Source organism: Stomoxys calcitrans, chromosome 1, assembly GCF_963082655.1.
Source record: "Stomoxys calcitrans chromosome 1, idStoCalc2.1, whole genome shotgun sequence".
In the NCBI taxonomy this organism is placed as follows: domain Eukaryota; kingdom Metazoa; phylum Arthropoda; class Insecta; order Diptera; family Muscidae; genus Stomoxys; species Stomoxys calcitrans.
Window position 1 is genome coordinate 54,525,432 of NC_081552.1, and position 72,089 is coordinate 54,597,520.

The 72,089-nt window shown below is 37.4% G+C and overlaps 1 protein-coding gene and 1 long non-coding RNA gene across 6 annotated transcripts in view; one reads left to right on the forward strand and one right to left on the reverse strand.

Moving 5' to 3' along the window:
* Positions 1–249: 249 nt before the first annotated feature.
* On the reverse strand, positions 250–41,130 carry LOC106090505 (probable E3 ubiquitin-protein ligase makorin-1). 5 transcript variants are annotated; one of them, XM_013256718.2, is made up of 5 exons: positions 41,053–41,130; positions 39,805–41,000; positions 39,604–39,742; positions 39,383–39,520; positions 250–1,021 (listed from the first exon to the last, which is right to left on the reverse strand). In XM_013256718.2, exons 2-5 carry the CDS (start codon positions 40,650–40,652, stop codon positions 917–919), a joined length of 1,230 nt encoding a protein of 409 aa, XP_013112172.1. In that variant the 5' UTR covers positions 40,653–41,000; positions 41,053–41,130; the 3' UTR covers positions 250–916. The 5 variants fall into 5 exon arrangements, with proteins under 5 accessions (XP_013112172.1, XP_013112173.1, XP_013112174.1 ...); XM_013256719.2 differs by having other exon boundaries at positions 39,805–40,930; positions 41,053–41,105; XM_013256720.2 differs by having other exon boundaries at positions 39,805–40,884; positions 41,053–41,076.
* Positions 41,131–71,721: 30,591 nt separating this feature from the next.
* The window catches only part of LOC106090503 (uncharacterized), an 11,297-nt gene continuing 10,929 nt past the window's right edge, over positions 71,722–72,089 (forward strand). The window contains exon 1 of the long non-coding RNA XR_001221841.2: positions 71,722–71,808. This is a non-coding gene — a long non-coding RNA (uncharacterized LOC106090503). The remainder of the gene's footprint in view (positions 71,809–72,089) is intronic.

Sequence of the window (72,089 nt, forward strand, 5' to 3'; positions counted from 1 at the left end):
ACAAATGCAAGAGGGACAAACTTATTAGGAGAAGATTATAGGGAAGAAATTAGAAGAAAAAAATATATCTATATATATTATATGATATTACTTTCATTAATGTATACATATTTCTTTTATAATTTCGTTGCATAAAGTGGGTTTTTTGTTTCTTTAGCGTGAGTGTGTATGTTAAGTATATTTAGTTTCTTTTTCTTTCTTGTTTTCGAAAAGGAGGTTTCGGGGGGACGAAAAAAGTTACTTTCTTTGTTGTTATTCTTTTTTTTTTGGTTTTTCTCTTCTTATGTTCTTGGTGTTTACATTCTATACACATATATATTTAATTTTTTTCTTTTGTTTATAGTTTTTCTTCTTTCATTTAAATTTCTATATCCTCTCCAAGGATTCGTATTTTTGTTAGGAAAGCTTTATTTCGCTTTGATTAAGCTGAGGGGGAAGTTTTAAGTTTTTTCTTTTCTCCACCAGCTACTGCTAGTGGTTTAAACATCCAAGCTTTTAAAAATATTTTTTGGTTATATTTAGTTTGTTCAATTTTTTTGCCTTTTTAAGTTTTCATCTGCTTATTGCATGAATATTACTTGGTACTTTTGAATACTTTGCTTTTTTTTTGCTTATTAGTTTGTTTCTTTGTTTGTTTTTGATAATATGAGTGTGAGTGAAGGTTGGCTTTTTTGTAACGCTTGTAGTGTGTGTGTGTGTTTATATGCTTTTCTGCATTACTTTCTTAGGGAATTCTTTATGGGCAGCATAAAGAAATCCTATTGATCGCCTTTTAAAAATATACACATACATTTTAATTATTGTTTGTTTGATTAAATGTATCTATGTGTGTGTGTGTGTTTGAATGAGTGTTATAAAAACCTTGTTTTCTCGTTTTTTTTTCTTTTTGTGTGTATGTGTGTGTTGGTTTCTTGATTTAATTGTAATCATCATCAGAAGAATCATCGCTTTCATCACCATTTCTTGTGAAAAAATCAAGGAAATTCAAATTACGCTGATCAAGAAATTCATACAGATAGATCTACAATGAGAGAAAAAAAAAACAAATAAATAGAGGTGAACAACCAGGTGAGTTTTAATAAAAAAGAATAAAAACTTAAAAATATTTAAATGATATAGTTTTAATTTAATGTTTAAATGCTTAAAATATTAGTCTAATCATAAAAATAAAAAAATAAAAATCTTTCGTTTGTGTGCGTTGGTGTGTATAGATGACGAAAATAAAGGAAATTGCAGAACAGGAATTAGAACAGCGGCAAACTTCTCACATATCAATAGGGGCTGTCCGATTGAAGTTTAAGCTCAATGATAAGGGGCATACTTTTTATAGCCGAGTCCAGTACAATGGACGAAACGGCGAACGCAGCGCGTTATAATTGAAATCTAACAATAGAGAAATGGGTAAGTGTTTCCGAGACTATAGATTGCTAACAAACCACTGACTTCGAAACTACTAGTTTTAGTTTTTTCATGTACACGTTAAACTCACTGTGAACTTTCAAACTTAATTTATGTTTTTAAGGGGAACATGTGTATTTTCGGTACATTCTATATTGTGTGGTATAAGTTTAATATATAAAAAAAAGTATTTCGATATATCACAAATATAGTGATCGTTTTTAATGTTTATGGTGTGTGTTAGAAAAAAAATCATATTTTGAACTTAAATGGAGTAGATCTTTTTTGTCGACATTTCTTCACCCTGAAATCTTATTAAATTGTTTGTGTTGATCCCCCTTACCCCAATTTTCAAAATCGCCAGATGTCGGAGATGGGTGCACCGATTGAAGCGAAATTTTGTATGCCACCTTATGGTACCCCAAAAACACGAAATTGGTATAAAACTTTGGAGTCAAATAACCTGGGCTGACGCCCCATCCCAAAACCCACCCAAACGGACATGTTTACCGATTGGGACAATATGGATATCAAATAAAAGGTATTGAAGAGTAGAGTACGAACTTGGCATAAAAATGTCACCCTTAGTGTTTTGCTTTTCCTGCATTCGGCAATATGGGTACCAAATGGAAGGTATGTAAAAGTATACTAAAAAGCTGATATAAAAGTTTATTTCTTGGTATCCGATTCGCCCCCCACCTCCCAAAACCCCTCAAACGGGACATATTTACCAATTGGGACAATATGGGTATCAAATGAAAGGTGTTAGGAAGTTGAATACACATCTGTTATAAGTATTTGGTCCAAGGTGTCTACGGGGCCTCTCCAACCCCAAAAACCCTCAAAACGCATGAATGTCCAACGTCACAAAATGGGTATAAAACGAAAGGTATTTGAGAGTTGACCACGAATCTGATATATTCATTTGAGACAGAGTCTGGGACCGGCTCACCCGCCGGTAAGACCTGTAGTTCGATCAGGATATTGTAGGAATTAATCGAAAGGGCTGACGGTGGAGTTTGAATCTAATGTTGATATAAGAATTCAAGTATCTGGGCGACGTCCTACCATTCAGCAGGATATGTTGATCCCGACGATAAATGACTTAAATAAATTGTCTTTTGGGTTTTAGCGGCGGGGCGACCGACCCTCACCTCTCAATAAAAAGAACACCAAATTATCATGTAGGACGACCGAAAAAATATTGTACTCAAATGAAAGGACGTGTAAGAGGCAAACCCCCTCCCCCATTCTACCAAAAAAAAAAAAAGGAATTATTATGTATGAATGACCATCAGTATAGAATAGGACAGCAATAAAAGGTCTTTGGTAGTAGAGTAACTTTTTACCCTCAAATTGGAATAGACACAGGACAACCTGCGGATCTTTAAAAATGTGCTATCCCAAGTGGTAGCTTTGAAATATGATTTTGAATGTACATAACCAATACAAAAAAAAAATTAATTGGTGTGTATCTGAACGATACCAGTAGCCCTGAAAATCTTGATCACCACCTTAAAAATGCTTGACATTATGGGGCTCAAACAAAATCGTACTCCAGCACGATGCTGATATTATTTCAGGGATCGCCCCCTAAACTCCCTTCAAGCCGGCCATGTTTGCTTACTATGGCAATAAAAAATAGAAAACGAATTTGATATCCAATTTTGAACCCAAGTATTCCAATTGCGGCTCAAATAATAGGAAACTGGACATATTTGTGGATTATGGCAAAAAGAGCTCAAATCTGATATCTGTTTTATAAATATTTCAGGGACGACTCATCTCATATACCAACTATAACAATTTGTTGTTCAAATGTGGTTTTTGGGAGTAGAGTATGAATCTGACAATTTTGGGGCTAAGAAAGAGTTATCATCATGTTCTGCCTGCTAACAGTTTCAAAAATTATCGGCAATAATTGAAGAACCTTCGACAAACGAGCTTATGGAGACCCTATGAGGCTTATAAAGAAGTAAAGAAATATGCGTCTAATATTGTCTCGCTGTTGAAGATAAATATTATTGCCACAAAAATCAAAGTCTATTGAAATTGATGTCAGACAGACAATCAAAAATTCCCCTCACGTAGCACTTAGTCTTTATATTGATTTGGTATTGAATTGGTAACATATACCCAAGCTATGGGGCGTTGCCAATTGATAAGAAAAAGTTGTATGCGAGCGGAGTGTCTACCAGAAGTCTACGGCGCACTATGGGTGGAAATGGGAAAATGTGGCCAAAATTCGATAAAATTCACAAACGTGCTCCGATTTTGATGAAATTTGAAACAGTTGCAGAAAATATGTTGTTTTCATATTTTAACACTAAGACACCCTGAAGTTGCACAGGGTTCAAATACTTAATTGAACTTTTGACGTACAAGACCAAATTGCAAATCGAAAGAACTCATTCGAGATGAACAAAATGAAGTCAAAAATGGATGCCTTATTGTTTTATACGGGAGATAATAGCTACCATAAATATGTCGCCCTATTTTGGACTAAAATGGCCTTGTTGTCGAAATTTTGGATATAGCTGCCATATTTATGTACCACCCAAATTGCACTTATGGATCCATAATACGCAAGTTATGAAGTGGATTTTCCCGAAATTTGCTACATAGAAGATTTTTGCACCTCTAACAACACATATTAAATTTCGTTGCAATCGGTACAGATTTAGGCATGCCTTCCTAAAATGCATTTATATACTAATTTTATAGGCATTTATTGACAAAATTTGCCTCAAGAAAGCCTTTTTTTAACTCGTACTCTACATGATTTCAGTAGCTATTAGATATTTAACGTATTGGAAGTCATAATTTTGCATTAAATGCCTAATTTTAACGATTTCTAATAAAAGTTTAAAATTTATGGACCAAGAAATAAAATCGCAACATAGGCTTATATGGGAGCTAAATAAATGGATACGGCCCATACACAATGAACTGCTCTATCAAAAAGGATCTGTGCAAAATTTTAAGTGGATACCTTTCTCCCTTTCATGCTATAGTGATTTTATTTAAAGACGGACGGACATATTTCTAAAGCTGTTAAATCACAAAAGTGGATTTATTAGCTAAAGCACAAAAAAGTGGACAAATTCCTTTTAGCATGTGGTAAAGGGGACTTTGCTAAAGATATTTAACTTAAATTTTGGTCAACGGTCGGTGACGCTCAGAGATTACAAAGGAAGATTATCGAATTATATTAGAATATCGGACGTTAAATACTAAGAATTTGTAAATGTTTATAGAAAAAATTTGGGTAATTTGCATGTTGAACTTTAGACAAGTATAAACCAAACTTACCGTCAACATATATCGTTCATATTTTGTATTAAAAGACATCAATGCAATTTCATGAGCCAAATTTTACTACATGAAACATCAACATTTTCTAATTTTGGCCGTTTTTTTCATTTCCGCCCCTAGTGCGGCGACGAAGATATGCAAAAGATGGTAGATCACAAGGCAACCAAAATCATAGAGTGATATCCAAATTAAAAAAAAAATAGAAAAACTCACGGAAGCTTGGATAGCACGAAGCATTCCTACCAAATTTCAGACATATAACTTTACTGGTTTTAAAGATATTAATTTTATACAGCTAGATTGGCCATTCTGTCCACTGGGCACTGTGGGGAATTCGACCTCAAAATTGTCGTTAAATTCAAAATTGAAATTTCAAGCTATAATAAAATATTATGCACCATTCGAAAAAGCTTAAAATTATCTTTCAATTATCCGAAAAAATGGTCTTAGGCCATCTAACCTGGTTGTACTAGTTTCAAATTCACATGATTTCGTATAGTTTTTGTACGTTTTTTTCGGAAAAACTAGACCTTGACCTATGACCTTGAAACTTTAAACCTATGTTTGCTTAAGGCGTTCAACTAGTTTTACAAACTAATATCGAATTCGAGTCATTGAAACACCGAGGTAAGCAAGTCCGCCAATGATGCGAAACGCGTGGGTTTAAATCCTGGCGAGAACATTGGAAAAACTTTAAGTGGTGGTTATCCTCTCCAAATGTTGGCGACATTTGTGAGGTTCTATGCAATATATGTCATGTACAAACTCCCCCCATAGAAGTGTCGCACTGCGGGACGCCGTTGGCACTCAGCTATAAAAAGGAGATCCTTCTGATTAAGCTTATACTTAAATCGGAGAGGACTCATTGATATGTGAGAAGTTCGTTCCTGTTCTTTAATGAAATGTTCATGGACAAATTTGTACTCTTCTGCCTTATGCTTTGGACTCCTATATTGCGGTGGGTAAATATGTCCGAGTTGGAGTTTATTTTGGGAGAGAGGTGGCCACGCAGACACTTGGCCCTTAAAGTAAATATAAGCTTAACGCTATACTCTCAAATACTTTTAATATGTTTCATTTGAGCCCTATATTGTCGTGGTGGAATGATACCTCAGACATTTCGCCCAAATATGGATGTCAAGAAACAGGGGCAAACTTCTCACATATCAATGACCTCCTTTTTTAGCCGAGTCCTAACGGCGTGCCGCAGTGCGACACCTCTTTACATAGTACCTCACAAATGTTACCAGCATTGCAAATGCAAATCCAAACTACCTCACAATGTCGCCAGCATTAGGAGGGGATAACCACCGCTGAAAAAATTTTTCTGATCTTCCCGTCAGGATACGAACCCAGGCGTTCGGCGTCATAGGCGGACATGCTAACGTGGTCGATAAATATGCACGGTTTGGACGGAGTTTTGGGCCTGGGGCTGTGTGACTGGCACTTCGCCACTTTGTCCTAAAAATAGGTATCAAATTCGTTATTTACTCACAAAAACATTTCATTTGAGCCCCGTATTGATATGTTCCGGAAATAAGTTCAGTTTAGAGGGTGCTTTGGGGCTTACTCATAAACACTTGGCCTCAAAACTTTTCTACTCCCAAATACCTTTCATTCGAGTCTCATATTGTCATGGGAACAAATTACCTTTTTGAGGAGTTTTAAGGAGGTTAAGCGCCACCTAGAGACTTTAACACAAATTTTAATTGCATTTTCCTAATCTAATCCCAAATTGCTTTCATTTGAGTCCTATATTGCCATGGTCGGCTAATATGCCCATGTGGGGGTTTTTAGGGTGGGGACACCTCCCATTAAATGGACTAAATTTGTTTGCCATATTCCTTATCCAATTCTGAATACCTTTCATTTGGTTTCCATATTGGCATGAACGTTCAATATGTCTGTTTGGAGGAGTTTTAAGGTTGTGTTCTACTCTGCAATATCTTTCATTTGTTTTTGAGATAAGCGGGAGGGTCCGCCCACTTCCAACTTGGACAAATTGTATATCCTGTGTTTCCTTCCAGACCAACGTACACAATTCGTGAAAATTTAGAGAAAATCGGTCCTGCCGTTTTTGAGTCTTTGCGAAACAAACAAATAAACCGAGTCCCATATAGTCGTGATTGACCCATTTGGGGGATTTGGTGGGTGGGTTGATTCCCTATACTTAGACCTGACTAAGTATGCCGGTATAATCTACCCCCGAATACCTTTCATTTAAGCCCCATATGGTTATGAACGTTCAATTTATCTGCTGGGAGGAATTTTGGAGTAAGGGCGACTTTCTGAGTATTTGGACCCAATTTTTAATACTATATTCGTATTCTACACTTTAATACCTTCCATTTGATACCCTTATTGTCCTTATCAGTCCACTTTTGAATTTGTTGGTGTTTTTGTGGAAACGGGGGATGGTCCGCCACCTTCCGATATGAGAAAATTATAAAGCCTATTCCTCCTACCAGACCATATTCGTAATCTACTCCCGAATAACTTTTATTTGATTCCCATATTGTCATGATTGTCCAATAAACCTATTTTAGAGGGTTTTGGGGTTGGGGCGGCTTCCCAGTCACTGGAACCCAATTTTAATATGAAATTCGTACTCTACTCCTGAAAACCTTTCATTTGAGTCCTATATTATCCCAGTTTTTTTTTTAAGGAAAGACAAAAGTCGGTAAGGAAAGACAAAAGTCGGCCGGTGCCGACTGTATAATACTCTACACCTACCCTACAAGTACAAAGTGTGAGCTATATCTAATTCTGAACCAATTTGATGGACCTCGTCGGATGTTTTCAGATGAGTATCAAAGTTCAAGCGAACAACTACGATTGACAAATGACAACAATAATGCAAATTACCCAAAATCTGATTAACATATATACGGGAGCTATATATAAATCTGAACCGATTTCGACCAATCTCTATAGATATTGTGGTAGTCGTCGAGGAAAGCGTTGTGCAAAATTTTGCCAAGATTGGTCAATAAATGCTCAAGAAGTGAAAGAAATCCTTCTTGCCAAATTTCGAGAGAATCGGTAAACAAATGAACACTTTATTGCAATATTTCTCAAAATAAAAAAATATATATGGGAGCTATATCCAAATCTGACCCCTTCTTTCCAATTTCAATAGGATTCGTCTCTAAGCCAAAAAAAATGTATATGGAATATTTTAAAACGATGGGATGAAAATTGCGACCTGTAGTTTGTGCACAAATTAACATGGACAGACGGACAGGCAGACATAAAACTGAAAGACAGACGGACATGGCTAAATCGAATCAATAAGTGATTCTGAGTTGATCGGCATACTTATCAATGGGTCTATCTCTCTTCCTTCTTGGTATAACAAACAAATGCACTAAATTAAAATAGCCTGTACCACAGTGGTGGTGTAGAGTATAACAATTATGTAGCCTATATTTCCTTTCAACCCAACCAATCTGTGAAAATTTTAAGGTAATCGGTTCAGCCGTTTTTGAGTCAATACGGAACAAACAAACAATCCGACAAACAAACACAAATTGATTTTTATATAAAGGGTAGTTTTATAGCTATTATCTTTTTGCCAACACTGGTTTAAACAGCAACGCTTGCAAATTATTGAATTTTATTATCAAAATGCGTGCTCTGTTAAGAAAGTTCATCGCGCGCTTCTTCGATGAAGAAATAAGCAGAGTTGTCGATTTTGGAGTGAAGATCAGCCAGAATCACTTCAAGAGCTACCAATGCATGCAGAAAAAGTTACAGTTTGGTGCGGTTTATAGGCTGGTGGCATCAAAGGACCGTACTTCTTCAAAGATGATGCGAATTGTAACGTAACTGGGAATGGTACCGTGAAATGATATCCAACTTTTTTTGTCCAAAATGCAAAAGCTTGACTTGCATGGCATGTACTTACTTTACTTTAATTGGCTATGACAGAATGTTTGTTCCCCTAGCCGAACGTAGAATAGCGTTCCAAGCGCCTCGATCTTTTGCGCTCATTCTAAAATCTCTGACACAAGTTTCGAGGTATCTCCCACCACTTGATCTTTCCACCGGGCTTTTGGTCTTCCCGGTTTGCGTGCACCACCGTGTTTGCCCTCAAAAGACTTCTTTGCTGGTGCTTCTTCATCCATTCTGACAACATGACCTAGCCAACGCAGCCGTTGTATTTTGATGCGTGTAACTATGCTATTGTCGTCATGCAGCTCGTGGTTCATACGTCGCCTATATTCTCAATTATCGGAAACTGGTCCACATATTTTACGAAGAATCTTTCTCTCAAATACTCCAAGCACTGCCCCATCTGCTTTCACAAGTACCCATGCTTCAGAAGCATATAACAGCACGGGTAGTATCAGTGAAGAAGTCAAGATCCAAGTTCTGTTTATATGGCAGCTATATCAGGTTATGGACCGATTTAAGCCATACTTAGCACATTTGTTGTTAGTCACAACGAAACACTTCGTGTTGTTAGTCACAACAAAACACTTCGTGTAAAATTTCAGCCAAATCGGATAAGAATTGTACCCTAGATGCTCAAGAAGTCAAAATCCCAGATCGGTTTATATGGCAGCTATATCAAAACATGGACCGATATGCCCCATTAACAATCCCAACCGACCTACACTGATAAGAAGTATTTGTGCAAAATTTCAAGCGGCTAGCTTTACGCGTTCGACCGTTATCGTGCTTTCGACAGACGGTGGACATGGCTAGGTCGACTTAAAATGTCATGACGATCAAGATTATATATGATAGATTTGATTATATATCTTAGACGAATATTTCGAGGTGTTAAAAACAGAATGACGAAATTAGTATATTTCCATCCTATGGTGGAGGCTAGAATACGTGCAAATAGTCCAAAAATTAGTGTGCAAAACAAGAGCAACGCTTTATACTTTTAGTATAGGTAAAACAAAATTTAAGGATTTTAATGGAATTTTATGGACAATTATATTCTGTGGATTGTTGAGCAAGAATTTTACACAAATCGAAGTAGCCTTTTTTACTTTTGGCAAGTAATCATGACCCGCGATAAAGATTGAAGTTCGTCAAATTTAATTCTTTGAGACCAAAAATTTAAATTGATATGCAAAATAGTTTAATATTCATTCATTTGCAGGCGTAATTATATTGAAATGTATGAGTTTAAGGTAAAAGTAAAGCAAACATAAAACATTATGCCCGTATATTCATGTAGGGGACACAGACGACATAACAATGTATCCGAGAAGAAGCAATTGTGAATGCAAATGCAAATTTCGCCCATGAACATTCCACTAAGGAACAGGGGCAAACTTCTCACATATCAAAGAGTGCAGTCCGATTCAAGTTTAAGCTCAATGATAAGGGGCCTCCTTTTTATAACCGAGTCCGAACGGCGTGCCGCAGTGCGACACCTCTCTGGAGAGAAGTTAAACATGGCATAGTACCTCACAAATGTTACCTGCATTAGGAGGGGAAAACCACCGCTGGTCTCGCCAGGATTCGAACCCAGGCATTCAGCGCCATAGGCGGACATGATAACCTCTGCGCTACGGTGGCCTCTGAAGAAGCAATTGTACTTTCACAAAATGTTCTATTGCAATAAAAATATAGGTTGAACACGTGATTGGGTTAGGTAATGAATTACCAAAGTTACAACAAAAACAAAAAAATTAGAAAAACAAATTTATTAAGAAGAAATAAAACCAAAAGAAAAGTACAATATAAATGTTCGTAAGATCGATGACATACATATTTATTTTTTTTTTTTTTTAATTCGATTTTTGTTACTCTATTAGTCTCCAAGCATTCAAATCGAACAGAAAAATTAGAAAAACAAGTAAAAGCGTGCTAAGTTCCGCCGGGCCGAATCTTACATACCCTCCACCATGGATCGCATTTGCCGAGTTCTTCTCCCGGCATCTCTTCTTAGGCAAAAAAGGATAAAAGAAAAGATTTGCTCTGCTATTATTATATTATTACATGTTGGAGACCTGTGTAAAATGTCAGCCAATTCGAATAAGAATTGCGCCCTTTGGGGGCTCAAGAAGTAAAATAGAGAGATCGATTTATATGGGAGCTGTATCGAAATATAGACCGATTCAGATCATAATAAACACGTATGTTGATGGTCATGAGAGGATCCGTAGTACATAATTTCAGGCAAATCGGATAATAATTGCGACCTCTAGAGGCTCAAGAAGTCAAGATCCCAGATCGGTTTATATGGCAGCTATATCAGGTTATGGACCGATATGGCCCATTTACAATACCAACCGACCTACACTAATAAGAAGTATTTGTGCAAAATTTCAAGCGGCTAGCTTTACTCCTTCGGAAGTTAGCGTGCTTTCGACAGACAGACGGACGGACGGACAGACATGGCTAGATCGACATAAAATGTCGCGACGATCAAGAACATATATACTTTATGGGGTCTCAGACGAATATTTCGAGTAGTTACAAACAGAATGACGAAATTAGTATACCCCCCATCTTATGGTTGAGGGTATAATTAAGATATTTATCAATAAATTATTTATTAATACATTTATTTGGTGAAATTTAAACAGCATGTTCTCGTAGAGTCGTTTTTTATACGAGTGCCCTTATCCCAGCTACTGTTAGAAAGAAATTCCAATATAATCTATTTGACTTGTGTCTCCTACAGTTTTAACACAATTTTAAGCCAGTTTTTTACATAAAAGTTACTAGAAACATGTTACTAAATTCAATTAAGAGCTCGTACAAGGCAAGTGATTACAAGTTTTCAACTAGCCAACTCTATCACTGAATAAAAAACTATTATTGTAGCTTTTCAATGAAAACAGTTAAGGATCTGAAGTTCTCATACATAAATACTTGAATGAAGTGCTAAAACCAAACGGAAAAGATTTATCTGTGTCAGTTATTATCCGTTAAATATTGGGTTGCCCAAAAAGTAATTGCGGATTTTTTAAAAGAAAGTAAATGCTTTTTTAATAAAACTTAGAATCTACTTTAATCAAATATACTTTTTTTACACTTTTTTCCTAAAGCAAGCTAAAAGTAACAGCTGATAACTGACAGAAGAAAGAATGCAATTACTGAGTCACAAGCTGTGAAAAAATTTGTCAACGCCGACTATATGAAAAATCCGCAATTACTTTTTGGGCAACCCAATATAATCAATGTCTTTTATATGAATAACCATAGTCAAAAATGGTGGAACTGATATTAACTAACAATCAGTTGCTTTTGTTTTGCACACGGGAAAATGTACCATTATTGAACAAAACCTCATTAATATAAAAATATTGGTCTTAAACCCCGATTTGATATATGGCTTCTTAAGATTATAGTACGTCAAGTAAAATAGTTTTAAAACTTTGTATGCACATAATGCATTAGTCGAATTTTAGGATTATTTTCCTCAATATGAGAAAGCGTTGCTTGTGTTTTGCACGACACTGCACGTACGTCATCTGTTTAAATGTTCAGCTAATCCCATACAATGCACTCTGAATGCACCCCACCCAAATTACACAATTAGAAGAAACTTTGCCAATAATAACGGATGAAGACACAACACACTGCAAAAAAAAACAGCTTAAAAATGCGGGCTTACGTAGCGAGATCGATCCACTATAACTCCCGGCCAAGAACTGCTTCCCCTCCGCAAATCTGCGATCACTACAACAACCTTATAAATTAGCTCAACAACTTCTTCGACAAACTGGTCGTAAGGGAGTGAAGTTCGTGAACAATGTAAGAGAATACATAATTAGTGCGGTTTTTTGGAAAACGTTACAAACCATTTTGCATGGGTTCATGGGTTCAAATCAAAATCAGCAAAAGTTGTCAATAGTTGTCATGTTAAACTTTTCTACGAAGGGATGCTGCTGAGCGTCACGGGGTTCGGACTCGGCTATCAAAAAGGAGGTCCCATTACATTGGTCTAAAATTTGTTTGGAACAGCACTCATTGATATAAGAGAAGTGCTAAGGTATTTTTTTTTGGTGTTCAAATTTGCTTTAAAAAGAAGCTGTTAGCAGAGTTATCATATTGTTAAGATACTACGAACAATACCTCTAAAATCTATTTTCAAATGACTGTTTTTACGGGAGGGGAGAAAGCAAGCCGACAGACAACAAGACTATCTCTGATTATTCTTTTAAATAATGCTGCCATTTAGTGCCGTTTAAACCAATTGCAAAATACTTCGGTTGAAAACGCTACTGTTTATAAGAAAAAGTATAAGTTTGACCAAAGTGATGCTAATGCCAAGAGCGAAGTTATCCTTTTGTTTCTTTTTAAAATAAGGCTGTCCCAAAACAAAAATAGAAATTATGAATTCTATAACAATTTAATACAAATTTAAAGTTAAATAAAAAAAACAAAACCAAAACGTGACTGTTAAAATAATAAGTTATTTTAAAGCTTTTTGTTTCACTAAGGTAAAGTTTATTTTACTTTATATAACACATTTAAGATGTCTTTGTTATGATTTTTTTTAATTTTATGTTGCTGTTTGGCTTTTAAAGCCTGCCTTAACAATAGATTTAAAACTATATATGTAAATTACAACTATTAATTTGGAATAGGGTTTTTTATATATTCAGGCAATCATTTTGTTCTTGTTGTTGTTGTTGTCTTTTGGCATTCAAAACTTAAAAAAACTATTAATTAATAATTATGTTAAAGACAAGTGTCATTGTTTAAATTTTTCTTCCTCTGAAGTCACAGCTTAAAAATTACTTATCATTATTTTTGTTTTGTTGCTTTTTTTGAAAAAAAAAAAATAAAAACATAAAATTACTTAAAAGCTACAAATTCACACATCGTTTCATAGATAAAATGTGTTGAGGTGGTCTTGGTGGTAGTAGTGCTGATGGCAATGGTAATGGCAATTTCCAAAATTAACAACAACAATGTAGTTATTTTAAATTTGATTTGTTTGAAACCCTTTAAGAGTTCTTGAGGGAGAGGGGGGTGGGGGTGGCAAATTGAAATGTTTTTCTTGTTAAACCTATTACAGACACTTTAGGATATCACACCTGCAGACATTTAGATATTCGTTGGCATTTAGTTTGTTTTTTTTTCGTATTTCGTATTGGCACAGACAGAAAAAGAGAAAATAAGCAGAAAAAAGAAGAACGGGGAAACGGAAAAAACATAAATTTAAATATAGTCGCATTTTTATTTTGACACATGATTATTCTTAGCTAAGCTAGACAACATCAAAAATACACAGATGTGTAAAAGATAACAACGAGGGTGTGGTGGGTTTTGCTTAGTCAACTCAAAACGAGGCGTAGCTTGAAAAATTGCTCTTTAGAGCACAGAATGTATGTAATGTATGGCATGTATGTGTATTAAGTGTTTGTGACATAATGTGAAGTTGCAATCATAAAACATATATAACATTTGGATGATTATTTGTTAGAAATAAGAATTAACCAATATCCCTCCGGCGGGTGAGAAGGTCCCTGGGGACCTTTTTCATTGATGTCTAAAAATTTAAAGCAAAAATTGCGCTTTCATATAAAATTTGATACAAAAAGTACAAGGTCCATAGGGACCGGCAACGGATGACTCAACCGTCGGAGGGATATCCATAATTGTAATGATAAAAACGTGCAATACTATCGGTCTTAAAAATAAATAAAATTGTTATAATAAAATATATCATTAATAAATTGACTAAAATTCCTTATTATACCAATATGGCCGAAAGTTACACGAAAAAATCATTACTTTTTGATCTATTTGTTGAGAAGTATTAAATGTACAGTCAAATTGCGGAGGGGAAGCAGTCCGGGGGCAGAAGTGATCGTGAATCGATCCCGGTACATAAACCCGACTACAGTAGGGATAGCCAGAATACTCTAGACCAGTGATGTCCAGTTTCTTTGTTTTTATTTTAAAAATAATGATTTTTGTAGCTTAAACCCTTGGAAGATATAAAAAAGTAATTAAAATTTATTTTTTAATGTTTACTTTTGCAAATCACTAATCATTCAGTCCATAAAAATGATTTTTTACATAATGAGAGAATTAAAAATACTAAATGAGAGTATTCACACATACAGCCGTATTTTCATTTTGGGCATCGCTTATCTAGACCAGTGGTGAGCCAAATGAAAATATGATTGTATGCGTGTATTTTCTAATATTTTTTTTTTTTTCTTAAAATGAAAATTCATTTATCCAACAAAAAAAGATGATGATCTTTAAAAGAAAACACAATACAATCGGATATTGTCCGGCTGCAGACGATCGGATCAAAATTGTGGTATGGTAATAAGAGTAAGTTTTCAATGTAAGCATATTTGTACCCTACACTGTTTTCGGTGTGCCTCCCGTTCATTCACATGTTTTGCGCTAATTTTATTTGGTCTTGAAATAATTCATACAATCGGATATTGTCCGGCTGCAAACCATAGGGCAATCTGTTTCTATTATAAATAGAACATAAAAAACCCGTTTTTTAAAGTTAGGCAGAAAAATGTGTTTTTTGCTTTGTAATAGCATTTGACTGGTTTCCTAGATCGCGATTTCGTTTGGAACCACCCAAACTCGTCGGTAGGATTCGTCAAAAAGGTATGTCTTCTAGGTTGAAACTATGCTCCTAAGAGTATTTTCATTTGTGGCGCAGCAAGAAAGAACAAGTAAAAGCGTGCTAAGTTCGGCCGGGCCGAATCTTATATACCCTCCATCATAGATCGCATTTGTCGAGTTCTTTTCCAGGCATCTCTTCTTAGGCAAAAAAGGATATAAGAAAAGATTTGCTCTGTTATTAGAGCGATATCAAGATATGGTCCGGTTCGGACCACAATTAAATTATATGTTGGAGACCTGTGTAAAATTTCAGCCAATTCGAATAAGAATTGCGTCCATTGGGGGCTCAAGAAGTAAAATAGAGAGAACGATTTATATGGGAGCTGTATCGGGCAATAGACCGATTCAGACCATAATAAACACGTTTGTTGATGGTCATGAGAGGATCCGTCGTACAAAATTTCTGGCATATCGGATAATAATTGCGACCTATAGGGATCAAGAAGTCAAGATCCCAGATCGGTTTATATGGCAGCTATATCAGGTTATGGCCCGATTTGAACGTTATTTGACACAGTTGTTGAAAGTACGAATAAAAAACGTCATGCAAAATTTTAGCCAAATCGGATAGGAATTGGGCCCTCTAGAAGCTCAAGAAATAAAATCCCCAGATCTGTTTATATGACAGCTATATCAGGTTATGGACCGATTTGAACCATACTTGGCACAGTTGTTGGATGTCATAAGGAAATACTTCGTGCAAAAATTCATTCAATTCGGATAATAATTGTGCCCTCTAAAGGCTCAAGAAGTCAAGACCCAAGATCGGTTTATATGGCAGCTATATCAGGTTATAGACCGATTTGAACCATACGTGGCACAGTTGTTGGGTATCATAACAAAACACGTCGTGCAAAATTTCATTTCAATCGGACAGGAATTGCGCACTATAGAGGCTCAAGAAGTCAAGACCCAAGATCGGTTTATATGGCAGCTATATCAGGTTATGGACCGATTTGAACCATACTTGGCACAGTTGTTGGATATCATAACAAAACACGTCGTGCAAAATTGCATTCCAATCGGATAAGAATTGCGCACTCTAGAGGCTCAAGAAGTCAAGACCCAAGATCGGTTTATATGGCAGCTATATCAAAACATGGACCGATATGGCCCATTTTCAATACCAACCGACCTACACTAATAAGAAGTATTTGTGCAAAATTTCAAGCGGCTAGCTTTACTCCTTCGGAAGTTACCGTGCTTTCGACAGACAGACGGACGGACATGGCTAGATCGACATAAAATGTCGCGACGATCAAGAATATATATACTTTACATACAGAATGACGAAATTAGTATACCCCCCATCTTATGGTGGAGGGTATAAAAATACTCCACTTCATATGTTTCTACTAAATAAATCAAGACATCCAACTACTACAAACAAACATACTTGCCCAACTGCTACTCAAAGTAATTACCATAAAAGTAAGTTTTCAATGTAAGCATATTTGTAGCCTACACTGTTTTCGGTGTGCCTCTCGTTCGTTCACATGTTTTGCGCTAAATTTATTTGGTCTTCATCTAGGAAACCAGTCAAATTCTATTACAAAGCAAAAAACACATTTTTCTGCCTAACTTTAAAAAACGTTTTTTTTGTGTTCTATTTATAATAGAAACAGACTACCCTATGGTCTGCAGCCGGACAATATCCGACTATATGAATTATTTCAAGACCAAATAAATTTTGCGCAAAACATGGGAGAAAACACAATATTAAACAAAATTATTAATCTTTCCTATCTTATCTAGCGCTTCGTCAGAAAAAAATTGTTTCAAAATGAAACAAGTAAGGACGGACTAAAGTCCGGCGAAGCCGAACTTTTGATATCCTACAACGCGTTGGATATTCAACCTAAGTCTTCGAATAAAAATTGGCTTATATTTGATATGTAGAATTTCGATCAACATCCGTACATAGTTTAGGAGCCATAGAGTATATCGTTGTGGAAATTTTTGAGAAGATCGATCGATAAATGGGTTAACAAAGGCCTTAAAAGTGAAAATCGGGAGATGCATATATATGCGAGGTAAATCTAAAACTGAACAAATTTCTATGAAATTCATCAGTCATCAGAAGAGTTATAAGGGAAACCTTCGTGTCAAATTTTGTGAAGATCGGTTAACAAAGGACTAAATTATTGAGTTTTATTCAAAATCGGACGAAAATGTATATGGGATTTATATCTTAATCTGAACAGATTTCTATTGAACTCAATAGCAATACCGAGAGTCATAAGGGAATCCTTTGTGCCAATTTTCGCGTGAATTTTTTAACAAATAAACAAATTATTGCAATACTAGTCCTAATCTGAGGAATATATATATGGGAACTATATCTAAATGTGAACCGATTTCTATGAAATCACCAATCATGTCGATACTTATAAGAAAATCTCTCGTGCAAAATTTCGTGAAAATCGGATGTAATTGCAATTTTAGTCCAAATCGGAGGAACATATATATGGGAGCTATATCTAAATCTGAACAGATTTCTATGAAATTCCCCAATAATGTCGAGAATTATAAGAGAATCAATCGTGCGAAGAATTGCTTTACAAATAACGATATAATAGCAATTTTAGTTCAAATTGGACGAACATATATCTAAATCCCAGCCGATTTCTATGAAATTCACCTATAATGTTGAAACTTATAAAAGTACCCTTCACGCAGATTTTCGTGAGAATCGGTTTACAAATGACGATATAAATGCAATCTTAATCCAAATCGGAGCTGTATCCAAATCTGCTTGTGCAAGAAAATGTTTGTGCCAAATTTGAAGACGATCGGATGAAAATTGCGACCAGTACTTTGTACACAAATTAACATAGATAGACGGACAGACAGACAGACATAGATAAATCGAATCAGGAAGTGATTCTGAAGTATACTTATCAATATGTCTATCTCTCTTCTCTCTAGGTGTTAAAAACAAATTCACTAAGTTATAATACACTGTACCACAGTAGTGGTGTAGGGTATAAACACAAAAACGATGCGTACACCCAAGCGCATATTCATTCGTTTTGATGTCTGAACAAAGAGCAAACAAGTACGTGTGAATTGAGTATGGCATCTTATGCAAAGAAAATTTAAATTTTGGCCGCCACTGATGTAAGCAACGATGCCCAAAATGAAAATGTGACTGTATTTGTGAAATACTCTCTTTAAGTATTTTTCATTCTCTCAATAAGTGCGTAGTGCGTTTTTTTTTGGACTAAATGATTAGTGTTTTGCAAAAGTAAACATAAAATATAAAAATTTAAATACTTTTTTATCTCTTCCAAGTGTTTAAACAACAAAAAGCATTGTTTTTAAAATACAAACAAAAAAACGATGCGTATACGCATGCGCATGTTTATTCGTTGCTGTCTCAACAACAAACAAAGACCATAAGAATACGTGTGACTTGTCATCTCCACTACCGTAAAGGGCTGGGCATCGCTAATCTAGATATTTGACAGAACAGTTACGTTTGAAGGCACAACACACTGTAACAATAAAAAGCACAAAGATTTCCTACTAACTATATGACGGCGCGCAAAGTACAACATAACGAAGAAGCCAACGCAAGCATAAAAATTCTTTTTTCTGTTTCAGGAGCAAGGCACACACACTGGAAATTTGAGCTCCAATCTGTGTGGTGTTTTCGTTATCACGAGAATCATAGCTCCATACGAAGTAGCTGCAACTGCAGTAGCGTACCAAAGGCCTTCGCCTGCTTCATGTCTTCCATTCATTTCTGATTTCAAGACACACTAACAATCATACAGCATTTCAAGAATTTAATCTTCGTTTTAAAATACAACATTGTATGAGACAATTGAGAACTGAGTAAAACAGATAACAAGACACAATTAGATAATTAGATGAGTGAATGCATAAAATAAACCCTTCAGCAAAAAGAAAGATTGATTCAGAATTCAGTGAATGCACATTGTACAATGCATGCATTCGGGTACATTTTGCTTCAGATAAAGTACTATTTTTCATGTCGTCTGCTTTCTTAGTACGAAATTCGTACGAAGGCAACGTGGTTGATTTGGCAAAAGCATGGGTAAACACACATACGACTAGTTTTTTTTTTTTGATATGAGAAAACAAACGGTTTGCAAATGATTTGTGTGATCAGTTCATATTTCGAAAATGACATCCAGACGCTTTCATAAAGAGAGAGTAACTTCTCATTAAACCCCGTTTACACTGCTCCACTGGATCAATTAAGAGGTAGCGTCATTAGCACAACAACAAAAATCTATTCCCAACGAAACTACCTTGAGTTTCAAATGCCGTAAATTGAAATGTTAAAGTGGCATTAGAAATAAACTTTGTTTTACAATATTATTGTTTTTAATTCAAGCTCGAGGTCTTTCTGGTTTTTCTTTACTGTTTGTTCATCGATACTTCGCATTTCAATGAAATGCATTTACAAGAAGGAGGCCACCGTAGCGCAGAGGTTAGCATGTCAGCCTATGACGCTAAACGTCTAGGTTTGAATCCTGGCGAGACCATCACAAAAAATGTTCGGCGTTGTTTTTCCCCTCCTAATGCTGGCAACATGTGTGAGGTACTATGCCATGTAAAACATCTCTCCAAAGAGGTGTCGCACTGCGGCACGCCGTTCGGACTCGGCTATAAAAAGAAGGTCCCTTATCATTGAGGTTAAGCCGACGAGTCCCAACGTCCCACAGTGGGGAATTTGACCTCAAAAATGTGTATATATATATACATATAGTTAGTATAACAATATATTGTCTATGCAATTCCATGGCAGCCGGTTGTACGTACCGGATTGACCCGATGGAATCCTTCATCGGCAAGGGCTACCGCCACCGCTACAACAAAAACGCATAAGAGAAAATGTGTGGGAAGTTTTAAAAAAATCGATTCAAATTAGAAAAAATTTGTATCCGACATATATAATTCTTCTTGTTAATACTGTTGTCCACCATTTAACAACCGGTGGGACCGAAGTATATCACAGGTATTAGCAAATGAGGAAATATGTGATAAATTTTAACTAAATCGGATCAGATTAAGATATAATGCTAATATATATGGATACTTAACTGTTTGGTAGAAATTAAACAACGACTCTATGCCCTTACATAGAGCGTAGCACTACATTATATAAATTTTATGGTTATCATCAGTATGTTAGTTTGATTATTTCATTGATTTCATATAAATCGGAGCTGACAGAGCGTCACTTAAAAGACCCTAGAATAACAAAAAGATATTCGAAAAAAATCGATGAAAATGTCTAGTATTTTATAGGGTGGTGTGTTTGAAAATATCGCTGAATATGGATTTATATATACAGCGGTCAAAAAAAGTATTCATCATTAGCAAAATTGATAATAAATTCACTTATTTTGGGTAATTGAAGAAAATTTAAAGTAAACAAATAATGCAGTTTTATGCAATAGTTTATTTTTCGTAATAGGTTTTAAAATAAATTCAAAAAATAAATTTAATTAGCGCAAAAAATGCAATTTTATATAATAACACCAAAAACAGAACAAAAAAAGTATTCATCATTGATGTGCTATCATCAAAGTCAAATTCAAATATTATTTGGGAATCCCCCTTTTCTGTTTTATTTAGTAAAGGAGGCTTTGCCCTTGACAGCAAATATTTAATTTCATTGAAAATATAGTTTTTGTCAAAATGGGTCGTAAGCAAAACGAGGTTTCTGATGAGGTAAAAGTTTTGATAATAAAACACCACAGGAATGGTTTAAATTAAAAAAACTATCAGTGAAATATTAAATAGACCACGATCTACTATACAATCCATCATCAGAAAGTGGACAGAAACGAAAACTGTTGACAATAAACCAAGATCTGGTCGACCAAAAGCACTTTCAGTTGGAGATGTGCGTTGGCTAGTGCGGCAAGTTCAGAAAACTCCGAAGACAAATGCGACCATTCTTCGTAAAAACACTATGGAATATTTAGGGAAGGAAGTTACTACACAAACAATTCGAAATACACTCAAAAGGCATAGTTACAGAGGAAGAACTGCACGTAAGAAGCCCTTTATAAATAAAATAAACCGAGTGAAAAGGCTAAACTTCGCAAAAATGTATGTAAAACAGCCCGAATCATTTTGGAAAACAGTCATTTTTGCAGACGAGAGCAAGTTTAATCTTTTTGGGTGCGATGGAAAGGTCATAGTGTACAGAAAACCAAATACAGAGCTTGAAGAACGAAACACAGTTGCTACTGTCAAACATGGTGGAGGTGGTTTAATGGTTTGGGGTGTATGGCGGCTTCAGGAGCGGGAAATCTTGAAATTATTAATGGAGTAATGGATCATAAGTATTACATTGACATTTTAAAGAGGAATTTAAAAGATAATGCTGTAAAACTTGGGCTTGGTAATAACTTTCAATATTATCAAGATAATGACCCCAAACATTCTGCTTTAAATACCAAGATGTGGATGCTGTATAACTGCCCCAAAGTCATTAAAACTCCTCCTCAAAGTCCCGACTTGAACCCAATTGAACATCTTTGGGAACATCTCGAACGCAAATTGAGAACGCGCAATTTTTCGAGCAAGAGTCAAATGCAACAGGTGATAATGGAGGAATGGACTAATATAGACCAAAATATAACCGCTAAATTAGTCCAATCGATGTCAAACCGTTTAAAAGAAGTTATAAGACGCGGTGGTCGAATAACAAAGTATTAATTTTTTTAAATTATGTTATTTATTTTTTTGTTTTTTTGCAATGATGAATACTTTTTTTGTTTAATTTTTTGTGTTCAGCTGTAAAATGGCCCTTTTTGTTCCAATAAATACTATTTTTTTCTTTAAAAACAATGAAATTGTGTACATATATATCACACAAGCACTACTGCATCATTAGTTTAATATGTTTTTATTCCAATTGTCTTTTGTAGACTTATTAAAAAAAAAAACATTGAATGATAAATACTTTTTTTGACCGCTGTACGTGTGAATTGAGTATGGAATCTTATGCAAAGAAAATTTAAATTTTGGCCGCCACTGATCTAAGCAACGATGCCCAAAATGAAAATGTGACTGTATTTATGAAATACTCTCTTTAAGTATTTTTCATTCTCTCAATAAGTGCGTAGTGCGTTTTTTTTTTGGACTAAATGATTAGTGTTTTGCAAAAGTAAACATAAAATATAAAAATTTAAATACTTTTTTATCTCTTCCAAGTGTTTAAACAACAAAAATCATTGTTTTAAAAAAAAACAAAAAAACGATGCGTATACGCATGCGCATGTTTATTCGTTGCTGTCTCAACAACAAACAAAGACCATAAGAATACGTGTGACTTGTCATCTCCACTACCGTAAAGGGCTGGGCATCGCTGATCTAGATATTTGACAGAACAGTTACGTTTGAAGGCACAACACACTGTAACGATAAAAAGCACAAAGATTTCCTACTAACTATATGACGGCGCGCAAAGTACAACATAACGAAGAAGCCAACGCAAGCATAAAAATTCTTTTTTCTGTTTCAGGAGCAAGGCACACACACTGGAAATTTGAGCTCCAATCTGTGTGGTGTTTTCGTTATCACGAGAGTCATAGCTCCATACGAAGTAGCTGCAACTGCAGTACCGTACCAAAGGCCTTCGCCTGCTTCATGTCTTCCATTCATTTCTGATTTCAAGACACACTAACAATCATACAGCATTTCAAGAATTTAATCTTCGTTTTAAAATACAACATTGTATGAGACAATTGAGAACTGAGTAAAACAGATAACAAGACACAATTAGATAATTAGATGAGTGAATGCATAAAATGAACCCTTCAGCAAAAAGAAAGATTGATTCAGAATTCAGTGAGTGCACATTGTACAATGCATGCATTCGGGTACATTTTGCTTCAGATAAAGTACTATTTTTCTTGTCGTCTGCTTTCTTAGTACGAAATTCGTACGAAGGCAACGTGGTTGATTTGGCAAAAGCATGGGTAAACACACATACGACTAGTTTTTTTTTTTTTTTTTGATATGAGAAAACAAACGGTTTGCAAATGATTTGTGTGATCAGTTCATATTTCGAAAATGACATCCAGACGCTTTCATAAAGAGAGAGTAACTTCTCATTAAACCCCGTTTACACTGCTCCACTGGATCAATTAAGAGGTAGCGTCATTAGCACAACAACAAAAATCTATTCCCAACGACACTACCTTGAGTTTCAAATGCCGTAAATTGAAATGTTAAAGTGGCATTAGAAATAGACTTTGTTTTACAATATTATTGTTTTTAATTCAAGCTCGAGGTCTTTCTGGTTTTTCTTTACTGTTTGTACATCGATACTTCGCATTTCAATGAAGGAGGCCACCGTAGCGCAGAGGTTAGCATGTCAGCCTTTGACGCTAAACGTCTAGGTTTGAATCCTGGCGAGACCATTACAAAAAATTTTCGGCATTGTTTTTCCCCTCCTAATGCTGGCAACATGTGTGCGGTACTATGCCATGTAAAACATCTCTCCAAAGAGGTGTCGCACTGCGGCACGCCGTTCGGACTCGGCTATAAAAAGAAGGTCCCTTATCATTGAGGTTAAGCCGACGAGTCCCAACGTCCCACAGTGGGGAATTTGACCTCAAAAATGTGTATATATATACATATAGTTAGTATAACAATATATTGTCTACGCAATCCCATGGCAGCCGGTTGTACGTACCGGATTGACCCGATGGAATCCTTCATCGGCAAGGGCTACCGCCACCGCTACAACAAAAACGCATAAGAGAAAATGTGTGGGAAGTTTTAAAAAAATCGATTCAAATTAGAAAAAATTTGTATCCGACATATATAATTCTTCTTGTTTATACTGTTGTCCACCATTTAACAACCGACTGAAGTATGGGACCGAAGTATATCACAGGTATTAGCAAATGAGGAAATATGTGATAAATTTTAACTAAATCGGATCAGATTAAGATATAATGCTAATATATATGGATACTTAACTGTTTGGTAGAAATTAAACAACGACTCTATGCCGTTACATAGAGCGTGGCACTACATTATATAAATTTTATGGTTATCATCAGTATGTTAGTTTGATTATTTCATTGATTTCATATAAATCGGAGCTGACAGAGCGTCACTTAAAAGACCCTAGAATAACAAAAAGATATTCGAAAAAAATCGATGAAAATGTCTAGTATTTTATAGGGTGGTGTGTTTGAAAATATCGCTGAATATGGATTTATATATATAGCAACAAAGATTGAGAAAATAAATCTGCATTAAATATCAGTTAACTTATTGAAGCTTTAATAATCTTTATTTGAAATATACGAGCTATACAAACAGCATAATACACAAAATATGCTCGTCAGGATTCGAACCCAAGCGTTCAGCGTCAACGGCGGACGTGCTAACCTCACGCTAATAAGAACCAATTAATCGTTAATTACACTCGGACTCGGATTCGAACAGTCGGACCTCGATTATCCGGATGCTCGGGACCGGAGGCATTACGGACAATCGATTTTCCCGGATAATGCAGTACTATTTTTTTTTAAGTTTTCGCAAATGCAAATTTTGCCCATGAACATTCCACTAAGGGACAGGGGCAAACTTCTCACATAGCAATGAGTGCAGTCCGATTCAAGTTTAAGCCTCCTTTTTATAGCCGAGTCCGAACGGCGTGCCGCAAGGCGACACCTCTTTGGAGAGAAGTTTTACATGGCATAGTACCTCACAAATGTTGCCAGCATTACGAGGGGAAAATCACCGCTGAAAATTTTTTCTGATGGTCTCGCCAGGATTCGAAACCAGGCGTTCAGCGTCATAGGCGGACATGCTTACCTCTGTGCTACGATGGCCTCCAGTTTTTACACAAATTTTTAATAAATTTGTCTTGGCAGCCAGGGCTCTCCAAGAAGTTCAAAAAATGTTGTGGAACCATGTCCAGCTTCTTTTAAAGAATCTGAAGATAATCAGAACTATTTCCCTTTTGAGTCTAAACTGTGGCATTTGTCAAATCTATCATTTCCTCATTGGACAAAACAGCAAATTGGGAAGCATTATTACAATTGAGCTATATTTTCATGTCCTTAATAAAATCATTCGTTAAATTTAATATTTGTGCTGCGCTATCGGATGTATGTTATCTGTCATTTCTATATTTCATACACGAGTTGCATAGCTGAATTATTTAAAGGTTGTCTTATTTGTACAACATAAAAACCATACAAAATCGCCATCTTGTCATCAAGATGATCGACGTTTTGCCAGACACACGAAGAATTTTGTGTGCGTGTGTGTGTACGTGCGCAAAAAGTGTGCGTACATGAGCAGAGAATATGCGAACAAGAAGATAAAAACAAAGAGAATGAAAACAAAAATCTGACATCTTAAAACCGTCAAACCCGGCCGGCAGTTAACAGCTGTTCGAGTGAGACCACCTTTTTAAATCCGCCTTGCACGAGTAGAAACATTTTTCGATAATGGCATTTAAAGTTGCTCATTGCACGCTGGGCCATCAGCTGAATTTAAGTAAGGATTTTGGTTTGTTGCAAACACTTCCAATATAGGACAGCTTCATCTCCATTATAAATTTGCCTCATTGCTTACTTTTTTTCCTTGATAATTTCATTCAATTTTCCACAAAACTTGTGTCAGCTGAGAATTTTTCTCCTTCTGTTGTTGTTGTTGTAACCACATGTTCATGTGGAGGTGGCGATCCCCGTCATGCTCCTTATGTGAGCAAGCTCATTCCGGTCCAAAGGACCGATCGCCGCGGGAACATGGTGGCCATTGGTTATATAAAGGCGCCAATAACTCGCCTTGTCATATCGAGCATCATAGGCACTCAGTATTTGTGCAAGAGCCGGTGCCGCCCGTCCTCTCACTGAGACCTTCCGCTCGATACCGTTGATTGTCCGGGACTGCCGTTGCAGCTACTCTATATGGAGCATTCCACTCACTATCCGCATCCTGTGGACGCGCCCGGTACCTCCCAGCATAGCTTCTCGTGACAGCAATGAACACCACACAGATCGGACCTCATTGTTCCAGCCGGTGTGGTACTCACAGCTATCCCGCTCTTCACGAGCTATCTCCCTTCTGCGCAAGTAATAGCATCTCTGAAAAGTTCCCTAGGTGATATTTCGTATGCGGATGGAACAAATTCCCGAATTGATTGAATTGATTATGCTACTGGGTCTTAGGAAGAGTCCCGATGAGAAACTGATTGCTCAACACACAGTGTTTGGATGAATTGTCACAGGTGTACTCCGTAGCCATCTCCCTATTGCCTCTTATCTGTCCTTTTCCAATGCCGTTGATCTTCAAATAAGTCTCATCTGTTTCTGGGAGCTTGAAGAGCCACCCAAGGCTTCGAGGATGTCGGAGGAGGATATCTTTTGTGAGGGTTGTTTTGTTGTATTATTGCCATTTAGGCCAGAATTCAATGGCACCTTGTCTCTTGGTCCACCTCGTCGTTTGGTTCTCTCATAATTATTAAGAAAACGAATCCCGATTGTGTAGAACCTCTGATTATAAACATGAATAGTTCTATAACAATATGAGACTATGGGTCATATGTCGGCAGTTGGCAAGGCTGGTGAGACTAGACCTATTAGTTCATACTATTTGGCTCATCACGCTGTGATTAAGGAAAGAAGTACGACCACGAAATTGCGTGTTGTGTTCAATGCGTCTCGTCCCTCTAGTAATGGTAATTCCCGGCCCTGTTTTACAAACTGTTTTACCAACCCTCATTACAAAATGGAGGCTTTTCAAATTTGTATTTAACGCCGACATCGAAAAGATGCATGGCAGATACTGGTAAATCCCCAACATACGCCTATCAGAGAATACTCTTCCGTAAATCCACTTCTGATGAAGTGTCAACTCCGCGCCGTATTTGGCCATTCGGATCCTTTTGGAACTAAGATTTGTGAAAAAAATTTCCCTTTGCCTCTCACATTATCAAGAATAACATGTATGTTGATGTGCTCGCTGGTGCATATAATTTGGAAGATACCATTCAGGCAAGAAATAAGCTAACCCGCAGGTTTTTCTTTGCGGAAATGGACCTCTAACGACATATAGCTGTTGCAGGATATGCCTTTCGGTAACCATCTTGATAACCAATTTCTTGATTTGACAGAAAACTGTACCACTAAGACATTAGGATTGCGATTAGGACTGCACTGGAACGGACTAGACAATTTCTATTTCGATGTACCTCCAATGTGCAGAATAGATACATTCACGAAACGCATGGTTTTATCAGAAATCGCAAGACTTTTTGATCCCGCTGGCTGGTTAGCGCCCAAAGTAATAGTAGCCAAAACTATTATGCAACACATATGATTGGATAAGATAGATTGGGACGACCCCCTTCTACCACCCACTTTGAAAATGTTGGAGAATTTCGTAAGCAATTATCCTAGTGTGTCCGAGATAAGAATACCGCGATGAGTTAATTTTAATCCTTCTTACTACATTCAGATCCACGGTTTCTCAGACGCCTCGGAGATGGCTTACGCGGCAGCCATCAATCTTCGAATCTTGACACCTGCTGGTAATATCTTCTTCAATCTACTTCTAACAAAAACTAGGGTAGCCCCAATTTCAAAAAAATCTCTTCCCCGTCTTGAACTGTGTGGAGCTGTGTGGAGCAGCACTTCTACCACAGTTAGTGTCGTCTGTGAAATCGCAACTCATCCTCTCTCCACAAGAGATATTTATGTGGACAAACTCAGCAAAAGTAGTTGGAATTGAACGATGGAATCATGTTGTGTCGAAAGACAACCCAGCAGACGTGGCCAGCCGAGGCACATCTGCGGAACTTTTGAAAGATCACGATTTGTGGTGGCACGGCCTTCCATGGCTCCAACTGCCAGCTTCGAGTTGGCCCAATTTCGTATCCAAGTCTGATTGAGAAACTGACGAGACGCGAAGACCGACAAAATCATTCAATGTAAATCTGCATTCATCTGATAATTTGGAACGCTTTTCGAACTATCCTAAATCCCAACGAATAATTTCTTTCATTTTTCGTTTTTTCTTTAATATTCACCCTAGTTTCAAAACCATCTTTAGATTCACTTCAATAGATTTGACTGCAGCTGAACTAAATTTCTTTTCCCCCGAATGTCTTTTCCTAATGTCTTTAAACCCCTTTCGGTGAACTCTCCAGCATTAACTTTTGAAGAAAAGTTCCCTACCATATTACCCTAAAGTGCTCGATTTACTCGTCCACTAATTGAGTTCACACATGGTCTGTCTATTCACGGACATAACCAACTGGTCATGCGCTTAATACGAATGACATATTGGGTGCCAAAACTCAAAAACTTAGTCAAGACCATTATCCAATCTTGCACTATCTGAACTGTATTCAAACAGAAACAAGCTCAGCAACTTATGGCAGCCTTGCCAGCAGAGAGAACAAGGCTCGATCGACCTTTTTCGATAACAGGCATAGATTTTGCTGGGCCTTTTGAGATTAAGTCTTATACTGGCCGAACATAACTTCTTAAGAAAGGATACGTGTTAGGGACAAGGGTTCGGAATAATACTGGCAACTCTGCTTTAAATGCTACTATACCAACAACAACAAGAACAGCCTTGCCAACAGCGTATTCACCACATTGGCAAACGTAGCTATCGCCCAGTTAACAGTATCCCTAGGGGTACATGTCTACCCTGGCGGCACTGCTCCTGGCATCTCAACATCAGCAACAAACTCGATCGAGGCAACACTTGTACACATGCAGAGAAGGGTAGTTCAATTTCAAAATCGTAATCTAGGACAAATTCTAATAAAATTTTCCTTCGAAATCATGAATCTAAGATCAAAATAGAACTTTAACCAAAGTTTGTAGTAGCCACGTTCGCTGTTAATATACAAATTGATTCATTCTGAGATTATTTTAACCCTGCAACCGTCTCTATATTTGGCTTAAAAGATACGAGTTTAATTGCCTACACTACCTGGGCCAACGTAGTTTTTGATTTTATGGGTAAGTCTTTCTCGTCATCTGCAATTGGTGGTGAGCGTCCGCAATGGACTATATTTGATTCAATCCCATCGCAGCCAGTCGTACGTACCAGATTGACGCGATGAAAGCCTTCATTGGCAAGGGCTGCCGCCGCAATGTACAACACACTGCTACAACCACAACTACATTTGGCTACTATGATGAAATCGCGTTGCTGAATGTTCCAATGCCTGTTCTGTATTAGAAGGATGTTAATGGATCAATGATGTGTTGTTGGATCGCCTTTCTTAACATCCAGATACTCAGACGAGGATCTAGCTCAGTGAGTTAGAGTTTTGATCCTCCTATGACCATAAACTTAAAAGAAAGGTATTTAGGAGTAGAGTAAAAATTTGCCCAGGAACCGAGCAGTGGCAAACTTCTCACACATCAATGAGTGCTTTCCGATTCAAGTTTAAACTCAATGATAAGAGGCCTTTTTTATAGCCGAGTCCGAATGGCGTGCCGCAGTGGGACACCTCATTGGGGAGAATTTTTTGCTTGACCATGCATTATACCTCGCAAATGTCGCCAGCATTAAGAGGGGATAACCACGCTTTAAGTTTTGTCCGATGTTCTCGCCAGGATTCGAACGCAGGCGTTCAGCGTCATAGGCGGACAAAAGCTACAGTAGCACGAATTCGATATCCACATTAGGGCGAAGTGCCCCACCCTAAAATGATATTACAGTGTTAAAGAAGGCGCTGCGAAGCGAGCCCAGTTCGTCTAGTATTCTATATAAATTCGTTTCTGTTGGACTTACTTCCCCAATTCATGTAATTCACAAAGTTACTGTAATAAAAATATATTAATTACTATTAGTTGTTGTTGTAGCCACATTTTCATGTCGAGGTGGCGATCCTCCTCAAGCTCCTATATGTAAGCAAGCTCGTTCCGGTCCAAAGGACCGATCACCGCGGGAACAAGGTGTCCATTGGTTCTTCAAAGGAGCCAATAACTCGCCTTGTTATATCGAGCATCATAGGCATTCAATATTAGTGCAAGAGCCGGTGCCGCTCGACCTCTCACTGAGACTCTTCGCTCGATACCGCTGATTTTCCGCGACTGCCGTTGCAGCTACTCCGTATAAAGCATTCCAATATCAGCATCCTGTGGATGCGCTCGTTAGCTCGCAGCTAAGCTTCTCGTGACAGCTATGAACACCACACAAATTGGTGCCTGTGTGGTGCTGACAGCTATCCCGTATCGGTAGCTAGACATAAACCAACCTTGGAACTCTTTCTTTAATAACTCAGAAAACAATATTTTCCATTGCATTTTAAGGAGTGATCATGAACCCAAACCTCAAATTCGTGTTCCAGGAGATTTACTATGTGAACCATGTTAGATCGAAATTGAGGGTGGTCCCTATACAGCGCGCAATTCGCAAACATTTTAATATAACATTTCTATATTTTTCAATTAAATTTTTAATTGATCCAATAAAAAACTTAATTGGATATTTCCGAAATTTCAATCATTTTTTTAATTCGATTAGTTAAAAAATTAATTGAAAATTTCGATCATTTCTAAATTGGATCAATTAAAAAGTTAATGAGAAATTTCAAAAATATTCGATCATTTTTATACCCTCCACCATAGGATGGGGGTATACTAATTTCGTCATTCACTTTCTAACTCTTCGAAATATTCGTCTAAGACCCCGATCTAGCCATGTCCGTCCGTCTGTCTGTCGAAAGCACGCTATCTTTCGAAGGAGTAAAGCTAGCCGCTTAAAAATTTGCACAAATACTTCTTATTGTAGTGTAGGTCGGTTAGGGTTGTAAATGGGCCATATCGGTCCATGTTTTCATATAGCTGCGCCACTTTTTGAGCCACTAGAGGACGCAATTCTTATCCGATTTGGCTGAAATTTGGCATCAGGAGTTTTGTTATGATTTTCAACAACTGTGGTAAGCATTGTTGAAATCGGTATATAACCTGATATAGCTGCCATATAAACCGATATTGAATCTTGACTTCTTGAGCCACCAGAGGGCGCAATTCTTATCCGATTTGGCTGAAATTTTGCATGACGTGTTTTATTATAACTTTCAACAACTGTGCCATATAAACCGAGGGCCCAATTATTATCCGATTTGGCTGAACTTGTTTACAACGGCTTCTCCCAAGACCTTCAACGTAGCCTGATACAGCTCCCCTATAAACTGATATCCCTATTTTACCTATTGAGCCCCTAAAGGGCGCAATTCTTATTCGATTTGACTGAAATGTTACCCAATGGCTTCTACAAGGGTCTCCAACATTATGGTCCGAATCGGACTATAACTTAATATAGCTCCAATAGCATAGCAATTCTTTTCTTTTATCGTTTGTTTGCCCAAAAAGAGATACCGGGAAACGAACTCGACAAATCCGATCCATGGTGGATGCTTTGTAAGAATCGCCCCGGACGAACTTAGCACGCTTTTGCTTGTTTTAATTGAAATTTTTTCTCCTTTTTTAAAAACTGTGATTGTTATCATTTTTGACATTATCATCCGATCCTCCGACGGCTGGGAAGGTCCCTGAAATCACTCCTTGATGGTGTATGGGAGGTGTACCCGACCCCCACATGTTCCAAGGAAATTTTATCGAGAATCGTTTAAAATTATTTTCAAAGCGATCCGACCAATAGTTTAAATTTGGAGATTTACGGGAACGTGTGAAAAGGTCCGCTGAGTCCCTTGCACTGAAATTTCAAGAAATCGTTAAATGCACTCTCTTTTGGCTTGTTTTCCGGGACCAGTAGGAACCACATATGATCCCTTTACAATATTACGCTCGCTCATCAACGAAGACATGACGTACATCATAATACATAATAAGTAAATGCTGCATGCAATTTGGCAAAGCCACAAAAGAATGGAAACCAATCACTTTGAAAGAGTTCGATGCTTTTTTAACTATTATTTTGTATGCTGTACTCACTTTATCGAATAGAGAACCTTTTGAAAAGTTATGGGACTGCTGAATATTCAAATAAAAACGCTACGTTGTACCTTTAATTTTCTTCCACAATCGTACTTGAATAATATGGCAACATCGTAGAAGTAAATCTAGTTGACGTTTTATCTATAAACTTATTCTGAAGTATATTGTTGTAAGAATCACATGGATTTTTGTATAACCTAAAAGTTACAATAAAGAAATTAAAAGTATAATACAAGAAAATACAAAAGTGGTATCAGAAGTGGGATTAAATAAAAACCATACCACCAAAAAAATAATAATTAATTCAAATGGCATCAGAAGAGGCAATTGAGTTCTTAACTTCTGCAATTGCTCAAGCTATACAAAAAGCAGTACTAAATGGAATGCTACTGAATATCACAACTACGCACGGGTGCACATGGGCGCTGATCTAAGTAACGCTCTAAAAATTCTGAATTGACCAAGGAGCCCAGAATCATTAAAATTCGAGGAAAATAAGTCACTCCTTGTTGGGCAATTTGATAGCAAATTAAAAAAAAATTGTCCAAAGCCATGACTAATCAATAGCCGATTTCTCACTCCGACTGAAACAAGGAGCAGTCGATTGTAAGTATGCCGAATTCCTGGATAGGATTTCTGAAAGCTCGAGAAATTCATATTACACTACGAGAAGAGTATTGTTGTTGTTGTAGCAGTGTGTTGTACGCTGAGGCGGTAGCCCTTGCCGATGAAAGACTCCATCGCCCATATACTTACTTTGAATACACCTACCCATGGACTACTGCGACCGACTAGTGCCGTTTACGGCGCAGCCAACATTCCCGCCATTTGGCAGAGGTGTATGGAAGCAGTGTTAAAGAATATTCCCAATGTTATTAGTTTTTTCGATGACATACTATTAAATGCAGACTCATTCTCAAAGATGATTTCAAGCCTAGAGTTAGTGCTGTCTAGCATGAAAGAACAAGGCCTCCATTTAAATCGATCAAAATGTGTATTTTCTGGCATTCATACATCGAGTAAACATGTCGATGCAGCTTTTCTTAGGTAAGGCAACGTATTATAATGCTTTCATTGCGAATTTATCCACAAGATCAATACCATTAAGATTAATGTTGGCGCAGGAAAAATTCGATTGGACTGAGGAAGCAGATCGGGCATATGGAAATAAAAGGAGCAATAAACTTCACCGCAAGTACTTATGCCATACGACTCGGATCTTCCCTTACTACTCGCAACAAATGGTAGCAAAACCGGATTGGGTGCAGTACTTTCGCATATGTTACCAAATGGCATCTGCCAGTCGCACTTTGACATCGACGGAAAAAAAGTACCCACAAATCGATAAAGAACCGTTGGTGATAGTATGGGCAGTAAAAAAATTCTTTAAATATTTATATGGTAGACACTTTACATAAGTAATTGACCATAAACCATTATCCCAAATACTACATCCAGAAAAGGGTCTACCCGCACTATGCATAAGCAGAATGGCTAATTACTCCAAATTTCTCATTAATTTTAATTATGATATAGTATTCAAACCAATAAAATCCAATGCAAATGCAGACTATTGCTCGTGAGTAAGACATTCTTTAAAAATTCATCAGGTAAGCACGCCACAAGAGTACAGAGGATTCACAGCAAGGGATAGAATGGTTTGAGGACTTTATGGTACGGCAAATTAATCAGCCACCATAGCAGCTGAAACTAAAAATTACAACAACTTTACAAAGAATGGGTTACTCAGCTCTTGAAGATAAATACCAATTAGCATCAGGTTGTCTAACTTTTGAGCACCGAGTTGTGATCCTTGAAACTCTTCGTACCACAAATACTCAAAGATCTTCACACATCTCACCTAGGCATTGTAAAGACAAAGGGTATGGCTCGTTGCTTTGTGTATTGGCCCGGTATTGACAAAAATATTGAAAAGTTTGCATGTGTGGCTCATTTAAATAAACCACCAACATTTAAACAACACCATTGGGAATACCCAAAGGGTCCGTGGCAACGCTTACATATGGATTTATGCTGGTCCATATTTAGGAATGATGTTCCTCATTGTGACGGCTGCTTATAGCAAATGGATGAAAGTAAAGCCGACATCGTCAATAACATCTGCTGCATCGATTACAATTTTAGTTGAAATGTTTTCGGCTCATGGTGTGCCTCATACTGTGGTGTCTGATAATGCAATTAATTTTTCATCGACTGAATTCCCCAAATACTGGAGCAGTGTACCACAAACAGTCGGCTCCGTACCTCCCCGCAACTAATGGCCAGGCAGAAAAATGTGTTTAAACAGTAAAAAAACCTTGAAAGCAATGGGAACAGTTAGAGAAACAGTGCACAGGGACTTAAAAAAATTTCTACTTCACCACCGAAATTCCCCTAACGCAACTACTGGCCAATCACCAACCATGTTGCTGCTAATTTAAATTCATCGAACACCAAAATTAAACCAGCTCTTGAACAAATACTGAGTGCCTACGATGCTCGGTATGACAAGGCGGCGATCGGTCCTTTGGACCGGAACGAGCTTGCTCCTCTACAGGAGCTTGACAAGGATAGCTACTTCCACACGAAAATTTGGTTACAACAACAGCGGACAACAAGAGAAATCTGATAAGCATAACCTTACAAACCAGTATGGAGGAGAGAAGGAAAGAAGCCGATCCAGTTCTAGCACCAGAAACTCCGACACCCACATGCAGGTCAAATAAATATATCGATGGGTGAAAATCTAGCCGATCTAGAAAGCCCCGGGTCTAATTCTCTCCATGAGGTAAGGGAAAAATGTTGGATATTCAAATCAAAACGTTACGTTGATTTAACCTTTGAAATTCTTCCACAATTGTACTTGTATAATATGCAACATCGAAATATGTAAATCTAGTTGTCGTTTTATCTAATAACTTATTCTGAAGTATTGTATATTGTTGTAAGAATCACATGGATTTTTGTATAACCTAAAAGTTACAATAAAGGAATTAAAAGTATAATACAAGAAAATACAAAAGGGCCCAACGCACTGTCCAGTATACAAAGCTGCATTATCATTAGATCGTATGCAGTGTATAAAACAATGCTTTAGATTCGACAATGGAAATACGCGACAGCAGCGACTAATCAATAGCAAAACAGCGGCTATTAATGATATTTGGCAAATGTTGCAGTCTAACTTGGCAGCAATTTACATTCCGCATGATGCAGTGACCGTTGATGAGCAGTTTTTCCCATACAGAGGCCGCAGCCGCTTCACACAATACATTCCATCGAAGCCTGTCAAGTACGGTATAAAAATATGGTGGTTGTGCGACTCAAATTCATTTTATCCTGTCAAAGGAATGATTTACTCTGGGAAATTGCCTGACCAGACACGAGAGGTGAATCAAGGCCAGAGCCCACAATTTTTTCACAACTTTGGATTTGGCGCGTACTTTGATCAGCAAAAAACCGCATATGTTGGAACAGTGCGCGTCCTGTCAATAGCACTTTGTTTGGCTTCAACGAAGGCTATATAGCACTATGTTCATGTGTGTCCAAGAAGAAAAAAGCGGTAATTTTGCTGTCGACACAACATTATACTTCCAGGTGCTTGACACATATACATGCAAGCACTCAACAAACCGCTGGCCATTGGCCAAGTTTTATAATATGGTGGACATAGCTGCATTTATTTCATACAACAATATGAAGCCAGTAAAAAGAAGTGACAGGCGACGGTCATTACTAATAATGCTGACAAAACAATTGTCACTACCAAACATAGAGGAACGAGCGCTAAACAACCGCATACCCAAGGATACGGAACGCAGTGGAAGCATTGGATGTAAAAGTAAGAAAAACCAATTCTAATGTTCAAAAGTAGAATAACCACATAATTTTGTTCTTTTTAGATATTATCAAGACCGACAGAAGGAACTGCGCCATCTTTTGCGTCTAGAACGAATAGACCGTCATGTCGCCTATGCCGCACGGACGGCAGCGGAAAACAAGGTCCTATTGTCATTACTGTAACAATACAGTTTGTGCAGAGCATTCAACATTTATGCATCGATACTACACCTGCACAGATATAGAATTTTTTCTCAATCCCATGGCCGCCGGTTGTACGCACCGGATTGATCCGATGGAGTTCTTCATCGGCAAGGGCTGTCGCCTCAGTGTATAACACACTGCTACAACAACAACAACAACAATCATATAAAACTCATGTCTTTCATAAATAAAATATTTTCTAACATTCATTATACATGTATAGTTAGTAAATAATAATAAATCAAAAAAACAAGTTAAAAAGCGTTAAGTTCGGCCGGGCCGAACTTTGGATACCCGCCACCTCGGGTATAAATGTTAAATTTTGAAAATATCTAAATATGAAAATATTAGTCTTTTTGGTAGCTATATCCAAATATAGACCGATCTAAACCATATACGACACGGATGTCGAAAAGCCTAATATAAGCCACTGTGTCAAATTTCAGCGAAATCGTATTATATATGCGTTTTTATGGGGCCAAGACTTTAAATCGAGAGATCGGTATATGGCAGCTATATCCAAATCTGAACCGATCTGGGCCAAACTGAAAAACAATATGAATGGGCTTGTCACAACTCACTGCCACAAATTTGGGGGACATCGGACAATAAATGCACCTTTTATGGGCCGAAGACGTTAAATCGAGAGATCGATCATATGGCAGCAATATCCAAATCTGAACTGATCATAGCCAAATTGCAGAAGGATGTCGAGGGGCCTAACACAACGCACTGCCACAAATTTCGAAGCATCGGACAATAATTGCGCATTTTATGGGCCTAAGACCTTAAATCGAGACATCGGTCCATATGGCAGCTTTATCCGAATCTGGACCGATTTGAGTCAAATTGAAGAATAATTTTAATGGGCATAACTCGAATCACTGCCCAAAATTTTGGAAAAATCGGACAATAAATGCGCCTTTATGGGCCCAATACATTAAATCGAGAGATCGATCTATATGGCAGCTATATCCAAATCTTGACCGATCTTGACCAAATTCCAGAAGGATGTCGAGGGGCCTAACACAACCCACTGTCGCAAATTTCGTCGAAATCGGACAATAAATGCGTCTTTTATGGGTCGAAGACCATAAATCGATAGCTCGGTCTAAATGGCAGCTATATCCAAATCTCGACCGATCTTGACCAAACTGCAAAAAGATGTCGAAGGGCCTAACACAACTCACTGCCCCAAATTTCGGCGACCAAGACCTTAAATCGGCGAACCGGTCTATATGGCAAATATATCTAAATCTAGACCGATCTGGCCCAAATTGAAGAGAGATGTCGCAGAGCCCTACACAACTCACTGCCCCAAACTTCGGAGAAATCGGACAATAAAAGTGCCTTTTATGGCCCCGAAACCTTAAATCGAGAGATCGGTCTATATGGCAACTATATCCAAATCTGGACCGATCTTGACCAAAAAGAAAGATGTCGATGGGCCTAACACAACTCACTGTCACAAATTTCGGCGAAATCGGACAATAGATGCGCCTTTTATGAGCCTAAGACTTTAAATTGAGAGATCGGTCTATATGGCAGCTATATCCAAATTTAGACCGATCTAAATCAAATTTAAGACGGACGTCTGTCCCAAATTTCAGCAAAATCGGATAATAAATGTGGATTTTATGGGTCTAAGACCTTAAATCCGAGGATCGGTATATAGCCCATCTTCGAACCTAACCTGCTTATGGACAAAAAAAGAATCTGTGCAAAGCTTCAGCTCAATATCTCTATTTTTAAAGACTGTAGGTGATTTCAACAGACAGAGGGCCGGACATGGCTAGATTTTTAGATTTTTACGACGATCAAGAATATATATACTTTATAGGGTCGGAAATGGATATTTCAATGACAAAATGAATATACCCCCATCCTTTTCGTAATTGAAAACGATTTTTATTTTTTCCGTGTAGAAGAGCAAATCCCTTAAACTAAAAATTTTTTATATGAGAATAATTTTTCTGTGACTTTGAAATGGGGTAAATTTTTCTAGTGAGTCTGATTTCTTTACAATTGTTCTATTTCTATACTATCGAAGTTGGCATAAAAAATTGAATAAAGATTTTTTAGAAATAAGGGTTGTTATCTACAAAAAAAAGTCAATGACCGCTGTTGTCTTGCGCAACAAAGCGTGCTTGGCAACTGTTGATTAGACATTACCCCAATCTACATGGATTGGGATAATTTCTAGTTTTCATACAGGGATACCTTCTAGGGCGCAAAGTTCAAGCCATAACACATGTTATTTCTTTATTTCACTAAGATTTTTCACGTTTTTATTTTTTAATTTTCGCATAAAAATTACTTGAAGCGAAAGCCAGCCTTTCATAATTATCTTCCTATGTGTTTTTGTCAGGGGCAAATTACAGCATAAGTGATCGAATGTAATTTCATCTCGTATTTAATGGGTTTTTATAAATAATGCAGGATTTAAGCATTCGCATTTTTAAATTTCAAAAATTCAAAGAGAAGAGATACATAATTCAAAATAGGACATAATTCAAATTTGGACATATAAATAAATTAGCAGGGGACGTGTGTCGCGTGGTTTTCGACCATATGAGCATACCAGGGGTGTTTTAGTCAAATTTTCGCAAAATCTTTAATTACTGTCAATTTGGAGATGATATGTGACCTTCTAAATGATTTGTTCTGAATAGTCAATATTATAAAATTATAGAAATATATAAATATAATAAACCTTAAAACCAAAAACCAAACGCAATGAAAGGTTAAAGTAGCCAAAATGAGTCACGTATAGATTTATCAACCCTAATAATAAATGTTAAAAACTGTTTTCAAGTGATCTTTCCATTGAAAATTAATTTCACAAGGTCTTGTGAATCATACAAAAAAAGTTATCATAGACCAATTGTAATTTGTTGGTATTGAAAAGGAAAATTGATTCGTTATTTTTATCAACAACATAATTTTGAAGGGCAAAAGTTCAATTTTTTGCAATTATTTTGTTTATTTTCAACACCTTCCATTGCCTTTTTGCGTGGGCTTTAAGATTACACAAAGAAATTGTATAACAAAAATGTCAGAAATAAATAAAACAATTTCAAGATTATAACTATACTTACATCAAGTAAATTAATGATTTCATTATTACTGCGGTGGATTTTACGAGCTTTTTTGGGACAGCCAACATCCACTAGTTCACCGCTAGGCAAAGCATGCTTATAAAAACACTTGTTACCAAAAGGACATTTGCCATCACCCTAAGTACAAATTATAAGAATGATACGATTGAAAGAATTAAAATAACAATATTGAACTCTGTTCAGTTCGGGTTTAGTCTTACATTTTTAAAGTACTTGCAGTCTTTGATACCAAGAGCTTTACGATAATCTCCCAGGAGTTTATCTTTTTCCTCTTTGGTCTCAACCCAAAAGGCACTAGGACAAACGAAATCTGATGAAACACGACATTCGGGGCAGGATCTGCAAGAATAGCCAAGTTAACAAAATTAACTATACCTAACATAGTATAATTCCTCACATACCTTGTTATTTTATGTTCAAATTGTTTAGCTTGACGCCATTTTCGTATACATTCCAAGCAAAAAATGTGATTGCAATTCGGCAGTATGCCAAAGCGCTTTTCCCTACCCGCTTTTTCCATTATAGTGTCAAAACATATGCCACAAGTCTTGTCCATTGAACGTGCAACGGCAAAGGAAAGCTCCATGGCCTGCTCATGTTGTTGCAAGCATTCCTTTTTATGTTTCTTGCGCTGCTCCTCATCGTTGGGATGAAGACAGAATTGATCACACATTTCACAAAGTTCCATGTGAATGGCATAGGCACAATACATGCCATAGGGACAGGGACTTTCGAAGGGGCATTCTTCGTCAATGCTACCCATCTCATGTAGGCCAGTTGGATACTGAGGCATACTTCGCGCACCAGGGCCAAAAACTACATCAGCCCACGAGTGATTGGTGGTGGCTTCAAGTGTCTCCCCACTGGCATGTTCAGCTGCTGGTATAAATGCCGGAGCATTTGCCCAATTGCGACGGCTAGTGCTAGGACGTTCATTGTTTAGGGGTGTAGACCCAGTATTTGTTGTTGAACTGATTACCTCACCACCTGATAGATCGTGAGAAAATCGGCACATTGAACCGAAGCGACACATGCCGCGCTGAAAATAACGACAAATGGCGGAAGATGTGGGCAGGAGTTGCAAAGATGATGACGAGCCAACATCATCTCCAAGTTCAGCAGTACGATTTTTTATTGTTGAGACTGTTGCTGATGATGAAGCCTCTGTTGAAGTTGAAGCTGATGGTTGCAGCAATTGTGTTAAAGCTGTTGATGATGTAGCTGCGCTTAAAGCTGCTGCCGTACTCATGATGTTTGATGTTATAAGTGATGGTGCTGGTGGTGGTGGTGGTTGCGCTTGTTTGTTGTCTCTCTATGGGCAAAACAAAGATGTCCTTGATAGTTTTCTTTGTTTTCACCACAAACAAACGCTCACTCGAACAAATCTTGCTGCAATTTACAATTGACAGTGCAGACAGAAGCAACACACAAAGGAAACGGATATGACGTCTCCTTCTGGCAATGTGATGATGTCCTTGTTGCTGCAGAAAAAAATCACACTGAAGAAACCTCACTCTCAAAGCAAGTCTACTAATCCAAAAATGGAGCAATTTTCAGAAAACACAAAAAGATGTTTGCACGATTTGTTATAGGTTGCCTGAACATGAAAACGTACAGTAAATTTTTCTATAAAAAAGGCTTTGACTTACTCGACACTTTTGATACTTTGGAAAAAAATCCTTGCTTGCGTTATTGCGTTATACTAGTAATCTAAAAGTCGATTTTCGACTAATCGTTTATTCGACCTTTTATCTGTGTAAAAATCGAAAAGTTCAGGTTGACTTTTAGTGGATAAAAGATTTAATTATTGAAATCGAATCATCGACTTTTGACGATTTTGGTATACGATGCGCAACTCTAGCAAAATTTTCGTTGCCATAAAAATGAATCGTTTATGAGTGCTAATAGACAGTATGTGGAAGAACATACATAAAGCTGACATTTGTTGTATTTTATGTTGATGCTTACACAAATCGTGTTATTGGCTATTATGTTATAATATCAATAACTATTAAAGCGACCATTAGACGATAAGACATGTCATATGTAATTTCAAAAACAGCAACACTAAAAGTTGCACACATCGTGTGATACATACGAAAAATTTAATATGACAAATGGATTTTGGAATAAATATGCTTTTATTTCATCGAACATAACTGCAGATACATCTGCATAAAAAAGTACAATATATATGAGAATACTCGCCGATTAGAGAGCTCTATTCGTATTCGACGTACATAAGATAACTTTTAATAGAGAAAATGACAGCTCATATGACATGTCTCACGTCTAATGGCAGCTTAGGTAAAACTCTATACTTCAAACCCATGGAGGTAATCTGACTTGTACTGGATAGAACAAAAATAAAACAAAGGTATAATTACCGGCTTTAAAAGGCCATGTATAAATGCAAGACGTATTTAAAAAGGTGGTCTCACGCAAACAGCCGTTAACAGACGGCCAGGTTTAACGGCGTTAACATGTAAAAATTTTGTTTGTATTATCTTTGTTGTTATCTTCTTTCCCCCATATTCTCTGCTGATGTAGGCACACGTATACAAACACGCACACAAATCTATTTGTTTGTATTGGATGCGAAAGAAGTCTGTACTAGACTTTAAAAATAAATCTTGCAGAAATGGTATTTATTTTTGTATGGTAAAACCTGCAGAAAACAGGATTTAGCATTTAATACTGGAAAAGGCCATAAATCCGGATTAAGTGGCCAGTGTACGTACTTTTACTTTTTATCTGCTTTAAGCCTAGTACTGGTACTAAGTACTAGCATTTTACACGTAGTGCCAACAACAAAATATTGAGTGCATTATCCGTCAAAATCAGTGATCAGTGCAACTCTGATTTTGTATATGTTACTAGTTCGCGTCATTTTTCGTTGTTTGTGTGGAATGGTTGTTAACTATAAAACACACACACACTACCAAAAATCGTTGACAGAAAGTGCGCTTCGCGAAAAAAATTTTACTCAGCTGTTTACGGTACACTACCTAGTAATTATGTCATGGTACTGACTTCATCCACAGCGAAAATGCCTATTTAATTATTGCGAAATCCGACGGACTCTTTTCTTTGTCAGAACAAAAACAACAATACACAACAAAGAAAAAGTATTGAAGCAGAGTTGATTCGGCCCATTTCGTGACCTATTTATTATATTTGCAATTAAAATTGTTCGAAATTAATCATGATGCAGCGACATGTCGCTACTATTTTGCTCATAGAACTTTAATTTTATCAATTCTTCTAAAGCCCAGTACTGACTTCGACTTTTCACACGAAAAACTGTCAAAATGCACTATTAAAAATGGTGACGAGGATAATGCGAATACATTCCGTACAAGTGGTATTGATTTCTATAATCAAATTAGTAGCAACATGTCGTTGCATCAGGATAAATTTCGCACAATTTTAATTGCAAATGTAATTAAATGCTCACGAAATGGGCCGAATAAACTCTGAATCAATACATTTGCCTTTGATGGGTGTTGTTTTGTTTGTGTTCTGACAAAGAAAAGAGTCCATCCGATTTTGCAATAATTTAATAGGCATGTACGGTGATGCCCTATTGGAAACTTTAGTGATTTTGGCGATTAAAGCCGCTTTTTTTCGTAAAAATAAACCTGAATGTATTGGTAACTGTCAAATAAATATTGGGTTGCCCAAAAAGTAATTGCAGATTTTTCATATAGTCGGCGTTGACAAAATTTTTCACAGCTTGTGACTCTGTAATTGCATTCATTCTTCTGTCAGTTATCAGCTGTTACTTTTAGCTTGCTTTAGAAAAAAAAAAGTGTAAAAAAGTATATTTGATTAAAGTTCATTCTAAGCTTTATTAAAAATGCATTTACTTTCTTTTAAAAAAATCCGCAATTACTTTTTGGGCAACCCAATATATGTCTCTTTAATTAGTACAAAATAAATAAATCTGCTGAGCAATAGTGAAAGGCAACAGCTAAAATGGTATGTATTTAAAAAACATGATTCTCACATAAGATTTAATGGTTTTCATATTAAGATGGCTGTTGCTGTAGTTCAAAATTTGTACCGAAGCTTTGCCATTGCCACAAAAGCCATAGCGGAAGTCGATCAAATGACCCAGAAATCCGAAGCATGGGGAGGGTATCGTTAACAATAGCAAAGTTATGTGGAGTTTCAAATTAATTTTTTTAATTAAATATTTTATCCGCTGCAGTTGCTGTTCTACTGTCACAGGCCAAGGAAAATATTCTTGTGCTCTAATGAGGTGAGTTTGCTCAAGTCTTTGAAGAGTGACATAAGAGTCATTAACTCGATTTTTTTCTTAGTTTTGCAAAGACATTGGAATTGGACAATGGAATTTTGGACAATTTTTGCGTAATGCTGGTGGCTGTGGTAACTTTGTATTGACATCAATAGCTTTTGCATAATCGGAAGTATGCCAATAAAAAATCTTTAGTAAAACTATTGTTTTACACTTGGTTATGGTATGCAACATTTCATCTCAGCATGTGTGGCGATATTTGGCTGATTGTTGAGATGAACAATTTGTTAAAACTACGCAACTCAAGCGGGCAATTTTGCAAACTTGACACTCGGGACCCAAGCGGCTGAGAGTTAGTATTGCGGGGCCATCAGCTAAGGCAACAGAGCCTTCAAGGTCGAACCGCCTTTAACTCTAAACTTGTTTCCACTCGCGACATCTGCGGGGAGAACGATCATCAACTCCCACTCTAAAGCCACCGTAAAAATACCAAACATTTTAAATTTAACCAAACATATTTTTATCATATTTTATTGCTTTTTATAATATTCTATGCACTTTAACATCTTCCTTGGGCGCAAGTTGTTGGTGTGTTCATACTTCTTCAATAAATAATGCATTTAACTTTATAGCACAAACAAATAAAAAAGATTAATAATTAACCACATATGTGTGTATAAACATATGTTTATGGTCACCGATGCTAATAACGTTGAGTTACAATAAGGTCCTCAGCGTGTGTTTCATAGCGACGGGAATATGCTTTCACGAAAAATTTATTTTAATCAAATTTACAGCAAAAAGAAAAGAAATAAAAGAAACAAAGTTACAAAGTAAAAGAAACATAGTTATCTTCAAGGGAAAAGAAATAATGCAGATTTATAAAATGAAACTTAAAGAAAATGTAAAGAAAATTTTCATAATATTAATAATTTTTATCATAATTATAAAAATTATGTTATTGAAATGTGTGCAGGTAGGTAGATCGCTTCACAAAAGGAACTAGTTCCTTTTCTTAGTTTCTTTTTCAATTGCGATCCCCTTTTTTTCCTTCTAACAAAACAAAAGCTTTGAATTTTGTTTTGAACCTTAAATGTGTATTTTTATTTGTACATATAGATTAAAACGTTCAGAATGCATAAGTAATTGAATTTTAAATTAATTTTTGTACTTTGTATTAAACAAGTATTAAGTCTCGATACAAAAAAACACGAGTCGAAGCGTACCACATGTTGCGTGGCCTAATTGGACATATTTTCCCCACTTTCGGACGCAAGGAGAATAGAAAGAATGAGCGAAAAAAAAATTTTGCGTGGAAAGGCCTTACGGGTGGGCCTTTACGCCTTCGTGGCGGCCTCGAACCACGCATGATCCCCAGCCCCTATTCTCATGGGGTCGCTGGAGGGGTTCTGGGGGAGCTATTTAGAGACCCGAGTGGCTGGACCATATTCTTTCATGTCGGCTGGTCCGCCGTGCCCAAATGGATGATTGATGTTTTTTTTTTTTGTTTTGTATGTATACTTTGTTTGTGGAGCCAAGTGCACCCTGAAGTTCGGAGCGATTGTGAGGGCAAACTATCCATTCCCGTGGGATAGTTTCTCCTCGAAATCGTAGTGGAACAACAGAGGCACTTGGATCCATATAGATATACTGTTCTTTTTGTGCCCCATTTGGGCAGTATTGTTTCTTTTTAAGTCGCACATGGCGGGAGGTTTTTTCTGTAGTGCCGTATGAGTTTTTTTTTTGCCTCCCCGCCATGTGTTTATGTAGATGTGTATGTTCTATGCATGCCACTGTGTGAACAAAGCCACCTGCGAATGTGCGAAATAGAAAATCTTGCCCAAGGATTTTTTGATTTCGCGCAGACGACCAGTGGGAATGTCCAGTCAGTGCCCTGAGTAGAAAGTATGCCTGGAAGAGAAGGAAATTTGTGAAATATTAATCAAGGATATACGAAATGGAAAGAGTAAAGGAAATATTGGCAGAGGGAAAAGAAGAAATTGAAAAGTCTGTACTCCCTGACGGCTGCGTGTTAATGAGAGTCAGGTTGGCATTATTCACATTTGACAGCAGGACACGGTGTTATCGGCCGATATTGCCACTCATTACTATTCGTAGTAAGTTGTTGGTAGTTAGTGGGATCCGTAGAGTACGGTTGATAATGACGTGTAGTAGGTTGATTCATTCATAAATTCGTACCGGTTATGAGAGAAAATTATTCGAAACCGAGGTGAATTGTTAGAAAAGGCCAAATATAACGATAATTGTGAGAATATTTAGTAAAAATGTCGGACAGCGTCCAATATGTCGTGTCTGGAAATACGCCATTGCATCAACTCTGGCCTATAAAAAGGCATAGAAAGGGGAAAAACGCCATTAGTGTGAAAAAAGTGGTGCTGAGCAGGCACAGAATATTAGTGATCTATAGTGAGTGTTGAAAAAAAGTGACAGTAATATGAAAGAGTACATTTAAAGATAAAGATGTTTTTTTTAGTGTCGTTTTTGGTTATTAATTGGAGGACAGAGCTTAAAGACAATTTTTATTTAAATAATTAATGCCCCTGTGATTGCTAAAGGTAATTTTATTTGGGTTAGTTTTTTTTTTTTGTGTGCTCCAAAGTGAAAATGTTTCCTGTTTTCAGGCGGCGTTATAAATCTAGTTGAAAAATTGTCTAAGAGAATATTGGCATTGCTTCCTACACCGTGGTAGCCCGAAAATCCACGTCGCAACGAGCGGTTGTTGCAGGGATAAGGTAGGAACATTCCACTCAATTTTTTTTATTATTTTCTGTGGCCGAGAATTTAAATAAAAAGAAATAGAAAGTCCGTCCTTCCTATGGTTCACCATTACCGACGCTCCATCACCATTACAGCAACTCCATCTAGACGTCACCACTTCTTCAATTTGTCTTTTTGCTGTAACGAAGTGGTTAAACCACCTATACATGGACGTCCGTGAGAGCAAAAGCTCAGCACCACAACAAAAATTGAATTCCACAATTCTACCAGCCTTGTTTTTGTTGTTCTTTTGTGCTTTATTGTCATCCACAGACGCATATATATCATCTTGTGTGTCATCGTTTTGGTACTCACGCACACATTTACCCTCAGGCACCAACTTCGACATCCAACTATACTTGTTGTTTTAGTTTCGATCGCATCGCTCCATTAATATTGTCTCGCATGATACAAGTAGCCAACTGATGCGACAAAAATCTTGGCATTAATAAAACCAGCCACACCATATAACAAAAAGATCTATAATTATCATGACCAATATTATTAATATTTAAGTTTATTTATTTATATTTATGTTATTTTTCTGATCAAGAATGTAGTTTGTTTAATTTATTTATTTTATTTACTATATTTAATTTTCCTGTTATTTTTACCTTTTTTAATTATCATTTTACTCTGACCTACCTTTTTTTATTTATACACTGAAAGAAATTGGGTGATAGGGCCCCAAAGAGTTTTTTTTGTGGTTTTAAACATAATTACTAGCTACCTTTTTTTTGGGTGAAAAAAATACTTATCCTTAGAACCTACCTAAGCGAGCTCCTTTAGGCCAGGAGGGGAATTTAATTAAAAGACGTTTAATTGGACTAATTAGTCAGAAATAATTTATTAAGACTTTGAGGGTTCTACGATCGTTAAATTTTAGGTTCAAAAGACCGATCGTTTTATTTATAATCATTTTTATCTATTCTTTTTTATTTTATTTTTGGTACTTTGACCGAACAAAAATAATAACCAAATAGATATTAGAAGAGATACATATATTTATGTTAGTGTTAGTTTTATTTCAATAAATATATTAATAATGTCTTGAATTATAATCATGATGCGTTAAAGTTAATTGGTGAGGGGGATGTAAAGTGGTAAGTTAGGTGATGTGGGCGGGTTTGTGGGGTCACATGAATATGATGGAATGTTGACCAAGGTAGGGCGGGCGGCCGGAGGTCATAGGACGATCTCCCAAAACAAATGGAATGTGAAAGTTCAGGTGTAAGTAACGTTTTTTTTGTGTTTGAATGAATATCGTTTTTTTTATTGTCTACGGGCCTAGGGCGAGGATATAGGGTTGGGACCTCCCCAGAGATGTCGACGAAGCTAGCCGGTGCCCGGAAAATATCCCCAAGCTGCAATAGGCACACGTAACACACAACAATATAGATTTGTTGACAATAAACAAATAATATGGGGATGCCATCAAGTTTATTTATTTGTGCCACCATATTCAAAGAGTTGACGCTTTTATTTAGTTGTTGTATCGAGCTGAAAAATGTGGCATGTCAATCAGCTGGTCTACAAATTAACAAAGGGAGTAAAAGAAAAGTGTACTATAAAAATAAACAGGAACTATAAGAAAGAAAGAGATGCAACTAGTTCCAGCAGTTCCTTATGGCTGGCACTATGTTAATTTTTCAACGCTGAAACCTCTGTTTCGCGACTATTTTTTTGAAACATTACGAAGATAACAATCATAAAATAAAAATTTTACCATAAGTATTTCCCTTACTATATCCTACTGAATGAAATCAGCAAGTTTGTATGCTTTAAAATCTAATATCTAAAAAAAGTAATCGGCGATAAATATCGCGAAAGGCGAATATAACACCAGCCTTTACTTGGATAAGTTCCAATGAACTAGGAACTAGCCAACTCTACACGCTATATACAATAAAAAATATTTATGAAATTTTGATGGGGGGAATTTCCAAGTCAAGATCATGTAAACTACTTAACGTATACTTGGAAAAGGTTCAGCATTTCGTCACTATTTCTCGTTTATTTGTTTGTTGTCCTTTTTTGCTCGCATGCTTTCGTTGTGCTCAATGAATGAAAAGTCACACACACGAATACCTTTATGCATGTTTCACATTACATCCATGTCATAATTACCAGTTAGTGTACCGTAACCAGCTGAGAAAAATTTTTTCTCGCGAAATGCACTATCTGTCAACGAGTTTTGATTGTGAGTGGGGATTATAATTAAGAACCATAACACACACAAACAACGAAAAATAGCGCGAATTAGTACCCAAATAGTTCACTCAATATTTTGTTGTTGGGCAAATGGCACTTCCTGTAAACGAATATATCTTGATTACAACAATGCACAACATGCTTATTTTGATATCTGCGTCATTCGATCTACACGTAAAATCTGAAAGCTATTGGGTGTTTTAAACTTTGACTGCAAAGTGAAGAGTATAAAAAGTAAGTACTGTCAATAATAAGTCTGTTCGCGTACTTTTCCAGTAAAAATTTGCAAGAGAGTAAGAACCATTTTACTCATTATAAAAAATTTGCAAGCAAAAGTACGCGAACGACTTGCAGTGAAAATTTGCAGAACAACAGCTGATCTTTGTTTTAGTTGGTTTTTTATTTGCTTGCTTAGGAAAACAATTGTTTTTGAATAAAAAATATTGGCGATACTTGTAAGGTTTTTTCCTTATATAAACGTCAATGACAAGGCTTGGTGTGGGGCCATTCGTAGTATCCGTAATCTCCTTGCCGCCGGACAGCCATTGCAATTTAAAGTGCACGAAGCTACGAATGTCATCCGAGTCGCGCAAGGCGATAGTCGCAGACGGAATCTCTACACAGATACTGAAGAATCTGGATCTGTCTGAACACTATTATAGTACCCGATGTTTGGAAGATGGGCAGTGTGATCCCGCTTCGAAACCTGGAAAGGACACGAGCAAGGGGGAGTCGTACAGACCGATTTCCTTCTCTCATCAGCAGCAAAGATACATGAGGGGCTACTCCTCCCAATTGTCGCGTTGGTCTATTTCCATTCGCCTGGAATCACCATGAATTTCGAAGGCTGCATAGGACTACATAAAAGTAGAAACAACGCTCTCATCGTCCCTTGTCGGCAGCACTTGGTGTGGTGACAAAGGAACCTTGGACTAACCACCTAATGCTTTTGGATATTGTGGCTAGACCAATTGCTGCGACCACTGATGTGAGGCTAAGGGAGTTTTCTATTTGGTCATGCGGCGGCTACGGACACTGTGTTATCATTGAAACTCACTGTGCGTCACTTGTTTAACTTTCCAGCCAGACCCACTCAATCCCATGGCAGCATCTTCCCTGCTTGTTAAAAAAAAAATTTGTTCTTCCATTAAAAATTTGTGCAAATTTCCCAAAAATTTTTAAGTTCCCGAACACAGCTTATATTATTAAAATTGCGTTTTTATTAGTTTTAAGGTCCTTTAAGTTCAATTTCCGTTATTTTAAATTTCAATTTTTTGTATTCCCTAAAATTTCTTTATTGTTCTTTGTTGTTATTCTCTTATTTGTACAATCGACTGGTTTGTTGCTTTCATTTGGGTCCACCCGATTCTTGTTCAATAGATGTATGTGTGTTGCCTGTCTGTTGACGTCTACAGTAAAAACGTAACAACTGGTGTCAGAAGTAAAATTACGAAATAAACTTCTACAATGAAATTCGCCAATCTATGTGTGGATACTTGAAGAAGGAGCTGAGTAAAATGGAGCTAGCAACTACCGACAACAAGGTGGTACTACAAAAACGGTTATTAGAGGAATGTGAACGCCGTAAAATTGACATCAACTAATATGAGTTCGACTATAAGGATGATCTCGATATATCGATAAGAGATGATGCTAGCGGCGAGGAAGTTTCGAAAGTAGCTGCAAGTGGTGTAAGCTTCGCAGCAATGCTAGCCGACTTTAGTAAAATGATGGAAGAAAATTCCAGAAAAATGAGGGAGGACACTTCCAGACAGATGGAAGAAAATTCTCGAAAAGTGGAAGAAAATGATGGAAGAATTAGAAACATCAGGAGATTTCTCAAATTATAGAAAATGTAGAAGGCCAAATTAAGGAACTAGATAAGAAGTTTCCGAAGAAAATGTTGCACAAGAGACGGCGAGAATAATTGCAAGGCCTCAGATTCACAAGGTGCGCAAGATGGATACCGAGTATGATGATTCAAACACTCCAATTGATTCATTCAATGAAGCAGGTATTGAATGAATTTGAACGAGAATCTAGCAAACCCAAGAAAAAAGCTACAATTGTGATTAAGTTGGACACTTTACCCGAGAATGTAGAGCGATGAACATCGCCACCTCCAACACAGGGTAGCAAAAAAGTGACTCAAAAGTGAGTCACCTTTAAACTAAATCGAGCTAGTCCAAGGGGCATGAGCTGGCTTCCATAGTTTATGGCCCACAATCTCCATAGCCATAGTTCAACAGGAAAACACCAATTTAACTATAGCCAGTTACATAAATGGCGACAAGCTTATCTTGACGTTGGATACGGGCGCATCAAAATCTCTCATTTGGGCAGTTTTGGTAAAAGGAAGGATTTCCCCATTACATGGAGTAATATTGCGTACGGCCACGGGGGAGCACGCAACAGTCAAAGGCAAAGTTGTTTTGAAGCTGACTTTCGCCGGTATATCCCTAAACTATGAGTTTGTAGTGACCGATATTGTAGACGAAGTTATAATTGGTGCCGATTTTATGATTGCCTTCGGTCTTAACCTGGATATGAAGCACCGTGCGATGACCTGGTCTAACATCGATGTACCAATGGATGTGGGTTATGACGAGAATACCCATACTTGGTGTCTATCTACGAACCATCCAGAGATAATACCTCCAAATGCCGAAGCAATAATATGGGTGCCAATGAATGGAGAATGTGAAGCCGGTAATATGTGAGTGGTTGAACCAGCGGAAACCAAAAACAACAACATCTTAATAGCAAATGGCATGGTAACGTCCACATTAGGGACTAATCTAAGTAGGAGTCCTCAACTTGTCAACCAAGCATGAGAAAATTATGAATTCTGCGATGTTTGGTAATGTACACCAGCCGAAGCAAAAGTAAATTTAAAAAACAGCTTATTAAATTCATCGTTCAAGGAAAAGACGCATTTAGAGGACTACGTCATGGATTGGACAAGTAGTCTATTTCCTTCTGAGAAGAATAAGGCTAAGCAATTGCTTTTAAAACACGTATCCGCTTTTGCCTTTACGAGTGAAAATCGAGGAAGAACAGCAGTAAAACATGAAATAATCACCGCAGAAGCAAGTTTAATAAAAAAGGGACGAAGTCCAGAAGCTAGTAAGCGAAATGGAAGAAAGTGATGTCAACGAGTCCGTGGTGCTCCCCAGTGGACTATAAAGTACACGCTGTAGGAGATTGTCCGCGTCCTCTTAATCTACACGAGGTGCGCAGGTTTCTTGGTCTCTGTTCTTATTACAGACGATTCGTTCGAAATTTCGCCAGCACAACTACCAGCTTATACAAATTGACACAGAAACGCCGAAAGTTTCAATGGAGCGACATTTCAGAAACTGAAAGAACTGCTATGTACAGCCCCTCTTTTGGCATACGCTGTTCCTGGAGGGAAGTTTATTTTGGTCAACAGTCAAGAAAGGGTCACCGGATACTACAGCCGCGTGTTGTCTAAACCTGAACGGAATTATTGCGTAACGAGAAGAGAGTTTTTGGTAGTTGCAGAAGCCATAAAACACCTATATGGCCAGCACTTTCTGCTAAGGACTGATCATTCAGCTCTCCGATGATTGCTTCAGATCAAGAAAGCGATTGGACAGTAGAACAGCGAAAAGATCCCGTCTTAAACTAGATAATTCTGGTAAAGGAAGAAGGCAAAAGGCCAACCCGAAAGGAAATCGCACCGGTGAGCCCTCACCTGAAATCATATTAGGCTCAATTGGACAGTCTGTTTCTCATGAATGGGTGTCTGTACCGAAAATGAGAAAGCGAAGATGGAAGGACCAGTCGAAATCTAATTATTGTACCAGATTCCAAAATTAAGGATGTATTAGCAGAAATCCACTATGGCCCAAGAGGAAGACACCTTGAAATAACAAAAAAAGCCGAAAAGGTGAAGCAACCATTCTACAGGGTTGGATGCCAAAAATCCATTGCAGGATGGGTAGCCAATTGTGAAACGTGTATAAAAGGTAAAGGTCTAACACGGAAAGTCAAGGACACATTCAACAGTATAATTCGGGAGCTCCGTTTGAAAGGATAGCAATGGATGTGACTGGACCATTTCCAGTTATCGACTCAGGAGACCGTTATGGGCTAGTGGTCATGGACTATTTCAGCAAATGCCAGAGATTTACGCTATCCCAAAATTAAAAGACAAATACAATTGTGAATGTTTTCAGCAAAAATTGGATATGTCAATACGGAGATCCATCTGAGATTTATTCTGATCAGGGAAGACATTTTGAATCTGCATTTTTTAAAGAAATGTGTGACTCATATGGGAAAACGGAAACAACGCCTCTATATCCACAATCCGACGGAATGTGTTGCGGCACATGGACAAAGTCCAGCCGCTTAACGCAATGGGAATTTTTGCGAGGAGGTTCCCTTATGTGAGGCCTTTTAAACCTACGTGGTGGCCTCTAAAACCGCGTAACTCAGAACAAAAGCCCATCAGATGAAAAAACGATAGCTTTAAATTCGAAACTGTAATCAGTGGGGAAGAAGTCAGATTTCATCACAGCCGTTCTCGTACAGGCTAGACAACGTTGTGTGATGATCCGATTGTTCTAAACCAGGGGGAAGAGTTTAGAATTACCTATTCAATTCAAAAAGTTAAGCAATGACTAACATATTGTAGGGTAGGATATGTTGTATGCACTGCAAGCAATTTTTAATTTTTATGTTTGTTGTATTTAGATTGCGCTTAAAGTTCGGCGTGACCGAATGTTGCATACCAAACTGATAGCCGCTTTGGACGCAGTGTGTTGTAGAAAAAGAAGGGAGGAAACAAAATTTTGCGAAGAGAGTCAGATGAAAGGCTTTTGATTGCACTTACCGAATGATGTTATAATTGTTATTGTTTTAGACATGATTAGCCCACAGTTTGATCAGTTGCTCGAAAGAGAGTTATATAAAACAAACCGCACCACATCACAGCTTACGTTCAAAAATTGCAAATTTTCCCCATGAACATTTCACTAAGGAACAGGGGCAAACTTCTCACATATCAATGAGTGCAGTCCTATTCAAATTTAAGCTCAATGATAGAGGCCTCCGTTTTATAGCCGAGTCCGAACAGCGTGCCGAATTGCGACACCTCTTTGGAGAGAAGTTTTACATGGCATAGTACATCATAAAAATTTTTTTCTGATGGTGTCGCCAGGATTCGAACCCAGGCGCTCAGCGTCATAGGCGGACATGCTAACTTCTGCGCTGCGCAGCTTACGTTCACCACTCTGAAAATATTGAAAGTTTAAGAAATTTAAAAAAAAAAATCAATTATACGCATAGATATAAAAAACCAGCAAAAAAAATATTTTTCATAGTCCTATTGCGACTGGGCCAAGCTATGAGTATTGAAACTAGGTTACAATCTAAAAGAAAAAGACTACCGCATTTGATTTGAATCAATCTATTTAGTGTGTAAAAAAGAAAAGTCGTAAGGAAAGTAGTACAGAGATGGAAGAAGATAATTCGTCGAACACCGATATGATATGTCTCAAACCATTAACAATGGACCATTGACTAATGGGACCGCTAGTGGCAACAGTTCCAACGATAATGGAACAGGTGATGCGATTCCTTTGCAGCGTGAAAATTTAGCCGAACATAGATTTCTCGAAAACAAAGTGCATACAGCAGCGACCGAAATGAACACTACGAAAATAATGATTTCAGATTTGTCAATGTATAGTTAGGGATTTTACTAGACTTACCTAATCAGTTTGCAGCAAATCCAACACCCAATATATCAGAAGAGATTCCCAATCAGTTAAGACCTGAACCCCAGATTGTAAATGCTAATGGTAGGGATAAATCATCACAATCCAATCGTATGCAAATTTTGCCCATGAACATTTCACTAAGGAACAGGGCCAAACTTCTCACATATAAATGAGTGCAGTCTGATTCAAGTTTAAGCCCGATGTAAAGGGGCCTCGTGGCCCGTGGTCGTGCCGCAGTGCGACACCTCTTTGGAGAGAAGTTTTACATGGCATAGTCCCTCACAAATGTTGTCAGCATTAGGAGGGGAAAACCACCACCAATCGTATTCCATCGGTAAACCTTGATAGAGAAAGAAATAGAATCAGAATAGATAAGCTTAATTTAATATTTGATGGTACTTAGAGAGGATTAGCAGTTGACGACTTTGTTTATAGGTTGGAACATTATCAGAAACAGCATGGTATTCCATGGGAAGAAGTAATCCGCGATTTTCCATCAATTGTGCCTGGTCCAGCCGAATCTTGGTATTGAAACATTGTCTCCTCAGTCTACATCAGTCGTCAAGGACAAGTTTTGAGATTTTAACGGACATGGCTCATATCATGGGACAATTTAGAGCAAAATTAGTTCAACCCATTTCGGAATATGATATGATCATAATAATGAAGAAAAATGTAAAAGAAACAATAAGCCGTATCGTATATCCAATACAAGTGTCATCCGTAGAACAATTGATAGTTGATGTAACGAGGCTGAACAAAATTTCCCGAGGCAAGATGTTAGAAATATGGTACCACGCACAGTTAGGCAGGTGAGTGAGTTATATCGGGATGTGCATGAAGAGTATGATGAGACATTAAATGAAAACATAATAGGTAAGAGATATCAAGTTAACTGCCACTCTAATTTTGTGCGCGATAATAATTTTCCGACGGAAAATTAATAATAATAATTTTCAATATATTAAAATAAGTAATAATAAGGTTCTAGATGATAAAATAGAAATGAGTAACATAGATAAATTTATACCTTGAATGTGCCACTATTTACCAGTTGAGGTCAGGAAATAGAATTATGGGGAAGTTAGACAGCGAATTATGTCCGATGTCCAAGAATTAAGAGATAATGATAGAACAGTGTCAAAAGTTTGACATAGATTTAACGAGAAGATGAAGGTTATGAGAATGATTATTGATTCGATCAAGAAAGCAAGTAATCATAAGGATCCAAGAATATCTGCCGATGTTGAGTTCGAAGGAGTTTTATTGAAATGACTGCTAGATAGTGGAGCAGCTGTCAGTGTTTTAGGACGTGGATGTAAAGAGCAGGTTGAAAGTTTCCAATGTCAAATTAAACCCATATATTCGAATGTTTTTACTGCAAGTGGTCAGCAGCACATAGTTTTAGGAAAAATGGAATTAGATATTAATTACAGAAATGAAATAAGGAAAATAGTATTATATTTATGCCCAGATTTGGAACAACAAATATATTTAGGCATCGATTTTTTGCGACAATTTTATTGAGCTCCCGATTTACTAAACGTAAATTAACTTAATATGGAACAGCTTCAGAAAGAGCTTTAGATGAAGAGGAAAAAGCTAAACTAGAAGCCGCGATTTAGAAATTGTACACATTTGAGGAAAAGGGATTAGGCCACTAGCTTGGAGAAGCATACGATAAAACTTGTTGAAGGCGTTTATATCCAGCAGTTCAGGCAATAGTATACGAATAAATAGATAATATGTTGAAACTGAATGTGATCGAAGAGAGTGATAGTCCATGGAGTAATAACACAATAGTAAGAAAACCGGGAAAAAATAAATTCTGCTTGAATACCAGGAAATTGAACAGGCTGACAGTAAAAGATGCGTACCTGCTTCAGAACATTGATGGCACTCTAAGCAGAATCGGTGAAACATATTGAATCAGCAGTGTAGATTTTAAATATGCGTTTTGGTAAGTTGAACTTGAAGTGGAGAGCCGTCCATAAACAGCTTTTAAAGTGCCCGACAGGCCACTGTATCAGTTTCGCGTTACGCCATTCGGGCTCTGTAACGCATCTGATGTATCGTGTGATTCCCCAAAGACTGAAGGAGAAGGTTTTCATTTACCTAGGCCTTCGATTTATCTAGGAAGGCCCCATAAATAGACACCCTTAAGAAGTCCAAGAAATTTGAAATGAGTGATGCAGGGTTAAATCATTTGATTTTATCGCTGCATCACGAGAACATTTATATTCAGGGAGATGCATTAGATTTTGACATAGGGGCAGTGTTGTATCAGCTTAACAAAAAAAAAAACGAAGAACACCCAATCGCCTTCTACCCCCAAAAATTAAATTCGAGCTAAAGAAATTATACCGTAACAGAAAAAGAGTGTTTGGCGGCAATTATGGCTGTGAAGAAGTCTAGGCCATATGTGGAAATGATGACATTCACGTGTGATTCCCCAAAGACTAAAGGAGAATGTTTTCATTGACCTAGACCTTCGATTTATAAAGGAAAGCCCCATAAATAGATACCCTTAAGAAGTCCAAGAAATTTCAAATGAGTGATGCAGCGATAAAATCATTTGATTTTATCGCTGCATCACGAGAACATTTATATTCAGGGAGATGCATCAGATTTTGACATAGGGGCAGTGTTGTATCAGCTTAACAAAAAAAAACGAAGAACGCCTAATCGTCTTCTACCCCCAAAAATTAAATTCGAGCTAAAGAAATTATACTGTAACAGAAAAAGAGTGTTTGGCGGCAGTTATGGCTGTGAAGAAGTTTAGCCTATAGGTGGAAATGATGACATTCACGCTGATTACAGACCACGCAAGCGTTGGTCTCTTCATTTACAGTCATTCAATTTTGAAATTGAGCACCGTAAGGGCTCGAAAAATTTTCTAGCTTATATGCTTTCCACGGCTCCCCAAACTTTACACATCGCTGAGATGACAAAAGAAGACTTTAAAACAGTGGAATTTCAAAGCGAAGAATATTTAAGTCTGTTGGAGAACATCAATGCAAATATTGACAAATTACTGAACCAAACAGGTGCCAAGTAAATGCGATCCACAACAACACTGACGTTTTATTTTAAATAACTACATGTTAGGTAGAATTGTATATTGTATTTTCTGTATGTTATCCTCTATCCTCTAACCTCTAATTTTCTGTTTAATAACCGAGTTGGGTTTTATCATGACTTTGTAGGGTCTAAATTTTTAAATTAAAGACGATAAATTATTGTTGCGTGATTTTTAATTAAAACAACAACAAATGTTAATGTAAAGTATTTTAATACCTTTAGAGTTAGGTTTAAATATGTATCCATGAATGTAATGGAAATAATGATGTTTTGGTAAAAGTTTTTAAGCGGGTGAAGTAAACGTGATGTAAGTGATGTGATGTGGGCGGGTTTGTGGGGTCGCTACAGAATGCTTTAGTGGCCAAGTTAGTATGGTACGGAGAGCAACTGGAAGTTACCATCTGCTTCCCAACAGATCAGATTGTGGACAGTGATATTAGGATGTTTTTGAATCAAATGTTGAAGTATTTATTGGTATGGCCCTGGGCAAGGACAACGGAAGGGGACCTCCCCTAAGAGGGGGAGGTAAACTTCAATTTAAAATTATTAGCATTTGTTTTAATAGTTTAATAAAAACATTGGTCTTGTAAATAAAAAATTAGAAATTTTATTTTAAAACTTCAAGAAAAAAGAAACTCTTTATCATTAATCTCCAAAATTAATATTTAAAATGGTTGTCCTTCTGCTGCATGAAGGCCAACTGTAGCAAGTGGTGGAAAGCATCAATCGCACCCTGGAAGAACACCTACGAAAAGTGGTACATAATGGCCAGAAAGACTGGGATGTGCACATACCGAAATTTTTGCTGTCATATAGATCTGCAGTACACGATTCCACATCTCAGACGCCGGCCAAGATTTTGTTTGGATGCGAGTTAAAATTGCCTGGTGATTTGATGTTCAGGACACTTTTCGTTAAGTTCACGATTCAGTCCGTCATCGAATAAAAATGGTCTGCAATCGGATTAAGGCAAGGTATGACTGTGCAGCAAATACTGAAGGCTTCCAAATGGCAATACTATTTAACCCACAAATTGTAACTTTACTTCTATATTCTCCATTAGCGCAAACTGGTTCATATATTTTACGAAGAATCTGTCCCTCAAATACTCCAAGCACTGACTCATCTGCTTTCACAAGTACCCATGCTTCAGAACCATATAACGGCACGTGTAGTATCAGTGTCTTATATAGTGTAATCTTCGTCTGTCGAGAGGTGCCCTGTTTCTAAACTGTAAGTAGCATCTGTTTGCCAGGATTATTCTTCGCTTAATCTCAAAACTGGTGTCATTCGTTTCGGTTACGGCGGTGCCGATGTGGATACTATTACTGACTGTCTCAAAGTTGTGGTTCCCAACTTTCTCCATTTTCTTTATCTGCTCGGTTGTGCGAGACTTTTTGGGAGTTGAAATCATCCATTTCGTCTTATCTATATTTACTGCCAGACCCATTTTCATTGACTCTTTTTCGATTCTTTCAAAGGCTGCAGTTACTACTTCCGGTGACCGACCTATGATATCGATGTCGTCGGCAAATGCGAGAAGCATGTGTTCTCTAGTGAAAAATGTGCCATATCTATTCACATCGTCATCTCGTATAATCTTCTCCAACAGGATATTAAAGAGATTACACGATAGGCTTGTGATTAGGGTGCCATATCATTTCACATCTGCATCTCATATAATCTTCTCCAACAGGATATTAAAGAGATCACACGATAGGCTGTCTGAAACCTCGTTTGGTATTAAATGGTTCGGAGAGATTCTTTCCTATTCTTACTGAGGAACGCGTATCAGCAAGTGTCATCCTGCAGAGTCTTATTAATTTTGCGGGCTTGAAATACCTTTTCACGTAAAGGAGTATCGAAGGCGGCTTTGTAATCAACAAAGAGATGGTAGGTGTTGATTTGTCCTTCTCGGGTCTTTTCCAGGATTTGATGCAGTGTGAATATCTGGTCCAGGTTGGATTTACCAGGTCTAAAGTCGCATTGATAGGACTCAATTATCTCATTGAATTGAGGTTTTAATCTTTCACACAGTACCCTCGAGAGTATATTGTATGCGATGGGGAGGAGACTTATTCCTCTGTGTTGGCACATTCCGTCTTCTCTCCTTTCTTGTGTACGGGACATAGTATGCCAAGGTTCCATTCATCGGGTATGCATTCTTTTAGGCAGATTGCGCAGATAAGCTTATGCATACGCCTTTTCAGCCTGTCGCCTCCGGTCTTAAATAGTTCAGAGGGTAACCCGTCGGCTCCTGCTGCCTTGTTGTTCTTTAGTAAGGTCACTGCTACCTGGACCTCATTCTGATTAGGAGGTAAACATTCTATACCATCATCAGGGATTGGTTCTGCGGTATCCTCTTCGCCGCCAACGTCGGATGCTAGCAGTTGGGTAAAATGTTATTTCCATGTCCTAAGCATGTTATCTGTATCAGTTACCACATTTCCTTCTTTGTCTCTGCAGGAGGACGTACCTACACCAAAGCCATCGGTTTCAAATTGTAACAGTTTTCTTATTACATCGTCACACATGGTTCCCTAAAATTTCTTTATTGTTCTTTTTTTTATTATTCTCTTATTCATAATAATGCCTGTTGTATTCCTTTCGTTTGGCTCCACCCCTGCTTGTTCAATAGATATATGTGTATGCGTGTTGCCTGTCAAGTATCATGTTATGTATGTGTGTTTATGTTTGTCAAGAATCATCGATGGGGCCTGCAGGAGGTATATAATGCAGTGGCCTAACGCAACACCACTCAATCTTGTCTGAGAACGCGTATTGTAAACGTATCAGCAAACAGCAGTAAGCGAGTTGTAAAGCAATTAAGTAGTTCAATAAATCATTGTTAGGTTAAGTAATATAAACGGACTGTTTTTCAATTCGAAATAAAACGCCTACAGCAAAACGTAACAATATAGTGTTGCTTGTGCCAAAAAAACGTTTTCCAAAATGAAAAACCTGAGTATACGCTATATTTCATTAGAACTCCATAATCTAACAACACATGGCTACACCCCTTCGACGAGCAAGTGTGACTACATCAACAACACAGTACCTAGATTTATGTTAAAATTTTATCTTAATAAATTAACCAAATATCCAAGCTTTTGGTTTTAGCGATTCTTTAGCAGCTGGATCGTTTCCATATGTAAAACCGACGCTGTACACCAATACAAGTGGTCCATAGTTGAAAAAATACTGTTTTACTGTTACATTTTTTTGTAAATTTTTATGGTCTATCAATGGTTTCACTTTGCAAATTATTTACCAAGTTTTTCCTCGTACAGGGGATAGCCAGTTCGGGATGCTCCTAAAATGTAAAGATGTGTTTTTAGATTATAGAGTTATATTTCATGTTGGAAAACTTTTTTTGGCACAAAAAACACTATATTAACCACAGTACTTACTATTGGGTTGCCCAAAAAGTAATTGCGGATTTTTCATATAGTCGGCGTTGACAAATTTTTTCACAGCTTGTGACTCTGTAATTGCATTCTTTCTTCTGTCAGTTATCAGCTGCTACTTTTAGCTTGCTTTAGAAAAAAAGTGTAAAAAAAGTATATTTGATTAAAGTTCATTTTAAATTCTATAAAAAATGCATTTACTTTCTTTAAAAAAATCCGCAATTACTTTTTGGGCAACCCAATATATACACTTTTCACTTCACTGCAAAGTTAAAAACACCCAAAAGCTTCACGATTTTGCGTAGAATAAACTAACTAACTGCGCATGTTGTAATGTAAAAAATGCAAGTAGGTATGCGTGTGTGTTTTTCATTCTTTCTTTTGCACACAAGAAAGCATGTGAGCAAAAATGGAAAACAAACAAAGAAACGAGAAACAATCACAAAATGCTGAACCTCTTCGAAGTATACATTAAGTAGTTTACTTAAACTTGACTTGGAAAATTCCCTCATCAAATTTTTAAAAATTGGGCAATTTTCATTGTATACTTACGTGGACATATTTCAATAACATAATTTTTATATTTATGATAAAAATTATTAATATTATAACCATTTTCTTTACATGTATGAAACAATTTTTCATTAAAATAAGAACTTTCTTTCATAAACGATCATATTCAACAATTTTTATTCATTAAGAATTTGCATAACATTAATGATTTTTCAATAAATAACAAAAATGTTCATAACATTTATGAACAAAAGGTTATAAAAGCCGATCATTACATTTATGAAGGAAAATTCTCTATGTGTATGTGTCTCGTTATGATACCGAAAGCTATGCTTACCTCCTTATTATTTTCTTTCAGTAATACCCTCGTCTTCTCCCGATCCGGATCTCCCCGTAGGATTTTCGCAGTCCTACCTACCGTTTCGCTGTTTCACAGGGTTACATGCGCATTCGTCGCTCACGCACTTAACTCGGACTGCGTTGACCCGAAGCCCTTCGGGTCAACCAAGTTTATTGTCGGCAGTTCTCTGATCTTTACTGACAAATCTTCTGCTTTCTCATTTCCAGTTATTCCGCTAAGGCTGGGACCCAAACCATGCGGATAGGACTATCCTCAAAGAAGGTGTAATCTCCATCTTACATTCCAAGACTGTACGCGTCCTGGATGTTATCGACCTGTTTACTGTCCGTAAAGATGTTCATCCTCGACGTCCTCGCGTTAACACTATATCACCTCACGCATCGCCCGAATCTCCGCCTGCAGGACAGTGTTAAGGTCAGGTATTCTAAAACAGATCTCAGTCCCTGGATTCTCAATGTAGATCCTCAGACCCACTCTGTCCCCTAGCTTTGATCCATCCGTGTAACATGATCTTCCAGATTGCAATACTAGGGTTCCGTCAGTCAAAGGCTGTGCCGATGGCAGCAGTGCCTCTCTCCCGGTATCCTGTCGGAAACCTCTTCCATTCCTTCCAGGTTTCCTACCGTCGCCTCGATTAAACCGCGATAGTATGAACTGCTCCCATCCTCAATCCATGCTCTCATCGCCTTAAGTCTCATAGCCGCAGTGACTGCTTCACATTTAATCAGAACGTCAATGGGTCGGATATCTAGCATAGTCTCCAGTCCCCTAGTGGCCGTGGTCCCCATCGCTCCGCCAATGCCAAGACAACATGTTCTCTAAACTTGTTGTATGGTCCTAACGTTGCACTTTTTCTCTACGGCCTCTATACTTAGTGCCCAACATCTGTGAGCCTTCTCGGTACGATCCTGAATGTGGCACTTCCAATTCAGTTTCCTGTCCAAGATCACACCTAAGTATTTGTCGTTGTCAGATATCGATTTCAGTCTTTTCATGAGACCCACAATTTATCCACCTGTTCTTGAACATGTGGTTTAACCAGTCTGTAAGGACCCGGTCCACAAGGTGCTAGTCTAGGGATTGGATCAATGTGTTGGCCCACACATTATTAAAAGCCCTCTCTATGTTACTGCATACCGTTAATGTGTACGTCTTACAATCGAAGGATTCTTTCTCGTGGAGGGCAGTCTCGACCCATCTTCCCTTTACACAGGCTTGCTGTTTGTTTTTGAGCAGTTCGCTGGATGTCCTACTTCTCATCATTATTCCAAGATCCCGGTGTCTTCGTGAGTCCCGTCATATCCTGTGGAAAATGGTTTTTCATCAAAAGACTTAACATGTCCTCCGTTGTCTCTGCTCTCACTCCCATGTTTTTGAGAGAAACTTTTCCATCTTAAAAAGTCTGTGGACCTCTTTCCCAATATTGCGAATCTTCCCGGCCATCCAGGGTTTCTCTTAGGCTTATTTCCTTTCCCGAAGAGGACAACTATCTTCGAAAGACTCCCACCAGTGCAGCCGTAGTCCTGTTGTTCGATCTATGTCCTACCTACCGTTTCGCTGTTTCACAGGGTTACATGCGCATTCGTCGCTCACGCACTTAACTCGGACTGCGTTGACCCGAAGCCCTTCGGGTCAACCAAGTTTATTGTCGGCAGTTCTCTGATCTTTACTGACAAATCTTCTGCTTTCTCATTTCCAGTTATTCCGCTAAGGCTGGGACCCAAACCATGCGGATAGGACTATCCTCAAAGAAGGTGTAATCTCCATCTTACATTCCAAGACTGTACGCGTCCTGGATGTTATCGACCTGTTTACTGTCCGTAAAGATGTTCATCCTCGACGTCCTCGCGTTAACACTATATCACCTCACGCATCGCCCGAATCTCCGCCTGTAGGACAGTGTTAAGGTCAAGTATTCTAAAACAGATCTCAGTCCCTGGATTCTCAATGTAGATCCTCAGACCCACTCTGTCCCCTAGCTTTGATCCATCCGTGTAACATGATCTTCCAGATTGCGATACAAGGGTTCCGTCAGTCAAAGGCTGTGCCGATTTCAGCAGTGCCTCTCTCCCGGTATCCTGTCGGAAACCTCTTCCATTCCTTCCAGGTTTCCTACCGTCGCCTCGATTAAACCGCGATGGTATGAACTGCTCCCATCCTCAATCCATGCTCCCATCGCCTTAAGTCTCATAGCCGCAGTGACTGCTTCACATTTAATCAGAACGTCAATGGGTCGGATATCTAGCATAGTCTCCAGTCCCCTAGTGGCCGTGGTCCCCATCGCTCCGCCAATGCCAAGACAACATGTTCTCTAAACTTGTTGTATGGTCCTAACGTTGCACTTTTTCTCTACGGCCTCTATACTTAGTGCCCAACATCTGTGAGCCTTCTCGGTACGATCCTGAATGTGGCACTTCCAATTCACTTTCCTGTCCAAGATCAACCTAAGTATTTGTCGTTGTCAGATATCGATTTCAGTCTTTTCATGAGACCCACAATTTATCCACCTGTTCTTGAACATGTGGTTTAACCAGTCTGTAAGGACCCGGTCCACAAGGTGCTAGTCTAGGGATTGGATCAATGTGTTGGCCCACACATTATTAAAAACCCTCTCATGTTACTGCATACCGTTAATGTGTACGTCTTACAATCGAAGGATTCTTTCTCGTGGTGGGCAGTTCCGACCGATCTTCCCTTTACATAGGCTTGCTGTTTGTTTTTGAGCAGTTCGCTGGATGTCCTACTTATTCCAAGATCCCGGTGTCTTCGTGAGTCCCGTCATATCCTGTGGAAAATGGTTTTTCATCAAAAGACTCAACATGTCCTCCGTAGTCTCTGCTCTCACTCCCATGTTTTTGAGAGAAACTTTTCCATCTTGGCGGCGTCATTAACGATATCGACCTGTTTGCTGAAAAGCTTCCAGGAGGCACGTTTTGCCGCTCTGGTAATCTTATTATATTCCTTTAGCTGTGTGTAATACACATCCCAATATACTTCCGCTTTTTAACGACGTGCTCTGAAAAAAAATCTGCGGACCTCTTTCCCAATATTGCGAATCTCTCCGGTCATCCAGGGGTTTTCTTGGGCTGATTTCCTTTCCCGAAGAGGACAACTATCTTCGAAGAAAGCAGTGCAGCCGTAGTCCTGTTGACATTGTCGTCAATGTCTTCCGGAAGCTTATCGTATTCGATCTATGTCCTGACTTGGAACAATATTTTTATTTAGGAGTCGATTTTGGAGGAAATATAGATTGGCTCTCGATGTGGTTGGCGTAGATGAACTTGATATTGATCATGTTAATAAGGAATTTTGGTACCCTAAATCGGAATATAAGTTGAAGCCCCATGTGTTATCTGCCGAGCAACAGAATCAGCTGAATGAAGTTATTAGAAGTTTTGAGGAGAAAGGTCTTGGTCGTACCACACGAGAAGTGCAAATTATCAATAGAAGGAGCAGTTCCAGTAAAAGATAGGTGATATCCCATTTCTCCAGCGGTCCAAGCAATAGTTTATAAGGAAATGTATACTATGTTAGAGTTAGGCGCAATAGAAGAAGTGAGAGCCCTTGGTCGAATAAAACTACAGTCGTCAGAAAGGCAGCCAAACATCGATTTTGTCTGGACGCACGAAAGATTAATAAGCAAACTGTTAGAAATTCCCTCCAAAATATTGTAATTACGACCGCTGCAGTTGAATCATTCGACTTTGACTACTGCCCCTCTATTATTGCATGCGGATTTTTCAAAACGGTTCTACATCCATTGCGATGCGTCCGATTATGGAATTGGAGCAGTTTTGTATCAACTTAATATTGCGAATGAAAACATCCAATAGCATTCTCAAAAGCTCAACTCATGCCAAAAGAATTATACATTCACAGAGAAAGAATGGCAAGGACTGGCGGCAGTGATGGCCATAAAAAAAATTAGACCCTATCTGGAAATGATGCCGTTTACTGTAATAACAGATTACGCCAGTTTGAAGTGGCTTATGTCACTAAGGGATTTGAACGGTCGTCTTGCTAGATGGTTATTACAATTGCAGGCTTTTAACTTTGAAATCGAAAATCGCAAAGGAAGTGAGAATGTTGTGGCAGACATGTTGTCAAGGGTACCTTGTGTATCCGTGGAAGAGATTAGTAAAGAAGAACTACTTGATTTTGAAACTACAGAGTTTGAATGCGATGAATATAAAGAATTGATTAATACGGTTGAAGAAAACGCAGAGGCTACCTGATTTAAGGATATGATTAAGGTGCAATACTAGGGTTAGGTATACTATTGGGTTGCCCAAAAAGTAATTACGGATTTTTCATATAGTCGGCGTTGACAAATTTTTTCACAGCTTGTGACTCTGTAATTGTATTCTTTCTTCTATCAGTTATCAGCTGTTACTTTTAGCTTGCTTTAGAAAAAAGTGTAAAAAAAAGTATATTTGGTTAAAGTTCATTCTAAGCTTTATTAAAAATTAAGTTACTTTCTTTTAAAAAATCCGCAATTACTTTTTGGGCAACCCAATAGATGATAAACTATCATAAGTGTGCCCGTTCCATGTTTGTTGTATAACACCTGATTGTATCTGGATAGCATTGTGGTAATGACTGAAACTCACTGAGATATTTTAACTTTTTTGTAAGTTTATGTCCAATTTTTAGATCATTGGTCATGATTTTAGACTCATTTACTCGCAATTATACACCAATTTTCTTGTAAATATTCTTTTTTTATGATTATACAGTTCCTAGTAATTCTACACCTTTTTTAGTTGATTTTAATTTTTTAGTAATTATATCTTTACTACCTAATGTTACTCTTTCACCAATGACATTGAATCACTATCACATTCACAGTGTGATAGATGTTTTTTTTTTCAGTGTATGATATTTTCTAGAAATTTTCTTGCCATGTACTATGCGGATAATAGATTTAATTTTGGCTTTATCATATCTCCTCTATAGAGTCGAATCTACACACAATATGTGTGTGGTAAATAAAATGCCCATGAAATTTTTTTTTAAGTGTAGCCGATACCATCTTCCGAACGGAGGGATCCATTGACCAGAACGAAAGCAAGAGGCCAAAAGATACTGTGACTCACCTTAAGGTGAATTAGTTTCAGTCATATGGCCATCAGCATTGGGAAATCCCCGTGATCATGTTCTGCAATATGGTAAGAACGGACACAACGTGATTTTTTCTTTATAATAGAATACACAGTTGACTTCCCTAATGTTGGAATTTAAGTATGCCCGGCTTGAGGATCTCAGGGCGTGGGAGTTTCCCACGTGAGATCAATATAGATACAGGTTTTCGCCCGGCCTCAAGAACCACCTTCTTTTTACTTTGCACAAATTTGGGAGTGAGGGGAATGTTTGTGGAGTTTTTTTATACAACCCACCACAAAATGCTGCGATTATTATTTTTTCGTTCTTTATCCCAGGGAGGGAGAGTGGATCTTTTTTTGTTGTCTTATTGTCCACCCAATTCGCTCATGTTGCCTTGATGGTGAAAGGGGGGCTGCCTTGCGGGGGGAAGAGGGGGATGCTTATTATGGAGGGATGAATTTTTCCCATCCCGGGTCTCCACAATTCCTCGTTGGTGGCATGGACTACAGAAATCATGGTTACGAAAACAACAAAATGTGGTGTAAGGTACATGTTGGATGGTTTTAGGGAGGTTTTGATCCAGGATAGTAGGTAAGAAATAAAAGGTTTGGACCACAATTTAGAATAGGATGGATATAGACGGCCCTTAGAGATATTACAGGAATGGGACGACTAGGACTTGTATTTAGGTATTGTTGAAAATGAAAATGGCTGATTTTAAGGAAATTTTTCCCAAGCGAACTCTGGGAAGCGAATAAGGAACCATTGCAGAAGTTGCCATCAGCGAGTTCAGACGGACATTACGTTATTATTGAGATCGAATACTTTTTGAAACAAAATGCAGATAAAGTGAAAATAGTACGCGCCAAACTATAACGGCCCTATTGTGAACTATTGATTTATAGTTAAAGACTTTATAAGTGAATATACACAAATTTAGAAGGTCGGTAAATATGCACTAAAGAAGCATGAGATTAATCGTTCAATGTAAAAAATAAATTCAAATAAAGAGGAAAGCTTAAAGCTTAAGCTTAAAGCTTAATGTAAATTGATAAAAAATATTTACAAAAGCGACTAATCTTACGAAATTGACCTGTGTACCTGGGAGAAGTAGCAGTAATTAATGCATCTGAGGACCGGGGAAGGAAAATAATTGATAAAAGGTTCCAACAACATTGTAAAAAGTAGAAAGCGTATCATTCCTGTTTATATATTTGAATGGTGGTAAAGTTTATACCCCAGTCCAGCATTCCCAATTAACCTTTATTTTTAATGGTAGTACGCCAATGAAGGCAATATTTAAAAGAGAAACCATACACGCAAACAACAAGAAATTGCGCGAACTAGTCACATACACAAAATCAGAGTTGCACTAATCGCTGACTTTGACAGATAGTGCACTCAATATTTTGTTGTTGGGCAACAGCCACTACCTGTAAATGAATATATTTTGACATTGCCCGGACTCTATGGGCAATTGATTGAAGGCTGGGTTGCCATAGTGTGCGCTGGTTCAGTATTCTCGGGAAAATTCCTCGAGACTAAATGTATGAAAAACAAAAGAGTAATTTATAATTTGTCCTAATGTGGGTATAGTAATTTGTGTTATTGACGTTTCAAGTATTTATTTTATTATCTTTACATTATTTTATTGACCTTATTAAATTAAGAAATAACTGCAAAGAGAGATTCGCAGTTGTAAAGAATATATCAGTCATAACGAGAATAATATCGGTTCGGTTAGAATAAATACCCAGCTTCAAGGAATCGATTTGGTTCAAATGGAAAAAAAAGAAAGAGAATAGATGATTAATACATAAAAAATAAAACAAGAGTTTTTTTTTACTAACCAAAATTTAATGAAATATTTATAGTATAAACCTACATTTTATTTAATTGTCTTAATACAATTATTTATTACTATAATATACTTATTAATGTCAAACAAGTAAAAAGGGGTTAAGTTCGGCAGGGCCGAACTTTGGATACCCACCACCTCGGGTATATTTGTAAACCACCTTTCATCAAAATGCGGTGAAAATTGCATACCTTATGTCCCATAGCAGTTATATCGATATATGTTCCGATTTGGACCAAATGCTAATTAGTACAAGTCATTGGTCTTTTTTGTAGCTAAATCTAAAAATAAACCGATCTGAACCATAAACGACAAGGATCTCGAAAAACCTCACATAAGTCACTGTGTCAAGTTGAAGTTGAAGAAGGACATCGAAGGACCTAACACAACTCACTGTCTAAAATTTCAGCGACATCGGACAGTAAATGCGCCTTTCATGGCCCCAAAACCTAAAACAAAGAGATCTTTCTATATGGCAGCTATCTCCAAATCTGGACCGATCTGTGCCATATTGCTGAAGTATGTCGAGGGGCTTAACTTAACTCACTGTCCCAAATTTTGGCGACATCGGACAATAAATGCGCCTTTTATGGGCCCAAAACCCTATATCTAGAGAGATATATGGCAGCTATATCCAAATTTGGACCAATCAGGGCCAAATTGAAGAAATATGTCAAAGGCCCTAAGACAACTCACTGTCTCAAATTTCAGCAAAATCAGATAAAAAGTGTGGCTTTTATGGGCCTAAGACCCTAAATCGGAGGATCGGTCTATATGGCAGTTATATCCAAATCTGGACCGATCTGGGGCAAATTGACGAAGGATATCGAAGGGCCTAACACAACTCACTGTCCCAAATTTCAGCAAAATCGGATAATAAATGTGGCTTTTAAGACCTAAAACCTAAATGTGGCCTAAGACCCTAAATCGGAGGATCGGTTTATATGGCCGCTATAACCAAATCTGAACCGATCTGGGCCAAATTTACGAAGGATGTCGAAGGGCCTAACACAACTCACTGTCTCATATTTCAACAAAACCGGATAATAAATGTGGCTTTTATGGGCCTAAGACCCTAAATCGGCGGATCGGTCTATATGGGGGCTATATCTAGATATAGTCCGATATAGCCCATCTTCGAACTTAACCTGCTTATGCAAAGTTTCAGCTCAATATCTCTATTTTTAAAGACTGTAGAGTGATTTTAATAGACAGAAGGACAGACGGACGGACATGATCGTCTTAGACATCTAGATCGTCTTAGATTTTTACGCTGATCAAGAATCTATATACTTTATAGAGTCGGAAATGGATATTTCGATAAGTTACAAACGGAATGACAAAATGAATATACCCCCATCCTTCGGTGGTGGGTATAAAAATTGGTTATTTAATGTTTAGGTTAGTAAATTTTAATATAATGGCAGTACATGATTTGAAAACTGATTGAAAATTTGATTAGGAAATTTTATGACAATGGTCGGGCGGGCGACTGGAGGTAACATCAAGATATATTTATTTGCAGGTAGTGGCAGTTGCCAAACAACAAAATATTGAGTGCACTATCTGTCAAAATTAGTGAAAAGTGCAACTCAGATTTTGAGTACGTTACTAGTTCGCGCCATTTTTCGTTCTTTGTGTGGGATGGTTCTCAAGTATAATACACACACACAACCAAAACTCGTTGACACATAGTGCACTTCGCGAAAAAAATTGTACTCAGCTGTTTACGGTACACTACCTGGTAACAAACGTACTATAAGATAAAAAACAGATGCCGAAACTATACACCAAGCATCATAAATATAACAAGTAAAAGCGTGCTAAGTTCGGCCGGGCCGAATCTTTTATACCCTCCACCATGGATCGCATTTGTCGAGTTCTTTTCCCAGCATCTTTTCTTAGGCAAAAAAGGATATAAGAAAAGATTTGCACTGCTATTAGAGCGATATCCAGATATGGTCCGGTTTGGACCACAATTATATTATATGTTGGAGACCTGTGTAAAATGTCAGCCAATTCGAATAAGAAATGCGCCCTTTGGAGGCTCAAGAAGTTAAATAGAGAGATCGATTTATATGGGAGCTGTATCGGGCTATAGACAGATTCAGACCATAATAAACACGTAAGTTGATGGTCATGAGAGGATCCGTCGTACATAATGTAAGGCAAATCGGATAATAATTGCGACCTCTAGAAGCTCAAGAAGTCAAGACCCAAGATCGGTTTATATGGCAACTATATCAGGTTATGGACCGATTTGAACCATACTTGGCACAGTTGTTGGATATCATAACAAAACACGTCGTGCAAAATTTCATTCCAATCGGATAAGAATTGCGACCTCTAGAAGCTCAAGAAGTCAAGACCCAAGATCGGTTTATATGACAGCTATATCAGGTTATGAACCGATTTGAACCATACTTGGCACAGTTGTTGGATATTATAACAAAACACGTCGTGCAAAATTTCATTCCAATCGGATAAGAATTGTGTACTCTAGAGGCTCAAGAAGTCAAGACCCAAGATCGGTTTATATGGCAGCTATATCAAAACATGGACCAATAGAGCCCATTTACAATACCAACCGACCTACACTAATAAGAAGTATTTGTGGAAGGTCAACTATATTTCCTCAAAACATTTATATTTTACAAAACTTAAAACAGTTTTATAGTAGGTTTATATGGCAGTTCTATAAAGTAAATCTGTCATATAAGACCACTTTAACGCTGCTTCAAGTTTTGTGAGCATTAAATTATAACTGAAAAAAATAAAAAATAAATTATAACTGAAAAACGAAAAACCTTTAAAATCCAAACAAATATTGACGGGTTTTTATTTTATTTTGTTTAATTTTACTTTATTTAATTTTTTATATTTTATTCACTTATGATAGTAATACAAAAGGCTTCACGGCCAAAAACGTAGTACTAAGAATAAATTGTCAAATAGAAAAACTTATACGAACATATATATACAAACTTTATACATAGTCAATTACAAAATCATATACGAAAATCAAATCAGTTAAAAATTAAAAAGTTAAACCTTACCCGTCCTTAAGCATAGTCCTTACCCGGTAAGCATTGCAAAAAAAAGGTATCCAAAAAGACAATTAAGTGGACTCAGAAGAAAAATAGTCTAGAGTTTAGGCGAAAAACATAATCATCAGGTGAAAATATTCGTACCTCAGTTGGCAATAAATTTAAACATCTCGCCACACGAATTGCAAAAGATATCTCAAATATAAACCTGGACATGCGGGGCAACAAGATATAAGTATGTAGCATACAACGCTTATATTGGAAGAAAATGGACTTAAGAGCATTTGGTAGAAGTTGGAGCACGTTAGCAACCGGC

Excerpts from the sequence above, each read along its gene's own strand:
- LOC106090505 (XM_013256718.2), bottom strand. The coding sequence starts at position 40,652 with ATGAGTACGGCAGCAGCTTTAAGCGCAGCTACATCATCAACAGCTTTA. Across the intron at positions 39,743-39,804 it reads TTTGAACATAAAATAACAAG|ATCCTGCCCCGAATGTCGTG; the intron begins GTATGTGAGGAA and ends CTATTCTTGCAG. Across the intron at positions 39,521-39,603 it reads ACTGCAAGTACTTTAAAAAT|GGTGATGGCAAATGTCCTTT; the intron begins GTAAGACTAAAC and ends ATTTGTACTTAG.